We start from the raw sequence: 72089 nt of genomic DNA on the forward strand, positions 1-72089 counted from the left end.
TGAGAGGAGGACACAGGGTGACCAGAGTGCTCCAGAGGAATGAGGCCGGAGGGAGGAGGAGCACGAGAAGGCAGAAAACTGGGAGAGAGAATGGCAGTAGTGTACAAGGGGTGGGAGCTGCAAAGATGAGAGTGCACACATATTGATTTGAGGCCATTTTTATCCTGACTTCCTTTTATCCTCTGTGAAGCTGAAGGCAGCATGCATGGTCCTCTCATCTCCCCCCACCTTTTAATCCTCAGAAGAACCATGTGAGGTAGGCTAGGGTAAGGTAAAAGGGAAGGCCCAAAGTTATCCATGAGCTCTTTGGGTGAGTGGTGGGATTCGAACCTGGGTCTCCCCAGTCCAACATTTTACCATACTGTTCCCTCTGGTGTAATGTTCTGTTATTTTATCCTCACAACCACCCTGGAAGATAGATTACACTCAGGCAATGACTGGCCTAATGCCAACCATTACCAGCTGAACTTTGTGGCTGAGCAGGGATATAGTTGGCCCTCTAAGTTTTAAATAATAAAAGATGGGGTTCTCCCACCTGAGATTATCCACTTTGACTTGATGCAGGCTTAGGAGGATGCTCTTAATTAAAATTTGAGATATGTATCTTTGGCGCCCTAGGGCAACTATGCTACCAATGAGCATTCAGGCTCCTGTTCCCCCCCCCCAGTGCTTCCTTTACAACAATTTTAGAATTCTTTCTAAAGAATTAGACATTCTTTCTATAAGGCTATTGTCCAAAGGGATCCCCAGAATTGCAAGGTTAGTGTAAATGGTTAAAAATGTTTTTGCACTTTAGCATGTTCTGGTGTGCTCTTCCCAGGGGATGTCAGTTTGGAGAGAAACAGCAGCAGCAGCATGAGAGCTGTTTTCCCTATAGTGCAATTTCGCATGGCTGCAGTAAGAGTGTGTGTGTCAAAAGCAGAAGCCCATGCACAGAACCACTTGCATCAGTCTTTCATATCCAAATTGACACAGAGCAAATGACAGCACCAATCAGGTGGGAAATACCCCTATGAATGGCCCTACCTATGTCTTCACGTGCATACCACAGCCACGTGGGATACTACTGAGGAGAAGCATCCAGCAGCCATTGTGGGCTCTCTGCATGTATATACGGGAATAGGCGGTTGCACCCTTCCCTCGTGCATTCATCTGAACATCTGTAAGGAACTAGAGCTGTCGCCCACCAAAAATAATCAAAGAAGCCCTTTGCACTTTGAAAGGGCTTTTTAAAATAACCATTAGTACATGCGTGTTATCCTGTCAACCTATTTAATTGGTTATATATGTAGCTCCGCATCGGGGGACGTTTTAGAAACTTTCTCATTTGCGCTTCAAGATCTCCATCTTCAAGGGATACGCCTTTGTACTGAGCCTCGTGACATTGCCTGAATTTTTGGAGCGTACCTAAGCGAATACGGGCTCATATGTCGAGGCAATAGTATCAAAATCACTCAAGCTCCGCCCATTTTCCTGTGACAATGGCCGGTCCGCCCGCCCACCGACACTCTGAAGAGCAGAGCAAGAGCAAAGAATTCATTAATGAAAGGAGAGTGCGGGTAGCACCTCCTCCGCGCTCTCTGCCAATGTATCAATCACAGGCGTGGGCGTCCACCTCCTCCACCTGACTGTCCAATCAGAGGAGCCTGGATAGGGCGTAAGAACTATCTGAAGGGCCAATGGGAAGTGCTTGGGCGACACCCATCCGCGCGGCTTTAGCAGAAGGGGAGAGCGCCAGAGTTGCCAAGTACTACGATTGGTGTCTCTTACGGTGGGCTAGTGTAAGGTGCCTATGTTAGGCACGCTGCCGTGCGCACCATTCATTCCGCGGCGAGGGTGAGGGGTGAAGTGTGGCCGCTATCCGATGCTTACCTACCTGGATGCAAGTGTCCTAAGAGATATCTGCCATGTCGAGTCAACTTGATTAGGATCAGGGTGAAGTGTAAACCGGCGCTGTATTCCAATTCTCCTCTCCCTTTAACAGTCCTGTTTTAAAAATACGGCATCTTCCTTTTCTCTGCCTCCAAATCTTTCAATCTGGAACAATATCCCGGGGATAGGTTGGGGGAACTGCTCTGAAAGGGCCTAACCGGCCCGTAGCCAGCCTAAAAGTGTGGGGGGGTGTCAAAAAAAAGTAGGGGGCAGAAAAATTAATTATTCTTTTTTGCAAACATTTTAGGAGGCAGGAAAATGTTAGGGGGGGGCCTGGGCCTATTTCCAGTCTGAATTTCAGTCTGGGTGTGTGAAAAGATGTCCCCCCAGAATGTCGGTATCCTGTGCTCAGTTTTCTTAAAAAAAAATAGTTCTGTGCGCCAAGTATCTCAGACACCGCTGACGCTTCAGCCTTAAGCTGGCCTGCTCCCAGCCTCGATATGTTTAAATCTATTTTATCATTTCGATGTATACATATCTATGATTGAAATAAATGTAGAGTTAGTTAAAGTTCTTTGAATTACATTTAAATCTGATTGAGGATTTGGCCTAAGTTGATGCATAGTAAGAAAAGGGGATAAAAATATTCCAGAAGGAATCCTCCACCGCTTTTTAATTTTTTAGCATTACAAAACATCCACATGAACCTCTTACTGACTAGTGAGTGCTTATATCTGGCCAGGAGTTTTGACAGTGGTGGGGTTGCGCCGTTCTACACAGTTGCTGTTTGCATTGCGGGTTGCGGGATGATGAAATGCATCCAAGAGCAAAATAAAATAAATGCATGCTTGTAACTATAAACGTTGGCCTGGAGGGCTAATTACAGCTTGCACAGTCTTTGCATTTCCAAGGGACTTAACATAAATTGCATTCACAAAAAAGGTAGCCAATGCTGATTGTAGGCCATGTGATTCGTTGAGTTGTTGTTCTTGCTTCGTCCTGTAGGAGTGCTGTTCCTAGCACACTGAAGGGAAATGGACTGCCTTCAAGTCGATCCCGACTGGCGACCCTGTGAATCAGGTTTCCATAGTAAGCGGTATTCAGAGGGGGTTTACCATTGCCTTCCTCTGAGGCTGAGAAGCAGTGACTGGCCCAATGTCACCCAGTGAGCTTCATGGCTGTGTGAGGATTCAAACCTTGTCTCCCAGGTCATAGTCCAACACTAAGGGACACTTTTTTATTTATTTATTTATTTAATGTGTATCCCGCCCTTCCTCCCAGCAGTAGCCCAGGGTGGCAAACAAAGCACTAAAACACTTTAAAACACCATAAAAACAAATCTTAAAATACATTAAAACAAGACAGCATTAAAAACATTTTTAAAAAAAACTTTAAAAAGTTAAAAACATTATTAAAAAACATATTAAACAATTCTGACACAGATGCAGACTGGGATAGGTCTCAACTTAAAAGGCTTGTTGAAAGAGGAAAGTCTTCAAAAGGCGCCAAAAAGATAGCAGAGCCTGCCTAATATTCAAAGGGAGGGAATTCCACAGGGTAGGTGCCGCCACACTAAAGGTCTGTTTCCTATATTGAGCAGAACAAACCTCCTGAGCACACCTGCAGAGCACAGTGATCGACTGGGTATATAAGGGGTAAGACGGTCTTTCAGGTATCCTGGTCCTGATCTGTATAGGGCTTTGTATACCAAAACTAGAACTGTGAACTTGGCCCGGTAGCAAATGGGCAGCCAGTACAATTCTGTCAGCAGTGGGGTGACATGTTGGCAATATCCTGCTCCAGTGAGCAGTCTCGCCGCCACATTTTGCACCAGCTGCAGCTTCCGGACCAACCTCAAGGGCAGCCCCACATTACAGTAATCCAGCCTGTAGGTTACCAGTGTGTGGACAACAGTGGTCAGGCTATCCCGGTCCAGAAACGACCGCAGCTGTCTCACCAGCCAAAGCTGGTAAAAGGCACTCCTAGCCACTGAGGTCACCTGGGCCTCTAGCAACAAAGATAGATCCAGGAGCACCCCCAGGCTACGGACCTGCTCTTTCAGAGGGAGTACAACCCCATCCAAAGCAGGCAATTGACCAATTATCCGAACTCAGGAACCACCAACCCACAGCGCCCCCATCTTGCTAGGATTCAGAGTCAGTTTATTGGCCCTCATCCAGCCCACCACCGAGTCCAGGCAGCAGTCCAGGGCTTGCACAGCCTCTCCTGATTCAGATATTATGTAGAAATAGAGTTGGGTACCATCAGCATACTGCTGACACCTTGCCCCAAAGCTCCTGATGACTGCTCCCAAGGGCTTCATATAGATGTTAAACAGCATGGGGGACAAGATGGTACCCTGCATAACCCCACAGCACACCTGCCAGGGGGCCATAAGACAGTCATGCAGTGCTATTCTCTGAGAACGACCCTGGAGATAGAATCGGAACCACTGTAAAACAGTTCCTCCAATACCCATCTCACCAAGTTGGCCCAGAAGGATACCATGGTCAATGGTATCAAAAACCGCCAGAGATCAAGTAAGAACAACAGGGTTTCACTCCCCCTGTCCTTCTCCCGATAAAGGTCATCCATCAGGGTGACCAAGGCGGATTCGGTCCCATAACCAGGTTTATTAAGACTATGGTTGTAGGTAGTTAGGCACATCTGAACTCATTTATTTGAATCGGGTTTGGAACGTAAAACTTGGATAGGATTGTGCTTTGCAACTACATCTCCATCTGCCCTTATGAGAACAAGCCTCATTGAACACAATTTGACTTGCATCTGAGTCATGCATAGACTTGAACATTAATCTTGTGCATATTTCCTTGGGAGTAAATAGCTAGACCACAGGGGAGGGGGGTTGGATTAGAAATGGTGACACATTTCACACATATGCTCAAAAACCCACATATATATATATCCTTGATCAGCTTCCAAAACAATGACCAAACATTGTCCTGTAACTGTGGAATACCCTTTGTAATATTGTCTCCTGGGCATCCGCCCATTTTGGGGATGGAAGCATGGCTGTCGGGGTAATGCCTCTGGGCTTTCTCTGTACCTGGCAGCTGCTGGCATGGGCCACAGCAGTGAAGCCTGGTGTATCCTCCCTCAGGATGAGATTGCTGCCCACATATTGGCAACAGGGGGGGGGGGAGAGACTAATCAGTGCTTCATGTTCAAAGTGGTGGATGCAACTATGGACTTAATTGTACTAGAAAAGGTTCTCCCTTTGAAAATTTGGTTCCTAATTGCTGTTATTCAAATAAATGGCATCAAATGTGGAGGGGGAGTTGGGGGAAAGCAACTGGCATATAATGAGGATAAGTATACAGCATAAGTAAACAGCAAAGATGCACAAAAAAACCATTTTGTTTAGTAGCACTTACTTCCAAGAAATGTGTGCACAATTATCATCTTATTGTTTTATGACAGTAATCCTGGCACACTTACTTGGAGTAATTCTGTTTGTGGGACTGAGGATCAGGCTGCAAGTAATCTAAATTCTTTTTAGTATCTTCACTTAGAGAGAGAGAGAAAGATCCTCTGGTTCACCATGTTTTTGTACAGCTCCTAGCGTAATGAGCTGGGTCTCTGGACTGTATGAGAAAAACCAATTATACTAATATAATTAAAGACAATCTTTCTATTATTGGGGGGAGGGAAATACCCCTGTTGCCAAGTTTTATGCATGCTTATTAGTTTTGCTTGTTTTGTAAATGCAATGAAAAATGTAATCCCTGAAAAATAAGCACATAGGTTAAGACAAGAAAAGTGTGTGTGTCCCCCGCCCTTGCATAAAGGAGTAAATTAAGACGAAGAGAAAGACACTGGTACTACTGAGTTCCAATGCATTATGGCATTAGAACTTCCATAAAGTTCAGAGGTTTGGGATTTCTATGTTCTGGGACTGCCTCTTAAACAAAAAACAAAACAATACCCCTAAAAGACAACAGATCCAGACTTCATAAGGGGACTGAGTATAAAGGGGGAAGGGAGGTGGATTGGCCTGAAACCTGCACGCCAGATCCAATCTCTAATTAGAACCTTTTGTCTAAAGTCTTTTCTAAAGCATTCCGTGTCTGTTTAATATTTAACATATGGGGGGGAGCGAACAGAGTTTTGTTGGTGTGCCAGTTATATTACAATCAGATATTGTTTAGTTAAGATGCAGAATAAAAAGAAAGAAAAGGAAAAGGCTAATTTTCTTCTAACATGGAACTTTAAAGAAGAAGAAAAGGTAGTGGGGGGAAAGGGGGGGGCTTTACTGCAAAATTATTTCACAGTCTTGTACTACTAAAGTTGAGCATTTTCCCCCCTCTCCAAAAGAGCAATATAGCAATTGCTTTGCATTGTATGGGAAAATAAAAGGAAGAGAGTTCAAACAGCAATTGATCTTTATCTCATGGGGGAAGGAGGGGCGGGGGGGGAAGCATACTTTGTAAAGAAAGCGTTAAGTTGATTGAGCAATGAAAGGGTTAAAGGCAGGGAGTGTTGCTGGCAGAACCGGGAGGAGGGAATGTTGCCTGTCCCTTTAAGGTTCCTACAGCAATGAGAGAATTGCAGGGATAATACGATTGGGGCGGCAGGATCACTTACTTCTGACGTTCCAAAGCCTGGGGGAGTTGGCTAGAGATTGTTTCCCTTTGATAAGGTCCTGGCAACTTAGTAGCAACTGAAGAAGCAATAATAATAATAATAATCTAAGTCTAAGAGCTTCAGATTTAGAAAAAAAATAATCTCCAAAGTTGGGGGAATAATTAGCTCTCTAGCCACGCTCAACACTGTGGCGTTGGTGTCTCGGCTGAAACTGTGATAGTAAGAATTGTACCTTTGTATTTTCTTTTTTTTAAAAAGGGAGAAGGTGTTGCCGAAAAGACGCTTATCTCCCTTACAGGACCGTTCTCTCGGTTGTTCACTTTGATGTGCACAGTTAAACCCACAGCTCCGTGTTTGTTGGAATAGCCCGGAGGACATTTGGTGCATGGAATGACTGCTTGAAACAGGACCCGAGTTGAAAGAAGGGGGGCGGGTGGGGGGTCAGGAGAAGTGGGGGAGGGATCAGGTCTTTTGATATTTTTTTCCTCCCTTTTTCTGTTGGATTAAAGAAGGGGGTAGCGAAGAAAGGAGAGGCTCATACTGAACTCTCCCTTCACTGATACGTTTCACGCAACGTCCTATCCCCCCCCCCGGGTTTTAAACTCTCATATGCTATTATGAAACATGAGAGGAGGCTAGTGATGAAAATATAGAGAGGAAATCGGCGGAACATTGCGGATTACTTTTCTCCATTCTGTAGAAAAAGACCAAGGGAGGTGGATTTGACGGGGAGCTGCTGTCCCCCCCCCTTTTTAAGGAAGTACGGAGCGCCCGTTTACGGAGGGGGCGGGAAAAAAGACCCACCAAAACTACTGGATCAATGGTAAGTTGCAAAAGAATGTGTGCGATTCCCGTGCTGCCTGGCTGTGCCCCTCTCCCTTTCCTTTGATGTTCTCTTGGCTGGAGCTTTGAAGTTGTTAAGGAAAGCTATTTATGTGTTAGTTATGAGCAAGCAAGGCTTGGTAAGACGATAGACCAGGGTTAGTATGAACAATTATAAACGGCAGAGGAGTGTGTTTCAGAGGGAGCGACAGAGAGATCTGGTGAAGGAGTGGGTTCTTCCACAGGACACCCCACACACACGCACCCTAATTACATATCCCGGTAAGGTGGGGAGGGGCTGTTTTCTGATTTGGAAGGGAGGTAGAGATCCAGGGTGTGGGTGGGTGGGTCGGTGGGTAGGATGCAGTGAGGATGCGATGACTCCCTGTCTCTTCTCCGCCACCTCTCCTCCTACATCCCTCCCACTTTTCGGCACCCCCTGTGAACTCTAAAGAGGCGCTGCGTGCTCACTTCGGGGTCAGCTGCTGTTACACACGACTCGGAGAAAGCAACTGGCTTAAGTTTTCTCTATCCTCACCCCCCGCAACCCCGCAGTTCCTCTTTTCCGTTCCTGAGATCTCTCGGCAAGCCTTTCTCTCCCCCCAGCCAGTCAATCGCCATTTTTGGAGGTCCCCCCGTTTATTTTTACACCCTCTTAAGGATTGTATATTCATGGCGTCGTAGTGCTTCATGGACTGTAACTTCTTTTCTTTGATAAAGTCGCCCTCCTACTAGCTCATGATCTCTTTGATGGTGTTGCTCTAAAGTGGAGGGAGAGCTTGAGAATATAACAGCCAGGCTTGGAATGTCTGCTCCCGTTCAGGTACATTACAAGAAAGGAGAACTTATTCGCCTTTATAAAACAAACAGGCGTCTGAAATCTCCACTGGCGGCAGGAGTCAATTGGGGAGGGGGAGAAAAACAGAGGCACTGAACTTTTATCTCTTTGTTAATTTCTGCTCCATATAGTGTTGTGGGGCGTTGAGTTGATACTAGAAGCCTGGGAGTGAGTTGCTCCTGCCTTCTGATTAGTTTTGCACTCTTCACATGCTTGGTAAACCAACTTCTTATTGGACTGGATGCTGATTTTTTCCCGCCCTGATAGCTTGTAGACAACTTTGGAAACTCATTCCCTGCTGAGTGACTTAGTAGGGGGGTGTTTGGAAGAAGCACAAAATGCTCAAGATCTAGTTAATTCACTTTTCATGATGGGACCTGGCTACATTTTTTTTAAAATGCATGACAAATCCAGTAAGGAGTGAGAGAGAGAAATTACAATCCTTTGCTTCCAGTGCCTGGAAGGTTTTCACATGTGGATGTCTTTAACATGTGAATGGTGTAATAACCAAGTCTATGGGATTTCTTTGAAGGTGGTAGCAACTGATCAGAAATGAGTCAGGGAGACCTACTTTTAAAATAAAACACTACTGTGGTCAAGATAGTCTTTCCATTTTCTTTTAAACACCTTCACAATGTGCCATTTCAGAGGAGCATCCAGCATTGTGCTTAGAAGGGTTTCTGGTGATCATAATCTAAACGTTTGAGGAGTTGAAGGGCTGGGGGAAGAGAGAAATGGAAACCAGATGCTGAGGAAAGCACGTTTTGTTCTCTGCCTTGAGTTATCTACCAAAGAAAGAGGGAGGGAGGCAAAATGTGAAGGATTATTTGGGGGGGTGCAAAATAAGTTTAACAACATAAGGGATCCGAGATTGTTCCTGGAACTTCTCAGATGCTATCATCAGTAGGAGGGAAGGTTTCGTGATGGTTTCCTTTTTGCGTGTTTCGATTTTATAGGCAATACAATAATTAAGACTTCATTTTTTTGTTGTTTCCAGCCCCCCCTCCACATTTGCTCCCTCCACACCAAAGTCAAAAGTGTGCCCAGAGTTCAGCCTTTCTCTTTGAAAAGCGTATCTGATACTTTTGATTAGCACTGCAGATTGCTGCGGTTGCCTCTTTATTTTAATGTGAAGAGCTGAAAAGCCTGTTTACTTTTTGTCTTTGATGTTGGGTGGATCTGGTTTTGATTAGATCAATACTTCCCCCCCTTTTTTTCTTCTTCAAGAGAGAAGACTCGAAGGATCCCCTGCTGACTTGAGAAAGAAGAGAAAGAAAGAGAGAGAGAGAGAGAGAGAGAGAGAGAGACACGGATTACTGAGGAACTTAAAAGAAAAAAAGTAAGTCCTACCAGAAGGGACTCCAGGAACCATGAGCAGTGCAGCATTGCTGACGCACCTTCCAGACCCCAGCAGCAGCTTCAGAGAAGATGCCCCACGCCCCCCTGTACCAGGGGAAGAAGGAGAGACACCATGCCACCTGGCTGCCAGTTTGTTTTTCATGAAAAACCAAAGCTTCAAGGCCATGTCAGTTTCTTCCACACCAAGGAGGAATGAGGATGGTCTTGGGGAGCCAGAAGGCAGTGCTTCTCCAGACTCCCCTCTAGCACGATGGACCAAATCCTTGCATTCCTTACTGGGAGATCAAGATGGTGCCTATCTCTTTCGGACCTTCCTGGAAAGAGAAAAATGTGTGGATACTTTAGACTTCTGGTTTGCCTGCAATGGCTTCAGGCAGATGGACCTTAAGGATACCAAAACTTTAAGAGTAGCCAAAGCTATATACAAAAGGTACATTGAGAACAACAGCATTGTCTCCAAACAGCTCAAGCCTGCCACTAAGACCTACATAAGGGATAATATTAAGAAGCAGCAGATCGATTCTATCATGTTTGATCAGGCACAGACTGAGATTCAGACTGTGATGGAGGAAAATGCTTACCAGATGTTTTTGACTTCTGATATATACCTCGAATATGTAAGGAGTGGGGGAGAAAATCCTGCTTACATTAACAGCAATGGACTGGGGAGCTTAAAAGTTGACTGTGGCTATCTCCCTACTTTGAATGAAGAAGAGGAATGGAGGTGTGCAGACTTTAAAAACAAACTCTTGCCATCCGTGCTTGGGCTATCCAGTAAGGCACTGAGGGCTACAGCAAGTGTCCGAGCTACAGAAACTGTGGGAAATGGATTCAGGTAAGACAGCTTCTTCTGAATGCCTTTTAGAGTCTGTTGTGCCGTAGAAAATCTTGCAAAGTGGGTATATGTGCACATGCTTGTCCTTTAGAGTAGATTTTGGCAAAGATACTTTTTTTTATTAACCTTAAAAACTTGGCATTTATTTCTGGCTTGGAGGGAGGGCTGTCTTTGTCCCTAATAAAGAAAGCAGTGCATTGTGGTTCTTAAGACCCACCAGTTCCTAAAGCTCTCTTAGACATCAAAAAAGAACTTCAAAGGGACTCTTGTTCTTTGAGACATGCGTTAATTGTTACCACTTTAAACCACATTAAGAGGAACTGGGAAGAGCACCATCTAGGCATGTGAATGAGTAATGAAATACTAGTTTGCCAGCTTCATCCCCAGCTTGTGTTGAAATATGTGGATTACATGTAGAAAATGGGAAGCAATTATGTGATGATGGAAGAGAAAATGCATATTATTACTGTTGTAACCCATGTGACTGAACCTAGTAACGTACAAGGAGACATGGAATCTTCCCTTCCTTCGGGAATATCTTGTATAGCCTGCTCCCATGTCTTTTAGCCAAAGAAAATCTGTTTAGCCAATGAGATGGCTTCAGGTATGGGATATTAGTGGAAACAGTATTCTACCTGTGGGTAAAGAGACATGCGTGTGTTCCAGGTTTATAGGTCCATCAGAATTGGTTTGATTGACTGGTAGTGGCTCTTCAGAGTTTCAGGCAGGGGTCTTTCCCAGCCCTACCTGATGATGTTGGGGATTGAACCTGGTCCCTTTTGTAGGTACTCTACCGCTGAGCGACACCCCTTCCCCGTTAATGGAATTCAAACTCCCTTAGAAGGTGGCCCTATTCCTAATTCAGCATTTTGCTTGGTAACCTCAGGAAGAGTGATGCTGTAGGCTAACACTGGGCAAGAATAGTTCCCCACAAAATGGCAACTTCATCCTATTCTCTCTCTCTTAATCATGATGAGTGGTATAATTGTCTGACACCTTATTCTCTTTCTCCCCTCCCTTTCCCTTTCATAAATGGGAATTGGTTGAACAAGGATCTGTAGAGCAGAAGGACCTGCTCTCTCTCTCTCTGTTCTGTGTATTCTGTCTTGCTTTGGGAGTTTCTTTCTCAGTCTGGTAAGTATTTGACATCTGGTTTACAGGAATTTTTGTGAGTGTTTCTCTGATTCATGGACATCAAAGGGCTTCAGGCATCTCTTCTGTTTTCAGCTTGTTTCAACTATGGCCTGCCTCTAAGAGGAGGGTTCTTGAATTGCATCTGTTGTGTTTCTTGCTTGCCCTTTAGAGAAGCAGCAGTGTTTATGGTCTTTTCCAGTGATAGGATTGGAAAGGCAGCTGGTTCTAATTCAGCTTTCACTCACACCAGTGCAAATCTGGAGGGGCTCCAGATATGTAAGGGAGTTCTTCTAGTTCTCGGCTGTGTAAATGACATCAGTGTGTTACCTGTTTGTTTCATCTCTGTGGATGGAGATGATGGCTCAAGCCTCTATTTGCCCCCAGTACCTTTCTTGGATAAAAGCAAGTTTCTAAGTTTGAGACCCTAACAAGAAGCTTTTCTTGCACAACCTCGAGTCTTGACTTATTACCAGCTGTATGAGTCTGGCAACTATATTTGCTGTGTTGCTCAGATCACAGACTGTTTTATATATACAGTATGTGTGTGTGCATATACCCATACATCCACCCCTCTCCCCAAGCTGAGATAATGTTGTAGAAGGCATTGGCACTTAAAAGATCAGTTGGCACTGGGGTGCCAGAAGGCATGCGTTTTAACGTTCTGCCACTTTGAAAAACATCAAAACAGGTAACTTTTTCTGTGGCTGAGGAAATTTCATTTGAACCTGCAGCCTGCCAGGTAGTGCATGCTTTTGATCAAGAAGATATTGATGGCCATTTTAAGCTGAAAACATTCATGTGAAGCAAATATGTAGCTTGTGCTGCACTTTTCTCCATAGAGGCAAGAATTTGCTTTCCTCCCTTTACTCCTCTCTTCACCTGGATTCTTGTGCTTGAGTGACTTTAGAGTTGGACTTGAACCTGTGTTCCAGTTCCACTGCTGCCCTGGACACATTGTGTGGTCTTTGGCAGGTAGTAGGTCTCAGACTCAGTTCTTCAGCTACGAAATGGGAATAATATCTCACATGAGGTTGTAGGCATGCTCTCAGTAAAGACTATGAAGTTCTTTGCTAGTTTAGAAGTGCTGTACACAGTACCGTTACTACTATAACTTCTAGACTAGGATCTCACTGTTGTTTGTTACCCAAAGGAGTTAGCTGAGAAGCCTTTTCTCTCTTTCTCTCAAGCCAATGGTCACCAGACTTTGCTACTTCTGTTATCTCAAAGATATTGAAGTTATGTAGTTTTTCAGTCTCTGGATTACTTGTAGTTATATGTCTAGTCTAGTAGAAGTTGACAGGTGAATCCCTTTCCCCTTGGTTAGTGTTCCCCCCCCCCACACAGAGCTTTCTATTTCTAGGCTTTAAATATGTAATAGAAGATTAGGATTGGCAAATATGCTTTCTCTTCCCCATCCTGTATGTGTTATAAGGTATTTTTTCATGCATTTGGGAGCTCCCAAGGCAAAATAAATACTTCGGCCTTGGTTTAGATGTCTTTTCCTCTCTCACAGGACTACAAGTGTATATTAATTACTTCCATGGAATGAGGATCTTGAAGCTGTTCCACTTTAGGTAGTTCAGTATAACCAAAAGTGAAACTGTAAAGCTTGTTTACATTGAATTCTGAATGTCTCATGCACAAGTGAATATGCAAAAAACTGCCCTCTTATGGCACAGTCTTATATCTTAGCAGCCAACTAGGTAGCCTTTCTGCTACCCATTAGGTTTTTTGTTGTAAAGTCAGTGAAGCTGGTCCTGCTACCAAATGAGCTATAGCTAGCAGATGGCCCTCTACTGGTTCAGAGGTTTTTGCTGATTGTTACTTATTTTGTATGAAGGGGTTAAAACCAAGTTGCCTTCAAATTAAAACTATGCCAAGGGGGGGGGAAAGGACAAATATGCATGTGTGTGCTCACCTGCCCACACCAACCAAGCATCTTTGGAAAGTGGTGTGAGGCAAGCTACATATTTGCTTCACCTGGAAGTTATAAATATTGCCAACATAAAATGGTCATCAATATTTCTGACCACAATTAATCACTAGAGATGTGGCTGTAGGTTCAAATAATGTTTCCTCAACCACTGAAGGAGTCCTATTTTGCGGTTAGAGCAGCCCAGAGCTTTCTTAATATGCTTTGGATAACCTAGGTTTTTCATGTTTATGTCCTGAACACCTTTGGAATGCCAGCCATGGAATGTCATCCTGCTGCCTCCCAAACCTCAGTTACAGTGCAGCAAAACTCAGCCGGCTATTTTACAAGCCTCCCTATAGGCTCCATGCAAAACAGATCCTTAGACTGTGCTATTCTTTTTGCAGGGCTGCCACAAAAGACAACCTGAAAAGAAATGTGCTTTGTCTATGATACAGAACCGCTCCCTAACATAGCACATGGAGTGACAAACGAGTGTTACTTTATCAAGATAAGCGATAAAAGAAACACCAGATTTTCTGCTTGGCACTGAAGGGTGTTACCTGATAGTTGAAAAAAGAACTGCCAATACTTTTCAGTATTGAGTCTTGTGATGGCAGTTCTTGAGAGAGAGAGAGAGGGGGAGGGAGAGCGCATGTACACATTTACACTGGAGACCACTGCTTCACACAGGAATTAAAACTCCTTGAAGGCAACTTGATAGCATCTGGCTACAATTAAGTTTGTAGTGTGGTCAATATCTTTTTTCTTTCTTTTTTTCAAGTGGCTATGAAAACATCCCTAATTGGTTTACTTAATGTATGTGAGGGATTTTCTGTTTTGACTGGGCAAACATGGATGATTATTATGTTTAAAAAGAAATTTATTATTTAATGATATGATTGTATAACTTCAGAAGAAAAGTTATTTTGCTAGCTAGATGTCTCAGCAATTACTTGTATTTTTGAGTGTCTGCAGACTAGTTTGAGGTGACTTATAGATCTCCTGAACAGTGCTTTTTAAAAGTTCAGTCTAGCTTGAGAAGATGAGCTCTTTTTGAAAGATCTTTGAGTTCTCTCTAAGTGAGTACCTACAGCTATGGTAGAGCTTCTCATTAACCTTTCCTTAGGGATGATATGTAAACATAAAGGGTTCTTGCTGTGTTGGCACAATTAAGGATGTAGCATCACATGCACTTTAAAAGGAAACTTTGTGGGATCCATTTAGAGAGTAGGGTTGGTTCTATACAGATGGTGAGCATCTTGAAACCAGACACTTTACAAAAATAAGTCCTAATGGGCCTGGGTTTTGTTATAGCAGGACATGAAACTGTTTCAAGGAAAGTAATAAAAAGTAGACTTCATCCTTCCCTGCCCGCTCCCTTCCTTGAAAGACCAAACACTAACAGTGGCCTTAAGAGTGTCATTGGAACTTTACAAACATACATGCTTCATCAGGGAAGTTTTTTTTCTTTTAAAGGTACAATATTTGGAACCTGCCTCCCCCCCTTTTTTTGGCGGAGTAACTTTCAATTGAAAACATATGGAGCAGATCTGTCTTGAAGATCTAACTTTTTCTTCTGTCACTGTTTGCTATCTCCAGTTCTGTCTTTCTCTTTCTTCCCCCCCACCCCTTCATCTTTCGAATGTCTTGATCTTCCCACTGAAATATCTTCGTGTGCTTTGGAAAAGAATGTGATCCCAGCTGTGCTTAAATACCTGACTCTTTTGCAGCGTGCCCTCCTGCAAAGGTCAGCTTGAGACTGAGGCCTAGAACTTCAGTCATGCTGCCTGCCATCATAACTTGAAGAGGACTGTCTGTCTCTCTCTCTCCTCCCCCCAACCTCTTTCTTTGCTTAAGCCTTCGCAAAGGCTCATGTTTACCCCTTGCCAGTGAAATGAAGGAATGCAACACAGCAGGAGGGGAGTAAGGGAAAGGGTGGGAGGACTTGTTTGTGAGAGAACTGAGTGAAGACTACTGAAGAGGTCGAAAGTGGGCAACCGGGGCAAATGGAAACAAAGGGACTAGAATACTAGCAGTAGGGAAAGTGCTGCTTTTCATTAAGACTAACAGGCTGCTCACTTAAATCGGGCCTTGCCTCTTCCAACCTTGCTGCAAGTGGCTTGGTGGATTCAGAAAAAAAAGTTTCTCTTTTATGTTTGGCCTTAAAAAACAACTCTTCCATCTCTCCCTCCCTCCCTCCCTGTTCCCTCCACTACCACCCCACCTCCCAAGTTGCTCACAAGTGACTCTAATTTTAAGCAAGTGACTGTCTTAAAATTGAACAGCAGGCAAAAAGAGCTTGGGACGATCAGGCTTGCCAAACTGAATTTCTTCAGAATGAGGGATGTGGTCTGCCTCTGTGATGTCTCTTCTGTGGAATGTTATGGAAGTGGTGAAATAAGGGGTGTCCTTTTTATGTTCTGTGGAGCAGGCATCTGGAATAAAGGGTGATTGCTTGGAATAAGGAACATCTGGCAAACGTAGTCAGGATTCCAGGCCTTTGGTGTGTGTGAATGTTAAAGATGGTACTGTGTATATAAACAAGATCTAAAACTTTCAGCTAAAAGCACTTATCAAAATCTTGTAAATATTTGTCATACCTTATATTCAATGCTGAATTTAGCCTTAAAGTCTACTGTGATTAGAGTGTAGGTATAGAATATAAAATGCAGGCATCTATCCTTATTGGTTTCCCTGTATCAACCGTTGCCAGCCTAGTGCCTCCAGATATTTTGGACTGCAACCCCCATTAACTTCAACCAGCACAGTTGTGCTGGCTGGGGTTAATGGGAGTTGCAGTTCAAAACGTCTGGAGGGCACCAAGTTGGCAAAACCTACATAATAAAGAAGGAATAGATGGTAATGACCCCTTTCATTGGACCAATTTGTAGAAATACAAAACTGAAATCTGCTTCTTCTTTTTTTGCACTTCTCCCAATGATTTTGACGCTTTACCAGTGCAGTGCTCTCTGTATATATGCCCATATTTTGTTTCACAACACCTTCTGAAATTTGATGTCTACCAACCAATTTTGAGATGTAAGATAAGACCCTTGGTGGAAATTCCTGTCACTTTTATCAATTTGACATGTTGGAACCTCTTAAATCCATGCTTAAAAATGGAAATAGACTGCCTTCAAGTTGATCCCGACTTATGGCGACCCCATGAATAGGGTTTTTCATGGTAAGTGGCATTCAGAGGAGGTTTACCATTGCCTCCCTTTGAGGCTAGTCCTCCCCAGCCGGCTAGGGCCTGCTCAGCTTGCCACAGTTTCACAAGCCAGCCCCTTCCTTGTCTGCAACTGCCACTTGGGGGGCAACTGGGCTCCTTGGGACTATGCAGTTTGCTCATGGCTGCACAGGTGGCAGGGCACGTGACCCCTGAGCCACTTACTGTGGGGGTGATTTTTAGCTGGCCCTTGACACCTAGGAGACACACGAGTGGGGATTTGAACTCACAGACTCTGGCCTCCCAGCCAGCCTCTCCTCCTCCTTAAATCCAGACCTGAAATATTGTGGGCACTTAATATTATTTACTACTTTTCTTAAGCAGTCTTTGCAACTGTCCTGTAATGTAGGCATACGCTACAGACTTGGGGGCAGGGAGAATGAAGAATATGCCTTTAAGGTAATTTGATGAGTTCATAGTGAAGATTCAATTTCAAGGCATTCAGCCACTATTCTTAACTGTGTCGCTCACTTGTCTAAAGTCTTGCCTTTCACTTTTCTGTAGACCAGGGCTGGAGAACCTGTGGTCCTCCAGGTCTTGGATTCCAACTCTCTTCAGCCCCAGCCCACGTAGCCAATGGTAAAGAATAATGGGAATTGTCAACTGACAACTTCTAGAGGGCCACAGGTTCCTCATCCCTGCTGCCGATAAACAAGCAATAAGAGTATGCACATATTGGGGTTTAACACATATTGGGATGGGAAAGTAGGTCGAGTTTGTGGGCAGACCCCAATCCAATTAGAGATCTTAGATAGTACAACAAACTGGTAAGGAACATGTCAAAGAGTACCAGATCACTAAAGCCCTAATCGTATTCCCACTTACCTGTGAGTAAGCATCCTTAAACTCATTTACTTTTTGCATGTGTAGGGTTGTAAAAACAGTAAATATGTCAATGCTGGAGTAGTGTGGCATGACATGTTTCTCCCTACCACACTGAGACCTTTGCAGTAATTTGGGGGCAAAATTGAGAACAAGTCTAATATGATTGTTTCCCACCCCTACATTTATTAAGATTGTTTTTCAGTCTTGGTATGTGGAAGTGCCTGAAGCAAGTTGAATCTGTTCACAATCTTTTCTGTCTTGTGGATCTTGCCATAATATGATGGCAAAAAGTGAATGCAAGTGTGGTTTAGCAGCTGGAAAATTGGACAAAAACCAAGGGGATGTGAGTTCAAGCCCACTGAGGAATGACACTCACTGGGTGACCTAAGACTGGTCCCTATACTTCATTTTAACCTACCTCATGGAGTTCTTGTGAGGATAAAATAATGATGGAGAATGTATGCTGCCTCTACTCTTTGGAGGAACACTGGGATAAAATGATTGATTTTGGTGTGATGAAATAAAAAGGAATTGTATGAATTCATTATTTATCAATGGGACAACAGCTGACAGCTTTAAATATCCTATGGGTTTGTAGATCATGGATGGGGAACCTTTGGCTGTTCAGATGTTGTTGGTCTCCCACTCCTGTCAACCCCAGCCAGCGTGGCCAGTGGTCAGAGATGATGGGAGTTGTAGTCCAATAATATCTGAAAGATGGCAGGTTAACCAACCCCTCTTGTAGAGGCAGGCCTTCTTAAAAAATTATGTGACAATGTTTCTAAGTGTGTGGAAAATGTAGGCTGTGATCCTAAACACTTCTCACTTTTAAGTGTTCCATTGAAATTGACAAGACTTACTTCCAAGTATTGAGAACATTAGCCATTTGCTTATTTGTGTGTGTACTTGTGTAACTCATCTACCCCTTGGCCTTTTTATGTGTGTATTTCCTGAGTTCGTGAAAGAATAACTGGACTTTCCTATTTTTGTTTGTTTCTAGGTCCTTTAAGAGGAATGATCCTGTTAACCCTTACCATGTGAACTCTGGCTATGTCTTTGCTCCTGCCACTAGTGCAAATGATAGTGAAATATCTAGTGACGCTCTGACTGATGACTCCATGTCAATGACGGACAGTAGTGTGTAAGTGTTTCCCTTGGATGCATTTTTAAAAATTGTGTCTTAAAAGAAACCTGCTTGACCACTCTGCTTTAATTAAGAGACCTATTAACATTCTTCTATCCAGTTATACTTCTGGTGGACTCTAACCACCATATCAACTGCCTTGAACTAGGAGTCTGGTTGGATCACAGCAGAGCTTGCTTTTGATATAATGGTAGGATTGCCTCTCTGTTTTCCATAACTTGACAGAAATGATAAACTAGTTCTCAGATGAGCAATCTTGCTCTCCCAGTAGGGCTAGAAATCCAACTTCTAATCTGTGGAATGTATCCACCATCTTGTCCCCATATCCACAGGTTTGCCCCAGCCCTTGTTTTTACAGCTAGGTGTGCTATTATTACCTAATTAACAGCCATACAAAAAATATCTTCCTCTAGGCAGTGCTTTCTGAGGTTCCCACTGAACGTAAGGAGTGTTATTGTATTGAGCCAACAGCCTCCTCAGGATGGGCCCAGCTGAGTTCCTTCTATAAGGGTCTGGGGTGGGGACTCTGTTGAATATTGCAATCATGTTTTAGTCTCTGGAAGAAGAATGGGAGGAATGATCTGTGGTGTAAAATTCTGGTCTTCTATGGATATGGAAATGGGATGTTTTTGTTTTTTAATCTACGTTAGCCAGACTGCTCTGATAATTTATAAATGCATTTGCTATTCTTTTCTCTCCCCACTTCTTCATATTGTCTATCAAGTTATATTCCCCTTCCTGCTCGGTTGAGGCTGTGCTTCATTGCTAAATATCCCAGGATGTTGTGAGAATGGGGCTTTCTTCTCTTTTTTTACAGCAGAAGCAACACGTTTTTGGGGGGAGAGTTAAGCCATTTGGTTATCACTTAGTTTGGTATACATATATGTACTCTTGAGGTCTTAATGTGAAATGCTTAGTTCTGCTTCTAATACTTGCACATATCTGGGAATAAATCCAATGGAAAACAGTGGGAATTCAGAGTAAATATGCATGGGATTGCACTGTTAGTGTACTAATGGTGGTTTTGAAATCTTGATGATGGAGGGAACTTAATTTGCTGTAATTCCTTGGTAGTGGAGGCAACTACCTGTGAAGAATATACACTTTAAAAAAAACACCCCTAGATATAAAGTTGTACAGACTCAGCTATTCACCCCTTTGTTGTGCATGCAGGTTATTTATTTATTTTGTATTCTGCAAAAGCATATTCCTGCCCTCTCCCCCATCTCTTGTTGAACAATATTGGCATTACACTTGCTTTTTTGAAAAGCTGCATCCCTATTTTATCTCTCTTTGCTGGCTGGCTGTGGTTTGTCTGTACTCCTGTGTCAACAGAGCAGTCATTGAGTTAGTCATTTCTGGACCAGTGTTGGGTCACTTGGGACGTGCAGGGCTAGGATTATATCTTCTCTTCACAGCCGTGCCAACTGTGGGGCCTTCTACAGATGAGAGCACTGAGTGAGAAATAAAGTGCATGGTGGATGAAAGGCTTAACTGAGTCGCTTTCAGCCTATTGTTAGTCTAGGGGAGCTTAGAGGGGATAAGAGGGTAGCAGGCTGCTTTGAAATTTACTTGAACAAGTGAATAGGAGCTCCCCATAAAGCCTTGCATGAAAGAAGCCTGGCTGTTTTTTCCTGCCATAACAATAGCCAGTGCAGGCTGTGAGGAGCAGGGGAAGCTTGCCTGATTAAACTGCTGGGAGCTTCAAGATATGGGGAGGGGTGCAGTGGTGGTGGGGGCAGCAAGGATTTCAATAGGACCCAGAATGGTTATATATATGGCTTTAGAGAGAGCAACCTGAAAAACTCAAGACATTTAATCAGTTCATGCTGCAAACAGATCCCAAACTCCCCCCTGCTCTTGAAGCCTTTAGAAGTGTTTACATTTCCTTTAGTGTTGTCAGGTAAGAAGCATTCTCCAAACTATTGAGGAGCTCAGTGTGTGTGTGCGCGCATGTGTGTGCACACGTAGTAGTATCATAGTGGCAAATTCAGAAGTACAGGGTTCCTCTGTGATAGTTATAGCCACACCCCTTTCAAAAGATTATATGACCTCCTAAAATTTTTGAATAATCTGGCCAGGCTTGAATACTGCTTTCTTTTCTCTATTATTGTCACAATTTGACTGTTCTTTCTCACTGTCAGAGATATTGCTTGAATTACTGAATTCAGTGTCTGCACAGTTATCTCTTGCTGCTACCAATCTGCTTCATGATGTAGATGGGATGCTATCATCAGGATTCACTGTCTCTTCTTCTGCCATTACAGAATTCTCACTCTCCACAACTTTTCTTGGCCTTTTGAAGTAGCAGCTGGTAATGGCATGCTTTCAGCTGGCACTTATTGGGACTCTTCTCAGTGGCTAACCCTCTCCCCTTTCATGCTGTTGGCTCATAGGACACTGGAGACATAGGGACACTGCTGGGACCTGGTTCCCAAAAAAGAAAAGGGTCTAAGAGAGGGGGAGGGGGAGAGAGAGGGAGAGGGGGAGGGGAGGGGGAGAGAAAGGGAGAGGGAGGGAGAGAGAGAGAGAGAGACATTCACCTGCAGCTCTGGGGATAAATACTATAAACTCTTAAAAGCAGAGCATACTGATAGGCTTCAACAGCTGTTGCTAGAGAGACGCTTGAGCAAAAGGGAGGGATATGTGTTTCCTCCCAAGGCTTTTTTGGACAGTGGTGTTGGGAGAAAAGTTAAATCAGCTGCTGTTGTGGTTAATTTGCCACCTTTGAGGCAGGGGCATGACAACACAGCATTTTCCTGTATTATGTAGCCACCAAACTGTGCAGTGCTGCAGCATTCTGGTGTGGGTAAGCATACATGCACAATGGCGTTGGTGGGGTGCAAACCAGATGACAGAACCTACAGGTCTCTATTTTCATGGCAGCCCCCAGGTGGCATTCCCAGAAAAGAAAATGCACACAATTCTTTTCTGAATGTATATTTAACCCAAAGGATCAATGTTGGATTTTTATTTAATCTCTCCTTTTTGGTGTTGACCACAAAGCATCCGGCAAATTCACATTTCCATTTCTTGATTGGGGGAAGGGGTGGGAGAGGGAGAGACGAAAGGGACTTTTTATTATTTGGTTATATCTTATTTATGGATTTATTTTGGACACAGGGGAATACTGCTGAGCAAACTTCAAATATTACCTTATCTTACAAACCAGGCTTTTGATGTTGGCAAGATCAGAGGCTGCGTTTCAGAGCCATTGCCAAATGAAGATGGGAGTGAATGCATATGTGCATGGAGGCTGGTATTTCAAAAGAATCAGTGAAACTACATTCAGGTTAGGTCAGGCACATCTAAGTCAAAAGGCTAAGATAATTGGCTCAGCTTAAATGGCAGCTGACTGGAAAGAAGATTTCAAAACTAATGTTTCCCCAGAAACAGATTGGCTTAGTACCAGACTGGTTAGCTAAAATGTTTATAATTAAACTGTGCTATTCAGTGCCTAAAACTATGCTGTTCTTCAGCCCAAAGTTGGATTTAAAACACATGCACACCAGGAATTTAGTACAAATATTATACTTCTGGAGAAAAAGAGGGATTGCATTAAAATGGGCATCAGAAATTGTATCGTTTTCTTTTTTAAGCAGACATTAATAGTGCCTCAATTTTGGATAGCCTTTTATTTTAAAACACCTTTAAATATTTTCAGTGTTCTCTAGATGCATTCAGTGTTCATTAATCATTCTTTGGTCTAGATCTATTCTTTTATCAAATTCATGTTTTGCTTCTGTTCCAAGGAGCTCAGTATGGTGTATGTTATTTTAGCCTGACAACAACCCCTACAATATATTTTAGTGTGATAAAATAATTACTTACCCAATTTAGCTTCATGGCTGAGCAGGGATTTGAAACCAGGACCTCTCTGTTCCAGGTCCAGCAACTCTGCTCCGTTCTAACTTTGACTGTAAAACACTTTGCACATTCTCCTTTTCTTTGACCTTTCAGCTGAGGCATAGTCACAATTGTTCTTATTTATTTATTTTTTAGATGGCATAGAGAGACTTGCCCAAGCCCACCCTGTGAACTTTTGGGCAAAACAGGACTAGAGCTAAAAATATGTCAGGTGTGGCTAACCTTTGGCCCTCCAGATGTTGCTGAACTACAACTCCTGTCAACTCTGGCCATTGGCCATGCTTGCTCGGGCTGGTAGGAGCTGTAGTTCATCAACATCTGGAGAGCCAAAGGTTCATCACACCTGATATAAGTCAAGAATTCTCTCCCCTGTAACCTTGCTTGATCTTCTTGACTGTCCATGTTGGTCTTAATATTCAAACACCAGTGCTGCCTGTCGTGTCTATATTTAATGCATTATCTATTGTTCTTTTCTTTTCAATATCTAAGGACTAGACTTAAGGAAGCGTTCTCAAACCCACATCACAATTCCTGTTCTGTTTCTCAGGGCTGTTCAGTAATGCCACCCTCCTTTTAAAAATTAGATTCACTGGCCCTTTTATTTAATTTTAATTAATATCATTTTCCAAGATAGCTGCTGTTTGAGTGAGCCAATTAAGAGGACACTCTCATTTGCCCAAATTACTGTGTTTAGGGAGCATTGAAAACATTTGGGATAATCAGAGGACTCCGTGAATGAGGGGTGAGTGTCACATGGACACTTAGACTGGCAGAGTGGTGCACAGTGGGCTTGTATTAGGAGTATAAGAAAATGCCCATCTATAGAGAGGTCAGGTAAACTTTGATTCTCCTCAGAACGGGATCCTAGCCTGTCTTGGGTTTCTGGCTGTCATTTCATTTCCGCATCTATTGGAACTTAAATGAAGACATAAGAGGTGCTTGCATGATATTTCTTTTTTGGCAACACCTGAAGAATAAATGTAACAAACTGGGAAGGGAGAGTAAAACTTCTTCTGGTTGATGGTGCAGCAGCTGTCTTTATGATATGCTGCATGAATTGTTTTTTGTGATGTGTTTCATCTGTCCAAATGTTTCATATGCAGCTTTCCTATCTGGCAAGTAATTCCAGTTCAGTTGATGAGAAAAATCCTAACAGTGGGATCCTACACTTGTTTATTCAGAAGTAAGCTCCATTGAGTTCAATGGTACTTGCTCCCATTGCAGCCTTAAGGTTGCATTCCCATAATTTATTGATGGAATTCCTTGAATTCACAGTGTATGTCTCAATAATTAAATCTTGTCCTACCTATTCAAGACTTCTTGGGAGTGTCACTTGGATTGACTTGGTTTCATGTAAGACAGAGGCTGCAGTGAACAGCATCAGAGTTAGAAGGACCAAAGTTCAAACTATATTTAAAGTCAGGAGAATCCATTATTCCTGTTTTTCCTCTTCACCACTTTACTCTAAGGCTTAGAGCAGAGGCAGCCAATGTGGTGTCCTCCAGACGTTTTTGGACTGCAACTCCCATCAGCCCCAGCTACCATGGCCAAAGCTGATGGGAATTGTAGTCCAACCACAGCTGGAGGGTGCTGTATGGACTATCCCTGGCTTATAATATAGGCAAACTAGACCAACGTTTAGAATAAATAAAGAGGAGGGCACATGTAGAATAAGTACCTTCAGAGAAAATTAATCCAACAACAGAGATAAGCCACACTCTGCTGGGTCAAGTAAAGAGAACCCCTGAGTCCTAGCAAGCTTGGGCTTTTAATTTTTCCCCACACAAGAGAAAAAAACTCTTTCTTGGAGGTGTTACCTCAAAAGGAATTTTGAGTGCAGTTCCCATGTCATTTAGCAGATCATTATTTGTTCTAGAATCATGGAATAATAGAATAGTAGAGTTGAAAGGGGCCTATAAGGCCATTGAGTCCAACTCCCTGCTCAGTGCAGGAATCCAAATTGAGGCATACCCGACAGGTCCCTGTTCAGCTGCCTCTTGAATGCCTCCAGTGTTGGAGAGCCCACCACTAGGTCATTGATTCCATTGCCATACCGCTCTGTTAGAAAGTTTTTCCTGATGTTAGTTGAAATTTGGCTTCCTGCAACTTGAGCCCATTATTCCATGTCCTGCACTCTGGGATGATTGAGAAGAGATCCTGGCCCTCCTCTGCATGTCAACCTTTGAAGTGCTTGAAGAGTGCTATCATATCTCCCCTCAGTCTTCTATTCTCAAGGCTAAACGTGCCCAGTCCTTTCAGTCTTTCTTCATATGGCTTTGTTTCCAGTCCCCTGATCATCCTTGTTGCCCTCCCTGAACCTGTTACTGTTTGTAATGCCCTATGAGAAGCCCAAATAGCAAGTTCTGGAGGTGGGCAGGCTGGCTTTTTCACAATCTTGTGCATCACTGCTGGGGCATCAGAATAGAAACACACAATCTTCCACTGTAAATTTCAGCAAAGTGGGAGCGATGTTGAAATGTCACTTCTCTACAACCAGTCTTGGTTTGAAGCATGCATCTCAATTATTGAAACGTGAATGGGATAACTTATGACAGAAACGGGCCAAGAGTGTAATTGCTACTTATATTTGAACCATCTGGCTGCATTCAGAAGTCCTGCCACACCATGGTTTGTTTTCTATGTCTGAGCCACTGGCAGCATTCATATGTGTGTCCACACCTCCATAAACCATGGTGGATGCGTACTCCTCTCTCTTCCTGTCCCTTACATACTGGTTTTGATACATAGATCTTGGCTTTTATTAAGCGGGAGTTTCTTGTTACATCTGAACAGGGGGACTCTGGCATAATGTGAGTTAACACACTAAGATTTAGAAACCAGGACTGGTTTCTGGCTTCTTATCCGTATTTGTTAACTAACATTTAGGGTCGTGGAGTTCAGACATAATGAGGAACTCTGGCTTAACACCAACCAGGATCTCTGTGCTGATGCAAGCATGTGACAGGAGAGCAGCAGTCCCCAGATGTTGTTGGACCAGGGCCAGCCTTAGGGGTGGGTGAGCTGAGTGGTCGCCTGGGGTGCTAAGCTGAAGAGGGAGTGGCTGTGGTTTTTCAAATGTACTATCTGCAGTGAGCTGGGGTGGCAAAAAGCAAGTGTCTGCAACCTTTCCCTCCATGGTTCTACAGGTTGTTCGGATACTAGCTACAAAAATTATCTCCCCTAATTTAGCTTTAAAGTATGTTTCTTTTTCAGTTTCCACTTTGATGTTATTTGCGCTAGGTAAAAATCAGTGGAACACAGCTTTGCTTTGAGACATTACCAAGCCCTTAGCTCTTCAAATACTATAAACACTAAAAGCACTATATAAATGATAATAATATAATAAAGCTGTAACAGTTCGGCTAGATAAATTTTTTATTTATAACTTTCCTTTATTATTTTTAAAGATAAAAATAATGGATATTTTAAAATAAAGAATGGTAACCCAAAGATAGGAACTGTTACAAAATAAAAACATTAAAAGTAAAACCTGTGATAGTTTTGAAGAAGACTAAAGAAGAAGCTATAGCCTGGGAGATGACAGTGTATGCTGATACTGTCCCTTTAAGACTAGTTATACTACTCCTATGGAGGGCCTACTACTTCTTGTAGCTGAGGAGGGAATGTTCAAGTTCAAGGGAGGAGAGCTTGCAGCAGGAACCATTTTATGTGTGTGTTGAATGTAATAAAGAATATAGGCTTGCAGTTCCATGAGAATCATCCTTTGAGAGCCACCCACAGCACATGACAGAGACTTCACTGGGATCCAGAACTGGAGCAGCAATGCACTAAAAGCAGAGCAGCAAGTAAGAGGTAGCTGCTCTGGGCCCTTCTCATAGACTTGGCTGGGGAAAAACCTGGGAGTAGCAGGACCTGTTATACTGCTGTGTTCTGTGACCCTGCACAAACCATGCAACTTGGTAACAATGCAGAGCTGCAGGGCTGGCTAGGGTGAAGGGCAACTAGGACAATTTGTCCCAGGCCCCCACAAAACAAAGGGTGCCCTGCCTCAGTTCCTGTGCATGTCATTGGCCCCTGCCCTGACCCTGCCACATTGCTCACCAGAATTCTTGGTATTTTGTTTAAAGTTTTCATAAAAAGAGGAAATGGTATATTAGAATGGAAGATGTATCACCATATACTGCAGTCTCCCAGGCTGTAGCTGCTGCTTCACGTCTTCTTCAAAACTATCACAGTCATAGTATATGAAGCCATGGAAGCATCCGAATGTTGTTGCTTTCCCAAACTAGAGAACAAGAGGCTGGTTTGTAAACCACAATGTCTGTTCACTGTCTGTGTTTACAAACTATTGACAAACCACAGATATGGCCACTGTTGTTCCCACCTCAAGAGGCTGCTGCTCTGTGGGGGATGGAGTGATGAAGCTGAGGGCTGGACACACAGAAAACACAAGCAGACCTAAACTGTGATTGCCTGTTATACATTTAGAAGCTCAAACTATGCTTGGCAAGATTTTTGAATGGAACTACTGCCTGTTACCTTGTTTTCCCCATTTCTCGAAGTCTGGCAGCAGATGAAGTTGCACAAATGTTAAAAATGCTGCCCTGGCCACAGAAACACCAGCCAAGATTGAACACAATGTATAATGCTTTAGAAATATGTTTAGCCTCAGGCCATGACATGTCTCCACAACTGTTACACACCTTTGCTGGCCAGAGCTTGTAGATGACACTGCTAAGAGGATGCTTTCTGCCAATTGGGTGAGACTAGTTAAAATCTCTTAGGAGTGGAGGCAGTCTCTTAAGAGTTTTGGTCTCTATAGATTAAAGCTGACATGTAAATTGCTTCCAGAAAACAAGAAGTAGACAATGTCAGTGTTGAAGTGGTAGTGTTCCAACATCACCTACCCAGTCAGGAAGCAGGTGGCTGCATTCCACACCAGTTGAAGATTCTAGTCACTCAAGAAGTAGTCCCATGGAATGACTTAGTTCTGATTTTTTAAAAAAGAGATTTATGCTTGTTTGGGAAAGGATAGGATGTACACTCTCCAATGACATTATTTTCAGTAGATGTGAACATTTGGAAAGAATTTTGAGAGTTCTGAATGAAATGCCACATTTAAAAGCTCCACAGCCCACAATAACTTAGTGAACTAACCTCAAGTCCATGTGGAAGTGGGTGCATGAGCAATGACTTGGGGGTTGGTCTTTCTTTCACCCAGCAAAACCACAATTGCTGATTTGGATGGACTATGCTGCTTCAATACAACCCAGCATGTATTTACTTTTTAGCTGTTCTCTAAAACGTCCAGTACTTGTTCATAGATCCATTCCTGTTTACCAATCTATTGGGAGCAAATGTTTAGTCTTCGTGAGAAGATTGCTGCCTCTCTGCAAAGTGGAGAATGCCAAAATAATTTTAATGTATGCAAATTTGAAATTGTCCATTGCTGATTGTTAAGGCTGAGTTAACGAAAACAAATTGCCTGAACAACTTAGTCAGCGTAGGTAAAATCATCTAGGAAGGAACTCTAGTGACTGATCAGCTCTTGTTATTCACTGAAAAGTTAGGTGCATCCCATCTAGAAACTTTTCTTTATTGGTTCCTCACAATGGCCTGTGAGGTGGGATGGGGGGGAAGTTGCAGGTGCTATGAACTATTTATTTGGGAATTGTGAGTGTTTGAAGCAGGTGCTGTTCTGCAGAACCTGACTGGGCATCCATAGAAAGCTTAGATGGACTTAGATGGACCATGCAGACTGTGTCATGTATAACTAAGACCTTAGAGCAGGGGTGGAGAACTTGTGGCCCTCCAAATGATACTGGAGTACAACTCCTTTTACCCTTAACCATGCTAACTGGAGTTGATGGAAGCTTGAGTCTAATAACAACTAGAGGGTCACAGATTTCCCATCCTTGCCTTACAGTGAAGTGAGGGAAAAGTGTACGCCAGCTCAGTTTGCAGATATGGGAATAATGAGACCTGAGAGTGAGAAAGAAAGTGGCTTGCCCAAGGCCACCTAGTTAGTTCATGGCAAAGTGGAGATTTGAAGGAGGGACTTCCTGATCTACAGCCTAGGTTTTTAGCCACTGTGCTCCAATAGTCTCAAAGTCCTGTTTATCTGCTTCTTGACTCTGCTCAGAAAGTAACTTTTAAGAGGCTAGCCTTTTAAAAAAATCATAATGTGATTTTCTTACTTATTTTACCAAAAGGAGCCTATTAGCTCCCAAACATTTCTGAATCGGGCAAATGGGCAATGCAGTATTTTTCTTGAAGTAAGTGTCATTGTGTTAAACGGGATTTACTAATAAATGTGTGTATTAAAATTTCAGCCTTAAAGCAACTATCTATTTACACCAACACTCATGTAGTTTCAAGCTCTTTAGCATAATAGGTTTCACAATTCAGATTATAGAGAATGGCAGGTATAGCTCTTCCTTTGGACTTAGATGGTTGATCAACAGTAGTGCATTCACAACAACAGTAGAGAAAGGAATCACTGTAACCCCTGAAGGCCCTATGCCTGTCACTGGCACAGACCATGGAACAAGGCTTTAAAGAAACAAAGGATGCTTTTTTCACTCATGCATATCTTCTGTCTGCACAAGGGGAAAGGAAGGATTTGTACATTGTTTTGCATAGAACATTGGCTGTATGTAGATATGTGGCAGTTCCACACTTTGTGCAGCAAAAACCAGCGCTTCCTACAGCAAACACAAAGTTTTGTTAATATACACACTTTTTTAAACACCAGTGTGTGCCTGTTTTCCCTGATTGAGTCAGAGTTCCAAGGCACACATACACTGGTATGTTAAAGACATGTGTATGTTATCCAGATTGTACTTCTAAAATGATAGAGCAGGGATGGGGAACCTGTGGTCCTCTAGATGTTCTTGAAGTCATCCCTGACCATTGGCAAGCACATATTCTACTTTCCAGCCCCAATATGTCTTAATCCCAATATGTGTGTACTCTTGTTGCCTGTTCATCTGCAGCAGGGATGGGGAATCTGGCCTTACAGAAGATGACAATTCTCATTATCCTTGGCCATTGGCCATGCTTGCCGGGGCTGATGGGTGTTGGAGTCTAACAACATCTGGAGGGCCACCAGTTCCTCATCCCTCTCTAGAGACATGAAGGCTGGAGTGAAGGCATATGTTGGGTAAAAACAGAGCTCCAGGATTGCCCCTCAGCCAAGAAGTAAGCCTAGCTGTGCAACTGAAGTGACAGATATGCCTGTCTAGGAGCTGAATGCTGGCCTAGTCGCCTGTTTCTCATTGATTTGAACTAACTGCCAAAATGCTCCAGGGTGCAATGGGTGAGCTTTATGGTTGTCCTCATGAAGAGCCAGCCAATCAGACCAGGCAGAGCCACCTTGTGCTTCAAATTTGCAGAAGTAATCTGCCCCCCTCCCCCCCACAAGATTGAACCTGGAGCAGAAGCATTCATTTGGACTGAAATGCAGTGAGGAAACTTAGAGTGACCCTACTGCTCTAAAATGTCACGTCTTCATCCTAAGTGTTTTTTTAATAAAATGGTTGGGTTTCCAAGCAGGCCCAGCACCAGTGGGTAGCCAAGTGGGGCATGGGCTAAGGGCCCCGGCTATTCCCGAGGGCCCCCTGCCTAAATCTGCAGGCTCAGAGGGTGGAGCTCTGGAATCCACGACAGCATCAGATCACAGAGTGTGATTTGCGACTGCAAATCATGCCCCACAACCCACTGCTGATCACAGAGTGGGTACTCCACTACCCTCCTAGACAACAATCCCCCTCACATGGCTCAATATAGCCATATAGCCTCAAACATTAGCGAAGTCAAGCAATAAGTTATGAAGAAGTTTGGCAAGGGAGGGGGAGCCATAGCAACCAGATTACAGAACCTAAGAAATAGATCTTATTTTGGCCTGCAGGGTTTAACTTGGGGCTTGGATATTTGACGAAACACCTGTTCCCATACAGACCTGCCCATTTGGTAAGGTCATTGGAGGAGGCTGTTCTGGTAGTCCCATTGTTAGTTGAGCCACAGGATGTGGTAACCTATGGGAGAGCCTTTTCTGATGCAGCACTTGCTTTGGAACTTTCTCCCTTCTGAAATAATGACCATGATGAACTTTGGATGCCTGCTTAAGCCCCTCCTGTTTCTCAAGCCTTTGCTGGATACTAATTTCCAGCTCAGAAAAATATGTATTGCTGGCTGCAGCAGGTTTCTAATGTTTTAATATGTATTTGTTTGTAGTGGAATTGAGGGATATAATGTCACATGGAGATTGGGCTTTTATTGTTGTTTTTATTCCGTTTTTATCTGTATGATTTGTCGTTAGCCCCCCAGGTCCTTCAGGAGTAAAGGCAGGATTTAGGAATAAATAATAATATTTTGTGAACCACTCCAGTATTACTCAGATGAAGAGTGGTATATAAATATTTTGAAATAAATAAAGCGATAAATAGTTTTCAGCACTGTTTAAATGTGCAAGAGGAAGAAACAGATTTTGACTGGAAAGCATGAGCAGTTATCCAAAGGCTTGGCTCCAAGTTTGTGCTGGCTTCTGGGCAAAAGACTGCTGGTTGCTCCTATGGTCTGTCCATCAAACTGCCTCCCTATTCCACAACCAGCTACAAGAATCTCTGAGTAGGGTTGTCAACTGTTTTTTTAAAAAAGAAAAAAAAAAGAAACAGGTCCTCCTTCAGGGCTCGGGCATGAGCCAATCATATTCAAGTTCTCTTTCTTGGTGATTGGGGGGGGGGAGCTTCCATGTTTGTTTCATTGCAGCACAGAATGTGCCTTGTTTGAAGAAAAAAAAACAACCCATCTCCCCTCCCCCCTCTTTTCTAGTGATGGGATCCCTCCATACAGACTCGGGAGCAAGAAGCAGCTCCAGAGGGAAATGCATCGTAGCGTCAAGGCCAATGGTCAAGTTTCTCTACCTCACTTTCCAGTAAGTACACAAGTTTGTTAAGTTGAGGAGAGAGTCCTTAAAGGCATACTGTCCTGCAAGTGTGCTAAGGCAAACTGTGAAGAGAAGCCCCTGGGAGTGGTTGTATGCTCTCACTCCCCCATCCTATGAATCGCAGCTGGATTACCTGGGATAGCTGGACATGTCTTAATGGGAGTCAGTAAGTCTGAAATTCCACACTTCTGTCACCAGCTGAAACCATAGGAGGCATAGGAATTGGCCTTATACCAGCTCAGGCTGTTTGTCCATCTGGCCTAGTATTGTCTACTCTGATGGACAGCAGTTTTTCAGAGTTTCAGGCAAATGGTCTGTCTTACCACCTGCTACTTAAAAAAAGAAAAGAAAACCTCGATGTGGGTCCTTATGAATGTAAAACATGCACTCTTTCACTGAGCTGTGCTCCATCCTCAGTATTTTACTCTTCATACTATAAACTTAAAAATCCCACAGAGACAAGATAGGCCAGGCAATTAAGCTTCTTTCATGAGGGTAGGGATTCCGTCCTCTCTGTTCATATGTGAGCTCTTTGTCCAACCATGAAACTTGGATAAGGCGATGTAATCTACAGATGCATTGAGCCGTAATGCCTTCTTGAGCACTGCTTTGTTGTTTGCTTCAGTTTGGAAAAAGCACTGATCAGTTTGGTGGATTTAGATTGGTTTGGACACAATGCAAAGCACAATCTTTACAGTAAAGAAAGGGGGGGACTGTGGAGGACAGACACAAGCATCACCCCCCTTCCCCCACTCTGTATGGCTAAACAAGGTATCTTACACCAGCAGCTATTCAGCGTGGTTAGATAAGCTTCCTAAAAGTGTACTTCTTGTTTCGAAAACATTTGACCCCTGGGGCATGAATAATTCTTCCTGATAGTAAACCTGAAGCTTTTCCTTCTACCTCTTGCCCTCACTCCTCCTTTTTACTAGCTATGGAAAACTACTCCCCGTGGACATACGCTGCCTGCACTGAGTACCATATCCTAAGGATAGTGGACAGGCAAGAAGGTTATGTGGCTATTTCCTTCATACCTTGCCCTGTGAGTTACTAGACTAGGGATGGGGAACCTGTGGCCCTCAGATATTGCTAAACTCTGACTCCCACAGCCCCTGCCCGCATGGCCAATATACAGAAATGATGGAATTCAGAAGCATCTGGAGGGCCTTGGGCTTCTTCATCTGTGTTTTAGATGCACTTGCTTAGCAGTATGCCTCTGAATCCAGATGCTGGGAATTGCAAATGAAGAGGGTGCTGTTGCCTCAAATCCTGCTTGTGGGCTTCCCAGAGGCACCTGGCTGACCACTGTCAGAATAGGATGCTGGACTAGATAGATGGTCTTTTGGTCTGATCCAGCAGAGCTCTTCGCCATCATTAGAAAAATGGATCCTGGATAGAACTCCTTTCCTCCTCCTCCATACACTGAGTTTTTGAGGCCAATGAATATGGGCCTGCCTTCTGGTACTTTTTCTACCATGTTGATTAGCTCTGAAGAACAGATATACATCTTTGTCCTCCTGCCCATTTTGAACCACATGAATGGATGGCTCGGAGGGAGGGGGGCTCTTAAATCTCTCCTCCAACTTCCATGGCTGCTTCCCCCCCCCCAAGGATTGTGCTTTGCATTTTCTGCTCTGCTCCAGGATGTCAAAGTGAGAGAAACACACCAGGAGAAACCCTGTGTTCATTGAAGTCACTGGGAGTTCTACTATTTGTTTGAACAGAGCCAGGATTTCTACCACCACTCACAACTTCTTGGCAGGAAATAGATTTCCCAGCTTCTATAAAGGAAAGAGGATATTTGTATCAAATATGTGCCTCCATAAATTGGATTCAAAGCAGGCAGTTAATCTAGTTTTATATCTTTTGAAAGTATGACTTGCCCTCTCATCTAAAGTACAGAAGATTTCAGGAAGATGCTGGTATAATTCTTCTAGTGAATAATTCTCTGCAAAACTGTTTACACAGACAAGTACAAACTTGTTTCATGATTTGTGTAACCAAATTCATATTCCTGCTGTCTTCTTCAGTAGTAGAGAAAATATTAGGATATATACATATATCCTAAGGGGTCTATATGATGTATAGAGTTGCTTTGTATTGTGTATGTGTGCACTCTTTTTATTTATTTATTACATTTTCCTTTCCTTCCATAAAGAAAGTTCTATAGCCTCTGCTTGTAAATTAGATTATTTTGTCCTGGGGCGTGCAAATCGACTTTCTCTGTAAGGCAGTGCTTTGATCAGGGAACTGAATAGAGCCAGCTTGTGTAAGAGTGACAATTTCCAGCAGAGTGGCCTTTTTGTACCCTCACATCATTTCTGAAGCTAAGTGGTTGCCGGAGAGAGAGGCCCCACCTCATCTCATGGGTAGTATGTGAAAGAGTTGGCAGTTCAGCTTTCTGTTAAAAAAAAAAAAGTGTGTGTGTGTGTGCACGCGTGCATGCATGCAGAATTTAAGGGTGAAGGAAACAATGGGGGATGCACTCGTGGGGAGATGAGATGAAAACGGTGATGGAGACTTTCCCCAATTCCTTGCTTCTTTTTGGCAGAGATTCTCATTTGCCCTTTTATATTCTACACTTGATTTGGAGATGTTCCCTTTTCCTTTGATAGATCTGCTTGAGGCAGCCACGCTCAGCAGTGTATCACTGCTTGCCTGCAGCAGCTTCCTTCATTTTCTGTACAAAGAGATGGGGGGCAGGAGGGGGGAAGAGAGAGAGAAAAAGAGAGAGAGAGAGAGAGAGAAAGAGAGAGAGAGAGAGAGATCTAGGACACTGTTGAGACAACACTACCTCAAAGGTGCCCAGTGTGTAGCCAGGAAATAAATTACCAGCACTTCTCTGATCTGCAAGCGTTTGACTTCTCTTTTTTCCCCTCAGTTCCCTTCCCTTTTTTCCCTCCATCTTTTTTTTTTAATTTCCAACTCCTTTCTGTTTATACTCCACTTTTATTCCTTGAGTTAAAGTCTATCCCTCCCACCTCAGAGTTTTTTATTTGATGTTTGACAACAGTCTTTGAAGATTTTCTACTTCAGAGTAGCTACTGATGGGCTGGTTGTACTACAGAGAGAACAAGCAGGGTTCCTCGGAGTGCGACCAACTGCTCCTGCCGAAGGCAAACGCTATTGGGGAGGATGTCACTCCATGAGGCCACAGCACTAGCTCATAAAAATCCAGAGCAGACCATGCCTAGTTGCGGTCGTCTTTTCATCCAAACATGGAGACACAACAAGCTTAACGGGGCCAGGAATGCAGCTTGGGCTAAGCTTCCTTGGCTTGTACCGCCTGCTAAACATGGCTCGTTGTTTTTGTCCTTGCTCCGTGTAGCGAACCCACCGTCTTCCTAAAGAAATGACCCCTGTGGAACCAGCTATCTTTGCAGCCGAACTCATCTCTCGGTTGGAGAAGCTCAAGCTGGAGCAAGAGACCATGGACTGTTTGGAAGAGAGGCTGCAGCAAATCACAGAGGTAGGTGGATTAACCCTTTCAGCACAGATGCCTGCTGTGCAGCCTCCCTTTGCTGAGGGTTGCAGGAGGGAGGGGTGGTGGAGGGGGTTAGAAGCAGTATATTAGAGATGGCAAGACCACTGGCGTAGTTTATCTTCTTCTTAGGGCAAGCGGTTGACTCCACTTAAAACAAAACAAAATATAAATGATTTTTTTTCTTTCTGTATCTTCCTGTTTCATGGTCAGTTTGAGGTGTCTTGGTATTTAAAAGACAATAAAAAACCTGACTCTGTAGGTCTGTTTTTGCCTCTTCAGGCTGTTAACACAGAAATGCATGATGTCTGGAGCATTTGCTAGATCTCCCTTGTTCAGCTCTACTGATTGATTGATTGTACTTCATGTTTTGCCCTTGAAGGATGAAGAGAAGGAGGCATCTGACGTACCCGTCTGCTCACAGTCCAGCAGAGATGTTGCGGCCACACAGCATCAGCAGCACCACCTTGCTATCTTACCATCCGGCAGCTATGAGGATGACCCACAGGCAATCCTGGATGACCACCTATCCCGAGTGCTGAAGACCCCAGGGTGCCAGTCTCCCGGCATGGGACGGCATAGTCCTCGCACACACTCTCCAGACCGCCTTCCAGGTGGCAAGTTGCTACTGGCGCCAGGCACAGCCTCGATACCCACAGCCTGTGCCCTCATTGGCAAAGGATTTATCACTAAGCAGACCACTAAGCATGTTCACCATCACTATATACACCACCATACCATTCCCAAGACAAAAGAGCAGATAGAAGCTGAAGCCGCCCAGCGAGTCCAGTGCTTGTGTGGTGGAGGCAGTGACTACTATTGCTACTCAAAGTGCAAGGGGCACTCCAAAGGGGTGGACCTTCCTGTAGCTCAGCTAGAGCCATTTGGGTAAGTTTACTCTTGCAATTAAGCATGGGGAGGACAGGTGTCAAAATCTGGTTATAGTGTCGGGAGTCATGTCAGCTCTGTAAACATCAGGATTGTTTGTAGTTTATGAAATTGCAAAGAGTTTGGGATTGTGGAGAGGAGGAAGTGGGGGTGGGTGGGGTATTTTTGGCATTAACTCCTGCAGTAACAAACAAACAGCAATCTTAAGTGCTCTTCTCCCTTCTCTTGTGGAAGCCTCAGCAGAACTGGGACGTTACCAAAAAGGAACTGTAAGCTGCCGGATGGCATCATCTTGCCAGGTGGGGAAGGAGGAGGGCTTTCCATACCACCAGGAATCCAGCTACCTGGAGGGGAGACAGACCGCTCACAGAATGTCTGGCAGTGGATGTTGGAGAGTGAAAGACAATCTAAGCACAAGCCCCATAGGTAAATATAAGCTGTCTGCAACACTATTGCTCCTGGTAAATATTTATCTATTACACAGCTGTCTATTTTTACAATCACTAAAAACAAATGAAGCTCTTTGGCTCCTCCGGTTTAATATGAAAGCTGTTCTGCGGAACCAGAAAAACCACAAAAATATCATGTTTTTGGCAAGAGCCCCTTTTCATGTTATGACAGACTTCTCTCTCTCTCTCTCTCTCTCTCTCTCTCTCTCTCTCTCTCCCTCTCCCTCTCCCTCTCCCTCTCCCTCTCCCCCCCCCTCTCTCTCTTAGAGTGAGTGCATGGAACAGAAGCTACTATTAAAGTCATTTTTTCCAGCTTTTATAACCTTGTATATTCCCTCCCCTGTCTTTTTCTCCACAGCACACAAAGCGCAAAGAAGGCCTACAATTCAGAGTCAACCAGAGGCGTGCCTGGTGAGCGTCCAGCCCGTCACCACCAGTGGGGGAACAGCAGCCACCCACGTGGCGCACAGCCTGCCCACCCTTTTGTCCAGGATCCTGCCATGCCGCCACTTACACCACCCAACACTCTGGCCCAGCTAGAGGAAGCGTGCCGCAGGCTGGCGGAAGTATCCAAACCACAGAAACAACGGTAACTTCCCGCAGGTTTGGGGCTGGGTGTAGACAGGCCTTGTGCTTCTAAGCCTTGTGTCTGTGGGAATAGACACACTCCTGCTGAAGGTGGGCCAGCACAGATGTATTCCAGAACCTAACTGCAAGAGACATAAAACATGTAAAAATGATATTTGAAGTTGAATATTTTCAAACCCTTGTTAGTTGATAGATGGCCTAGGAAGGCTGTGATGCCAGCTCATACAGTTCATTTTGCCCTCTCACAGGGATGACTTTGAGACTCAAGTGCAGTGACCATACCTCGCCCCCACCACCCTTAAGACTTTCTAGTTAGGAAGACTCTTTCTACTTCAGATTGAGCTTCACACATGCTTTTTTAAGATGGAGAATAAACAAAACTTCTTAGCAGCTTAATAGAACTAAAATAGCTTAATTTTTAAATAATCCCGCAAGTTAATTACATTTTAGTTTGGCTGTGTTCACTTTAGTGGAGAATTATGGCCTTACAAATTGTGTGCACGGCCTGGTGTTGTGAACTAATCCTAGGCCCAGCCTTATAACCAGGACTGCAGCTAAACTGAACACTCCCCTAGAAGTTATAATCACTCACTCTAGTAATAAACAATTAGAATGTTGAACTCTGCCCTTGTTTGTTTCTTTTTCCTAATGGCCATGTATGTGTTTGTGGAAGTGAATCCAATTAATTGGCTAAATGCCCATTGCTGTCTTTCATTGGAAAATGCAGGCATCCTTTAGCCCTCAGCACTTGTAATTCTCCCCTTGATTGTTTACAACACATGGGTATTAGATGTATGGATGGGTTTTGAAATGCTCAGTCGTTCTTTTTTCCCCCTCTTTCACTCCCCACTTCCCAACTTTTAGATGTTCAGCTTCAAGTCAGCCAAGGGATCGCAGCCACTTGACTTCTGTACCAGGAGGAAATGGTCCTTTTTGCAATGCAAGTGTAGCTTCAGAAGAGTGAGTGTTGCCATATGTAACATACTTGTATCAGTGGGATAGTGCTTTGAAAATGTAGCCTTGGTAACTAAAGGTTGGTCTTTTCCCTTTTGATGGGGGTAAAAACAGAACAAAACATTTTTAAATCTTGTCTTCTGATTCTTTTTTTAACTTGCATTCCTGTAAAGTGGACAAAGATTGGATTAGTCTAATTACAGGATAGGTTTTTTTAACAAGAAATCTGCTATAGTCTAAATAATTAAAAGTTTTCTTTCTTGCGCTCTTCATCTTGAGGAGTGAGCAATGTTTGAAGTCCAGGCTAAGCCACCTGACTATAGCCTTTCATTTTTAATTGGCTGACCTTAAGTCCACCAGCTGTCTTTGCTAGTAGCTTTCTTTCTCTTCCTGAAGCCACTCTACAAAGACTTGGAACAAATTAGGAAGAGTAAATTACTGTGGAGTAACACTTTGTGACCTTTTGACATGCCAAGTCAATGTTGCCTCAGAAGTTGCCTACATGGCATGCAAGGCACTGTTGCTATTCTGCTGGGTAACTGAGTTGTTTGTTGTTCTGTAAGAAGATCTCTATTCCTCAGGAGTCCAAGGTGTGAGGAGAGCTTGGCTTTTTGCTGCCCCTGCCATTTGGTTCACAGTATCAAGGCTCCAAAAATCTGCATGCCTGAAACTTCATCACAGAATCTGATGCGACAGGCAGATCTCCAATCTGGATATAGCAGGTTTTGATAGGCACATTGCTGCACATCAGCAGGAGTTTTCTGATTCATTTCATTGCAGAGGAATGAAAGGAGAATGCATTGGCACTGAAGTGAATGAGGATGACTGTACACACTTTGGATTTGTTTTGTTTTGTTTATTTATTAAGAGATTTCTGTACCACTTTTCATCAAAAGAGGTTACAGGGAAGTTTACATAAATAAATAATTAAGGCAATACAAAGCATAATAAAGATTTAAAATTCTTATAAATATCATAATTGATAGCATCATAAAAATGACTTTACCCATCAGCCTCTAAAGACTTGACAAAAATGTGTGTCTGTGTGTTTGTGTACAATATACAAGATTCTATGCCTCATTGTTGCAGAGGCTTGGAAATCAAGATACTTGATTTCCAGAGGGATAGCCATGTTAGTCTCTTGCAACAAAAAGAAGAAGATAATTGATAAAATACAATATTTGATGAAATACAATTCAAAATATAGAGACAAAGGCTTAGAATCTAAAAGCTGCTGAAAGAAAGTCCAGAAATTCACCTTCAAAAATTACAGAAGCTTTATGGGTATCCAGGATCTGGAGATCTTTTCCATCCATTTCAATTGAGGAATTCAGGAATCCATTAACATATAAGTACAATAAAACTGAAATTTCCTAGTTGGTGCTGACTGAGCTTAATCCTTCTCAGAAGTTTACAGAATGTGTTTTTTTAACCCTGTGAACCCTAGTGGAAAGCTTCCTCAAGGAACAGCTTTTCTCAGGATGCACATGTATAGGTTTCCGTTACTGAGAAGTCTTATGCCATCTAGAGAGCTCAAGAATTCAGCTCAGCTCCCTTAAGGAACCAACACTCTACTTGACTGTGGCATAGTGAAACTGGAAAGTCACATGGTAGGTAGAGAAGGGGCTGGAAAGCATCTCAGCCAGTTTCCATCCATGTAGCTGAACAATACTACTGTTTTGAAATGGACCAGTTTCTTAAGGCCAGTAGAAGAAGGAATATAAAAAAATAACCATAAATTAGAGGTAGTAGTAGTAGTAGTAGTAGTAATAATAATAATAATAATAATAATAATAAAATTTTATTTGTGAGTCGCCTATCTGGCCGAGTTAACGGCCACTCTAGGTGATGTACATTAATACAATAAAATAAAAATACAATATAAAACCAATACAACCACACTCAATAATTAAACTAATCACCCCTCATACATTTAAGCAACAGCGTTAAAAACTAACCCACCCCAGCGATCCCGTAGGCCTGCCTGAACAGCCAGGTCTTCAAGGCTCGGCGGAAACCTATCAAGGAGGGGGCATGGCAAAGGTCGAAAGGAAGGGAATTCCAGAGGGTGGGGGCCACAATCGAAAATGCCCTCTCTCTGGTCCGCACCAGCCTAGCTGTTTTAGCTGGTGGGACCGAGAGAAGGTCTTGTGTGGCTGATCTTGTCAGGCGGCATAATTGGTGATGCTGGAGGCGCTCCTTCAGATAAGCTGGGCCGAAATCGTATAGGGCTTTAAAGGTCAACACCAGCACCTTGAATTGGGCCCGGTAAACAACTGGTAACCAGGTAGGAAGGAGACTGACATCTTCAAGTACTGCAGAGAGCTTTGGTCTGTAAAGCAAATTGCCTTTCAAATGATGTTAGCCTGTAAACCAGAGATGGGGCACTTGTGGCTGTCCAGATGTTTCTGGGCTTCAACTCCCATCATCCCTGATCATTGGCCATGCTGGCTGGAGCAGATGGGAATTGGAGTTCAACAACAAGTGGAGGGACACAGTTAATAGGGGATGGAGGGGTGAGACAATGGCACTCACCTGGCCTCTGGTCGCCTGTGTCACTACTGTGTACTGGGACAGAGGGGGAAGGCAGTGGTAAGCTTGGTGTGGTGCAAATGCACCAGTGGCAGCACCAGAATGGCTCCGCTGGTGCTATTACACTGTGCCAACCTTGCTACCCCTTCTCCACCCCGGTATGCAGCAGCAACATGGGTGACCAGAGGTCAGGTGAATGCCACTGCCCCACGCTGCTGTCCGCTACTGGCCACAAGTTCCTCATCCCCAGCTGTAAGCCTTTAGGCCACATATGTGTACAATGGCTGGTTTGACCTTCTTACAGGGGTTTCAGGTTAGTAATGAAGACTGTGCATTTCTGGGCTTAAACCCTGAAGTGTATTTGTCTTGCTTCCTGGTTTTAATGCTCTGCATGCAATATAATCCCAGTTTCTTCATCCACCAACTGGTAATGTTTAATTGGCATGGAGATCTTCAGAGCTGAGTGTACCGACAGATATCAAGGTTTTGTATTTATTTTAATTTCCAGTTGCTGTAGGTGGTTAGCTGACTATACATGCCTCATATAATTGCACTCTTGACAGCGATATAAATGCTTTCTAAATCCTGTCAAGTTTTACCTACTTGTCTCTTCCCTCCTTTATGTTTCAGTCACAAAGAACCAAAGAAACTCCCTATTGTTCACTCCTCCCAGCCTAGTGAGTTGGTTGTCACTTACTTTTTCTGTGGAGAGGAAATTCCCTATAGGAGGATGTTAAAGGCCCAGAGCCTGACACTTGGGCACTTTAAAGAGCAGCTGAGCAAGAAGGGAAATTATAGGTAAGCCTCTTTGTGGTTTCTTTCTCTTCCCCCCCCCTTGTGTTTGCAGAGACTGCATGCCAAAATAACCAAGAGATATTTCTAAGCATCCTCCCACAAGGAAAGGCTTGCTGCACCCTTTTGAAGGTTGACTGCAGCTCACTCACTAGCCTGTCTGAGCTCTTCTGTCCTCTTTGTAGTTACCCGCCAAACCAAGAATAGTTAAGAGGTGGGTTGGTTGCTCCAGCAACCCAACTAGGCTTCACCTGGTGGATAGAGTATATGACTATGTTGCCAGCACAGTTGCCTTTTACAAGTAGATGAGGCTATGGTCTTGCTTGACAGGTGTTCATTCAAAGTTCTGTGTTCCTTTTCTGGCTACCCTGCTGCTTTAGAAGTGCTCTGTCTTCGAACAAGTAATTTGATTTTCCTAAAATTGGTTGCCCTGCAGTTAATTATTTCCACTTTGCAGTATGGACAGAGTAATCAAGGGCAGGGATGGAATCCACAGCCACCACAGATTCGCAGCTAATCTGTTCTATGCCTGCCCACGACCACCACCACCATGGAGAAGGTGGGATGCAGCAGCGGAGGCAATCCCCCTGGCAAACAATACAGCAGAGGCCTCAGCAACAGCCTCCCCAACAGGGCCAGACTGCAGAGGAGGAAGAGGAAGAGGATGAGGCGGAGCCACACTGTGGAGCAAGTGGCAGGCTGGGATGGGCGAATTATCTGCTTAGTCCCAACCACCCTGCAGTCAGAATTAAGTGGATTTTCTGCCCATCCTAGTCTGTCACTTGCCCTGCAGTATGGTGCCTCTTCTTCTTGCTCCTCCTCCATGGTCTGGCCCTGCTTGAGGAGGCTGTTGCTGAGGGGGCCCTCCTCTCATCCCTCCTCCTTCTTCGTGGTGTGGGGAAGGGTGGGCACAGGGCATCCAGTCTGCAGCAGGCAGATTCCATGCCTAATCAAGCATTGTGGGTACTAATATTTACAGGACTCGTGGCCCACATAAGTGATTCTACAAGATCACAGTGGTGTGTCATATTTGCAAGAGAGGCAGTAGCTTCTGAAGTATATTCTTCCTTTGATTGGTTGATATATATATATATATATATATATATATACACACACACACACACACACACACACACACACAAGACTATGTAAACAACCACTAAACCAAAGTTCTGCTCACTATGGAGACAGACTAAAGCGTTGTACCCTAATTTGTGAAAGAAAAGAGCCAACTTTGAATATTGTACTTGTGCAGTATTTGTTCAAGGTATTGGGTGGAAACTGTATGGAGAAAGGGGCAGATTTCACCAAGAGTACTGCATGCAAAATAGGATCATGTGTTCTACAAAATCAATACTATCTAGTGAAGATTTGAGATCCTCAGGGCAGCTTTCTTGGGCAGTACATAGAATCAATGGGACAAGCTTGCATTTCCTCACTTTGTCCTTCATGTGTGAATATCCAAAATGTGAATGTGAACATCTCCCCTTTAGTGAGATATGTGCGTTTGGAACTTAGTTATCTTGTCGCCAAATACCCACTTTGTCATATGAAGCCACTTCTCTTATACCCGCTTCGCACATTAACCAGGGTGTGAATGTTCCTAGCCAGGCCTGACAGGTACCTTGGAAAATGTATGAATCAGAAGCCAGATTGGAATGGATGGGGCTTCATTCCACAGCACAACTATTTAATCACACCTGTGTTTGTTGTTGTTATATGCCTTCAAGTCAATTACGACTTATGGCGACCCTATGAATCCGTGACCTCCAAGAGCATCTGTCATGAACCGCCCTGTTCAGATCTTGTAAGTTCAGGTCTGTGGTTTCCTTTATGGAATCAATCTATCTCTTGTTTGGCCTTCCTCTTTTTCTACTCCCTTGTGTTTTCCCCAGCATTATTGTCTTTTCTAGTGAATCATGTCTTCTCATTATGTGTCCAAAGTAGGATAACCTCAGTTTCATCATTTTAGCTTCTAGTGACAGTTCTGGTTTAATTTGTTCTAACACCCAATTATTTGTCTTTTTCGCAGTCCATGGTATGCGCAAAGCTCTCCTCCAGCACCACATTTCAAATGAGTTTGTTTTTCTCTTATCCGCTTTTTTCACTGTCCAACTTTCACATCCATACATAGAGATCGGGAATACGATGGTCTGAATGATCCTGACTTTGGTGTTCAGTGATACATCTTTGCATTTGAGGACCTTTTCTAGTTCTCTCATAGCTGCCCTCCCCAGTCCTAGCCTTCTTCTGATTTCTTGACTATTGTCTCCATTTTGGTTAATGACTGTGCCAAGGTATTGATAATCCTTGACAAGTTCAATGTCCTCATTGTCTTTAAAGTTACATAAATCTTCTGTTGGCATTACTTTAGTCTTTTTGACTTTTAGCTGTCGTCCTGCTTTTGTGCTTTCCTCTTTAACTTTCATCAGCATTCGTTTCAAATCATTACTGGTTTCTGCTAGTAGTATGGTATCATCTGCCTATCTTAAATTATTGATATTTCTCCCTCCAATTTTCACACCTCCTCCATCTTGGTCCAATCCCGCTTTCCGTATGATATGTTCTGCGTACAGATTAAACAAATAGGGTGATAAAATACACCGCTGTCTCACACCCTTTCCTACTGGGAACAAATCAGTTTCTCCATATTCTGTCCTTACAGTAGCCTCTTGTCCAGAGTATAGGGTGCGCAGCAGGACAATCAACATTCTCAAACACCATGTTGGCATGGTGTAGTGGTTAGAGTGTTGGTGTAGGACCTGGGAAACCAGGGTTCAAATCCCTACTCAGCCATGAAGCTTGCTGGCTGACCTTGGGCCAGTCACAGTCTCTCAGTGTAATCTACCTCACAGGGTTGTTGTGAGGATAAACTGGAGAGGGAGAAGAACCATGTACACCTCCTTGAGCCCCTTTTGCATTCTGAGTTGCTCTTGTGCACCTGAATTCTTGCCAAAAATCTTCTGAATTCAATGGAATTTTGGGGGGGAAATGGAAGGAATTACACAAAAGTCGATTAGCTTGCATGATTTACTCTTGAGCACTGAATCTGACTTCCCTTGGGTTAGATTTTGGAATTTGCTTGACATGGCACCCCCCACCCCCCAAGCTTTGCCACTGGAGCTCACATTGACAATACAGTGGAAGTGAAGCTCCCAAAGTGCCATAGGTTCCTTTGCAAAAATCTACCCCTTAACGTAGGGGTGGAGAAGCTGTGGCCCTCCAGATGTTGGACTTCCAATTCCCATTAGCCTTAGCCAGCATGGCCAATAGTTAGGGATGATGGGAGTTGTAGTCCAGCAACATCTGGAGGGTCACAGTTTCCCCACCTCTGCCTTGATGTGCTTTCTGTTCTATAAAGATAGAACCTGCTTGTGTATTAAGATCCACATTAAAAGCCTTTCTGTGAGTCCCTCTGTCATCTGAGGAATGGCAGGCAGTGATCTGGGATAGACCCTTCTCTGTTATGTTGCACTGTCTTTGGAACATGTTCCCAGAGAGGCTTGCCTGGCACCAGCTCTGGTATCTTTTTGGCCCCAGGTGAAGACCTTTTTATTCACCCAGGTTTTTAGCATGTTTTAGATTTACTCTGATGTTTTTATCTGACTTGCATAGCCATTTTTCTCTGTTGCTGGTTTTTATTGTAGGAATTTGATTTTAATCACTGTAGATTGCTTTGAGAGGGTGCCCATGCTTGATGGAAAGCAGTATATAAATGTTTGAAACAATATAAGGCCCATCCCTGTAGATCAACAGAACATTTCATATGTTACCATAGTAGTATATTTGCTGATGGGAATTTTAATTACATTTCTGCAAGTGGCTTCCAGCATGCATAAAGCAGCATCCATCTGATTTTAGCTGCCAGAGAATCTCTCCTCAGCTTTCTTCCCTGACCCCCACCCTGGAAATGAGAGATTTCTCTGATGTGACTAGAATTAGGCCCAGATCACGGGGACAGTTGTTGTACAAATGGCTGCTAAACACACTGAGGAGATGTTCTTGTACGGTTTGGGTTCTTGGTGGCAACTACATCTCAAGGATAATGAGCAACAAGCCTTATTTTTTAAAAAATGAGGGTGGATGGGATGCTTAATTTGGGCATGCCCTCTTACCTGGCATTTCTGGAGCCAGAAATACTCTGCTGTAGAAATTATGATATGGGTGTGTGATGCATGTACTTCTCAGCATAATGTTAGCAAACCAGAACCCTCTGCAGTTGTGGCACAATCTGTGTACAGTCTGTCCACTGTGTACACCACTGCTGGAGGCAGCATGTCTCCGAATAACAGTCACTGAGAATCACAAATGAGGAGAGTGCTATTGCGCTCAGGTCATGCTTGTGAACTTCCTATAGGTATCTGGTTGGTCACTGTGAGAACAGGATACTGGACTATTTATTTATTTTTTAAATTTGTATCCCGCCCTTCCTCCCAGCAGGAGCCCAGGGTGGCAAACAAGGCACTAAAAACACTTTAAAACATAAAAACAAATCTTAAAATACATTAAGACAAAACAGCGTTAAAAACATTTAAAAAACTTTTTAAAAAGGTTAAAAACATTATTAAAAACATATTAAGCAAATCTGACACAGAGACAGACTGGGATAGTTCTCAACTTAAAAGGCTTGTTGAAAAAGAAAAGTCTTCAAAAGGCGCCAAAAAGATAGCAGAGTTGGCACCTGCCTAATATTCAAAGGGAGGGAGTTCCACAGGATAGGTGCTGCCACACTAAAGGTCCGTTTCCTATATTGTACAGAATGAACCTCCTGATAAGATGGTATCTGCAGGAGGCCCTCACCTGCAGAGCGCAGTGATCGACTGGGTATGTAAAGGATAAGACGGTCTTTCAGGTAACCTGGTCCTGAGCTGTATAGGGCTTTGTACACCAAAACTAGAACCTTGAACTTGGCCTAGTAGCAAATGGGCAGCCAGTGCAATTCTTTCAGTAGCGGGGTGACATGTTGGCGATACCCTGCTCAAGTGAGCACTCTCACCGCTGCATTTTGCACCAGCTGCAGCTTCTGGACCAACCTCAAGGGCAGCCCCACATACAGCGCATTGCAGTAATCCAGCCTGGAGGTTACCAGTGCGTGGACAACAGTGGTCAGGCTATCCCGGTCCAGAAATGGCCGCAGCTGTCTCACCAGCCGAAGCTGGAAAAAGGCACTCCTAGATGTGCTTTCGGTCTCATCTAGCAGAGCTCTTATGTTCAGTGGTGGGACTGGATTGTATCTCCCAGTGACTGTGTTCCACTGTGATGGCCAACAAGCTAATGCCAGCCTGACAGACTGTAGGCTATATATAAATTATGCTTTGGCTTAATATGTTTATGATGAGCATAGAGGAGAACACAGAGTCTACATCTCGTCTGCAAACCTTGCCTGGTAGCTCTAAGCTCGGCAATCCAGTTGCCAGAAGAAAGCAACAATATTTTTTAGCCTACTTTTTCACTTGTAATGGTACAATCAGTGGAGGTTTATCCCTTGGAATGAATGGGACACTGCCTCAACAAGCCCCCAGACAGCCCCTACCTGCCTGCCTTCTTACTTACAACCAGTCCAGAGGGTGGCTTTGGCTGTCAGCTCCCTCTTCCTTAGTCTCAGTTTTGCCCTTGTAGAACTCAGCAAGGAGGAGGATGGTGACAAACATAGAATTAGTTGGATCTGCCTGTCGTTGGCTCTGCTCTATCTACTCCTTCCACCCTACCAGTTCTAATGGGCACCAGCCACCACTGAGTACAATGTTGTACAATCTCTTTCCTGCTCCACCCACCTCCCCATCACAAAAACTTGCAGGATCACACTCTAAAGGAAACATATCTCTATTTGTCCGTCACTCTAAGGGAAGCTTATGTCTCTATTTGTCCGCTGTCTTGTGGTGGACCAAAGGCATGCACTACCCTCAGGGAACAGAGATGTGGGCCTGGAAACAGGTAGTAGACACACATCCAGGAGCCTTGGCCTTTCCTGGTTCCCTAGTGTGTATTTACCATGTGTGATTGTACAGCTCCCACTACAGGTTATGGTGGTCACAGGTGGAAAATCAGGAGCTCATTTTTCTGAAAACGTTTGAAGAACTCTTAAAATGACACCAAGAATGCTTGGCTATGGGATTACAACTCCTGTAATCTGAAAGGGGTCTGCTGGTGCTGCTACCTGTCATACTATACCTGTGGTTAGAATATTTTTAAGTGACTGATAACTATGGGATTTTTATTTCTTTGGCTTTTGTACACAATATGTACAAAAAGAGCTTTAAGCCAAAGACCAGAGGGTGGTTTTTTTTTAAAAAAAAGTCTTGTACAGGCACAAGATGAAACTAATTATCCAAATGTGTTGCTGCCCCAGGGAACCATTTTGATCCAAGCTTTGATTTTTTTTCAATATGTGTGTGGGGTGGCGGTGCACTTAGAATGAAACTGCAGGTGACCTTCAAGGAAAAAGGCCATACTGCCCAGAGTAGCAGGGATGGTGTAGGGAAGGACTGGCTGTTCGCTCTGGTCACATCTGGCATTGATTCTGTTCGAAGGCACACTTAATAAGCATGTCTTTGAAGCCTGTGCCTTTCATTTTAACACACAAAGGCATGCATAAATGGTTGACACTCAAAATTCTTTACTGAGTCAGTTTGCAACATATGTACCTCAGGTTTCTGCTGGGTACTCTCAGTGAGTCAGTGCTATCCAGCATGAATTTAGGATGGGGGTGTGCCTTTTGTTGTTGTTTTTAAAGTATTATGAGATGATTTAATATTGTTGAAGTTCATTCTCTCTCTCTCTCTCTCTCTCTCTCTCTCCCCCTCCCCCCCCCATTCACTCTGGGTAGTGTTGGGTAACATGGCAGGAGTTCAGAAAAAGAGCAGTAACTCCAAGCCCTGTAGACTGTATGGGTGCCAGATGTAGAAGAAGGAAAAGGGGGGTGGACTAGCAGGAGGAGAGGGGAAAAGAAAGAAAGAAAGCAAAACTTGCCACATTTTTTAAAAAAGTGTTTCAATGAAGAACCCATGTCCATGAGCAAATAAGGACCCCTGATGTGTTTTAAGAGGTTGTGGGGGGAAAGATATTAGTTTGCATTCTCTCCCACCCACCCCCTTTCCCTTTTTTGTGCTTTTCTGTGAGAAATAAGGTGGTAGTTATGGAAAAGGTCAGTGTGGAGCTCCCCCCCGCCCCTTTTCAAGAAAATAAAATGTGGCGTTCAAACAAAGAATTTTGTCAACGCTGCCAGAGTTTAAGATCAAGGGGGAAGTTATTGCCACAGCTGTTTATCCTCTTGGAAAAGAGGAGATAAAACGCAGTGAAAGTCCTTTTGTGCCTTATTCAAAGTTTTTCCTCATTTCTCCTCTCTGGCCTGCTATCTTGAAGGATTCTAGCAGGACGTTTCATTGTACTTTGGGTTTGGATCAGCACAGGAGGCTGAGCAGAGGGAGAATCTTGGCCTCTTCTGAAATAAATGGGTTTTGTTACATTCATGGGTTCATTTGAAAGTTACCAAAAAAAGAAGAAGAGTATGACTAAACAGTTTTCCTTTTCTAACATGATTAAAAGAGTCATCTTGTTATCTCCCTAAACAAAGTCAGATAAATAAAACCTCTTGTTGGTACATTGAGAGGTCTTAAATGTCAAAGCAAAACTGGTGCGTGAGTAGTTCCTTAGCCAAAGAAAATTGCTTTATAAGAGGAAATTCAGAGGGGGATGAGGGGTGGAGGGAAGGATACTTAAAAATCATACGGTAAAAATTGTAATTTTTTAACCCGTAGTAAGCTGCCCCTATAATCTATGTAGTTACTTTAGAACTTGGAGTGGTGCTTAGTTGACATTTTTTCCTCTAATGCTGATCTGATAAGAATATTTTCTTGCTGGTGACTGGATGGCAAAAAAGCTTGTTGGAGAGGGTGAAAGATCAGCCTGGGTGCAAGAGGTGTGTGTGTGTGTATGTGTGTGGTAGTAGACAAGCAGGCTGTCTAAATGCTAACCCTCTGAATGGAAGGCCTTCATTTTGTGCATATGCAATTAAGCAGCCTGAGAAGGAAGAATGCTGGAAGGGGGGATAAAAGGAACCTTTAATCAAGAAGCTGAACAGTCTAATTCAGAATAATAGAGGGGTCCTTACTGTTTGACACAAGAGGGGAAGGGGCGCTTTTTTTGTCTGCATGAGCGTTGGCTTCATGATCTAATGATCCCAAGCCAAAGAAAGGGAAAGTGGGACACTGCTGCTTGACCTTTCTGTGTCAAATATTGCAATCTAAGCCAAGATTGCTCATTACACAGGGGCCACTAGGAAATATCTGACAATAAATGCAGCAATCACTGTACTTTTTAAAAGTGGATGTTCTGTTCTGATATGCTGCTTTTGGATGTTCTGTTTTGGAACGTGTCAGTAGTTTGGAGCTTTTACCAAAAAAGAAGAAATTCAATATTACCAATTTTACAATGTGTAACTGTCTTTCTTTTCTCTTCTTCTTGGAAAGCCACTCTAACAGAAGTTTATAAATTGTAGGAGTGGGGCTCCAACGTTTACTCATGAGGCTAGATCAGAAATGATGGGTTTTGTTTTGAATTTTTATTTCTTTTAAATCAGATAGATGCTTGGCCAGAAACTTTATGCTCCTACTGCCAATATCTATAAATGGTTTAAAGAACTGTCCTGAAGGTGCCCCCTCTTGTCCTCCCTTTGTTTTAATTAAGTGGTATATTCAAATTGCTTGTTCCCTTTTTTGTTTTTCTGAGAGCTTTCCTCTTAGTTGCTATTCAACTGGTTGACCTTACATTTGTATCTCCAAAAATCAAAAGCATGTGGGTCACTTCTTTGAGTTGTGGAAGCTTAGCTTGGTCTGGGGATAGCTCACTGCTGTAAGGCCCTGTTCTCATGGGGAAGGATTCTGTTAAAATATATGTGGTTGAATGAAATCAGTTGTGCTGGTCTCACAAATGATAAAGACAAGGTTGTGGGCATTGATATAAATTGAGGGGAAAGCCAGATGTTGATATTTAAGAGTCATGGGGCTGCTATAACCTCCTTGTGGTTACAATGTCAAGGATTATCAATACCTCGGCACAGTCATTAACCAAAATGGAGACAATAGTCAAGAAATCAGAAGAAGGCTAGGACTGGGTAAGGTAGCTGCGAGAGAACTAGAAAAGATCCTCAAATGCAAAGATGTATCACTGAACACCAAAGTCAGGATCATTCAGACCATGGTATCCCCGATTTCTATGTATGGATGTGAAAGTTGGACAGTGAAAAAAGCGGGTAAGAGAAAAATCAACTCATTTGAAAGGTGGTGTTGGAGGAGAGCTTTGTGCATACCATGGACTGCGAAAAAGACAAATAATTGGGTGTTAGAACAAATTAAACCAGAACTGTCACTAGAAGCTAAAATGATGAAACTGAGGTTATCATACTTTGGACACATAATGAGAAGACAGGATTCACTAGAAAAGACAATAATGCTGGGAAAAACAGAAGGGAGTAGAAAAAGAGGAAGGCCAAACAAGAGATTAATTCCATAAAGGAAGCCACAGACCTGAACTTACAAGATCTGAACAGGGTGATTCATGACAGATGCTTTAGGAGGTCACTGATTCACAGGGTCTCCAAAAGTCGTAATCGGCTTGAAGGCACATAACAACAACAACAACAAAACCAGGTCGGGTGTAGGGCTTCAGTACACTGACCCACTCCTCTTTTTCATCTGTGTGTTTAGAAAGATTTATAGACTGCTTCATCACAAAACTCTCTTAAGTGGCGTACATAATACAAATATCCATTAAAACACAGTGAAAATCCACAAACCTGTTGATTATACACAGGTAAAATAAAAAAGAACTGTTTCAAACAAATATCGATAACTAAATTGTATGTTCTGGCTAGGCTTGCTGAAATAAAAAAAGTTTTCAGAAGGCAGTAAGGGCCCCTGACCGCTTGGGAACCATATGTACGCCGCCTTCGGTTTCTATCATGAAAAGAAAGGCGGGGTATAAATAAATAAATAAATTTTAAATGATCCACTGCCAAACTCTGAGGCTAGAAAGGATAGTAGGGTGTTGCTGTTGTGAAAGGTCAGGATGTTTTAAAACTGGCCAAGTGATATCTCTGCTTGAAGTTGTGTCAGTAGCTTCTGTGAAAGCAGAAACTCCTTCCAGTCCAGCATTTGTATATTTTGTGACTGGACCATAAACCAGAATTCTGAGTTGCAACCACTTCCCCGTCAACTCAGCTCACTCGATACATTTTGCACTCATTGGCAATGCTTAGGCCCAGTTAGAATACACCATCTCTTTTCTTTCTCCATCTTTACTAGCATTCTCCTCTGAGGGACTTTGAAGGTAGCCTTACTTTGATCTATCTGTCCTTAAACCAGAGGCAGGCAACTGATGGCCCTCCAGCTGTTGTTGGACTCCAGTTCCCATCAGCCTCAGACATGATGGCAGTTCTACCCCCAGCAGTATCTGGAGGGCCACAGGCTCTCCATTCCTGCCCTAAACCACAAATAAAAGTTAAATTCTGCTAGCTAAGGGACTGAGTCTACTATCGGGATGCTGTCAAAAAAATCAAGAGGCCCTTGGATGCAACATAACTAATCATGTGGGTCTCCACTGTCGCTTTACAAGTCTTTCTTGACGTGGACTACTTCAGCAAAAACCAGAACGGGGCCATGAAGATTCACAACCTGATGATGGAAACCCATGTTTCTCTACGTTACAACTAGGGCAAGGCTCACTGCCATGCATAGGATGTTTTTCATTAGCAATCTCTTTGGTAACTGTAACCTGTGCCTTTAGGGTGGATTCGTATGGATAACTAAGATACAGTGAGGCTTTGTGTGTATGGGGGGGCATGCTGACCACTATGTTGCTGTAATGTGTTACAAAAAACGTTGCAAGGTATTGTCCCATAACCACCTCAGAAGCAAGAGCCAGGTTATGGTCAATTGATCACAAGATGAAGGAATGGCCACTGGCTTAAATGACTTTATAAAAGAGGATTAGAAAACATTCATGGAGTATAGAGTGATCAATAAGATTCACAGGCAGTATACTTTTGAACATCAGTTGTTGGGGTCACTGGGGAGGTCTATTGATTCCATACCCTGCATGGAGATGTTGGAAGCATCTGGCTGGACTAACAGGCAGGATGCTAAACTACATGGATCTTTGGTTCGACCCAATAGGGTTCTTTTAATGTTTGTTGTCTTTATATACATCGTTACCCATAGAAGCATCAGAAGAGTTTGGGGATTGGGAAAGGGGTGGAGCATTCCTATGGCTACTACAACAATGGACAAGGAATGTCGGATGTGTGAGCTGTAGACATATTCAAAAACAGTCATTACAAAGTGCTCTTCGTTCATTTTGTATCTGTTGATCTTATTGATTCCAGGTATTACTTCAAAAAGACAAGTGATGAGTTTGACTGTGGTGCAGTTTTTGAAGAAATCTGGGATGATGATGCCATTCTGCCAATGTACGAAGGAAGGATCCTGGGAAAAGTTGAGAGGATTGACTGACTGGCTGGCATTGTCTGTGTGTGGGTGTTTTAAGGAGACACAAGCTAAAGATGCCAGCCTTTGGACACAACCACCAAACAGATTTTGAAGGAAGGTTGGAACCAATGAAGAAGAAGCAGCACAGACAGATTGAGGTCTATGAAGACTTTGCCAAATCAGCCTTACAGTTTATTTTATTTTTTAGAAAAAGGTTGAGCGGGTTACCAAGTTGTTAATAACCCTGAACTATTTATTAAAAACATGACCACTCTGGGTTATTGAAGATGCAGACAATGTTTTGAAAGACTTCCATATATAATATATGGCTTCCTGAGGATCCCAAACCTTATGGACTAAGAAAAACTGTGTATAGCTTCCCTTACAGTAATCCTTATTGATATTTATTGAACAGTCTGGGGTTTTCCCCCCCCCCTTAAGTCCAGTTTATGGACATGCTGCTTTAAACATTGGAGAGAAGAGGAGATATGATATAGAGAAAGGGGTGGTTTTATATTTTATTTTTTACATTGTTTCCACTATCTAAATAAATTAGAATTTTGTCTTTTAGTAAAAAAAAAAAAAAAGATATAAAAGTGCATTTATTTCCACCACCTTAGAAAACAAGCTGGAATTATGTTGTGTTCAACATTCCTCCAGTTGTTTGTTTGTTTTCTTGGAGAGGAAGGGGAGAAAGAGGGAGAATGAATATTGTCTTACACATTTACTCTTCTAGAAATTGGTGCATAGTAATCAATGCTGCTCTGTTTGTCAGGTCTGGTGCAGACACAACATCCTTGGTTGCCTCACAGTGGGTTTGGAGATCAGCAGGATGCCACTGACTTTTGCATGGTTTGCCGTGTCCTCTTCCGCACTATTCCTCTTGTGGACTTAATCATGGTGCAGGATTATGTCTGCGCTCATGGTAACACTACCTGTGGTTAGGTTTAACAGAGTTTGAGAACCTGCTTTGAATCATGGTTGCAAAGTTTGGTTTGAAACTCACCACGGCTACCGTTAACCATGGCCCAAAGTAATGCTGCATCTTGGTGAGCTCCATAAAGGGAAGGAGAAATGTATTTGCAGGAGGGGAGGAAGAATGGATACGCAAGCAGGTAGTTGCTTCTGATTCCCCTAACTGTGAGCAGGAGATTGGAAATGTTGTATCTGTGCCAGACCTAACTGTGTTCTCATGGGGTAAATGTAACAATTACAAGGGGTAATAACGGTATATGGGTCTTGTCAGTCAGTTTCTGTGGGAAAAATATACAACTGCCTGTATTTTTGCTCTATGTCAGTATGCATTGTTTCCAGTGCCTGTCTTCAGCAAGGCAGCCTGTTGCAAGTCTCCAAGAGCAACACTATGAAGTTGATAGGAACCCAATGGTCCATATAGTCTAGTTTTATGAAAGTTGCCTATCTCAAGCACAGAAGGAAAAGAGGTACATGAAAAAATACTATTAATACAGCATCCAGTTCATATTGTCAATATAAGAGCCAGATGTCTTTTAAAAAAATCAATATTTTTCAACAAAATCAGCGATGCTTTGTTCTTGAAAGAAATGTAGTCACTCTTTCAGTAGTGGCACTTTGTATCATAAACTATAGTTAATAGGCCAAATTTTCAAGACAGGTGGTGCCCATCCAAGCTGTAACACCTATTATTAGAGTGAATGGAAACTATAGGTTGGTGCACTGTTCAACCCTGTGTAGCTTGCTCCAACTTTCTAGGTGAAATTTTGGCTCCCCGCAACAAAAGTTTCCACTGGGTTCAGCATAAGGACCAGAATCTCATTTTGGGAGCATTCTTGCTAGGGCTGTCACTATTCTGATAAACAAAAAGCAGTCATGCTTCTACCAGATCAATCAGTGTGTGCGGACATCACAGCTTTCCATTAAGCTTTGGCAGAGCTTGGAAAAGTTACTTTTTTAAACTACAACCCCCATCAGCCCCAGCCAGCATGGCCACTGGATTGGGCTGATGGGAGTTGTAGTTCAAAAAAGTAACTTTTCTAAGCTCTGGCTTTGGGCAACTCAGACATTTTAGCTGTTTTGGCAAGTAGAAATGATGCAGTTGCTGGCTTCTGGGACAGTAGCTGGACCAGCTTTAGCCTGTGCTCCTCAAGCAGCCTCAGTATAAAACATAGCACACTAGATTATGGCTGAAATGTGTGGAACACTTTTCTGTGATGTAAAACTATCACATGCATTCTGCAATCAGATTGTGTGTATTGCGACAAAATACCCATCTACACCCATTTTAGTTCTATTGTGTTTTCTTTCATTGGTGCATTGTATTCCAATGTTACATTTCTTTTGTATAATATGTCTGTATATAGTGTAGGGGGAAATGTGGTGGGGAAAATACTATTAATACACTATCTCTAGTGTGTGTTTTTAAGAAAAACACTTCAATGAGTACAGTACCTGTGCCTACATGGTGTTACTATGCCATGTTTCGCCCTGTGTTCAGGGTCCAAACTCTCCCTTGTTTGTATAAGGGGTTTATGTATAATATATTTTATGCCTTTTTACTACAAGTCTTGTACTTTATGACTTTTGCCATGACATTTGTTCTACTTATACTGTAAATTATGCATTATAAAGAGTTTCATTTAAAGAAAAAAATTACTTGGTACAATAATTATTGTAATTAAGAGTTGTAGCCTTTATTAAAATTTTTATATTTTTCAAATTAATATAATCTATTTTTTGTTCTGGTTTTTAATCTAAGGGTCTTTTTTTAATTAGAGCACGTTTCAGCCACCCACCCCACCCCAAATCCAAAGACACACCTGCCCTACCAATCCATATATATATACACATACATATATGTACTAGTGCCTGGGATATCCTCTTTACATGGTTGACAGTTACTTCCCGGCATGCTCTGGAGAGTACCTATGCCCCATTCTGTTCAACTGGGCTTCTGCCGGCAGTGCATTTGATCACTGGATTGTAAGCTATAGAGGTAGGCTTCTGAATGCTTCCAGCCCTTGTTTCCTCATTCTGTATAAAGGCTTGCATAGTTAAAAAACAGAAACAGAACATACACCTGCATTCAGTTTCAGCATTTGCTCTTCTTCCCATGTTGTGATGCAGGAATATAATTTGTGATGGGTCATCTCTGGTGAAAACATCTGCTTCATTGGTGTTCAAACATGGATGTGCACATCTTTTTGCTACCTGACACCTCTGTATCCCTGATTTCCTAGCCGCCATAGTGCCCTTTTTACAATTGTTAAAAACCGATGCTTTCCTTTGTGTGATCCAACACGCATCTTTTACTTCCCCTTTCTCTCCCTGTTCTGCTCTTATCCAGGTAGTAAAAGTGCATCTGGAATTATTTTGCATGGGAGAGAAGACTTCATTCCTAACATGAGAAAAACTTCACACTGAGTACACAGGGCTAAGAACTGAATTCTCAGTTAAAATAAAGCTGCAGGCGGTTTCCCACATTTAAATGGATTGCTGTCTTTATTAAACACCTTCTCAAGTTCATGGGATCGCTTTAGTTGATGAGCTGGACATAACAGATGGGTAGGCAGACTTCAGCAACATGGGGGAAGAAAGTTATTTTTTTCCTCCCTATTCTGCCATCAAAGGTTGGGAACTTAGCACTGCACAGTAGTATTATTTTTTTCTTCTGCTATTAAAATGAATCACACTGAGTCTAATTCTTCTTGGGAAGATGAATGTGTCTGAGTCAGTTTGAAGTCATTCACTGCCATATAAGCCTTTGCATCTTTATATATCAGTGTTCTAAAATACTCGCCTCTCTCTTTTCTTTTTCTTTCCTCTTTTTTCCCCCCTGGATGTCTGTAGAAACAAAAAATAAAATGTCTTCAAATACATGGCAGGCTGTTTAGTGGAGATAAAAGGGTGTTTGAATAGTCCTTTAAAAATGAATGAGAAGCAAAAAACTCTCTTCTGTTTTGATTATAAGGAGGATGTGGTGATCATTAAATACCGCCTTAATATGTCAGTCTCAAAGAACTGCACCACCTTGACTGTTTCAGAAGTGTTGGTCCAGATCCTGCACTCTGATCCCAAACTCTGATGCAGACTGACCTGACCCAAATCATGCAAGGGACTGAAAGTAGTTCCTGAAGCAATTTTGAGCTGCTCTGTCAAGGACTGGTATAAAGCTAAGAAGTTGAGCTTTTACTTCTTATTTTCTTTAAAGTTCTAACTCTTCTACTTGCTGATATCAGTGAGAAAAGATGATAGCAAAAATATTAAAGCAATTGGAAAGAGACATATTGAAGGAAATTTAGTTGATTAATTTCACAAATCTTCATATTGACAAATACTGGCTGAAGTCCACACCACAATTTTTAATGAGGAAGACACCATTCATAAAACACACACCCAGAGTTAAAAATTAAAATTAAACTTCTTGTAATTTATCTAGTACAGAACCCTCCCCGCATGCGCACACACACACACACACACACACACACACAAAATGACCCACAAATCATGAAACCTCTGGCACACAGTATGTCATGCCTGTAATCATGTTATCCCCATTTATATACTACTGGCAAAAACAGATCATTCATAGAAAAGTAAGTAAGAAAGATGTTTATACTTTTCCAAAACACTCCTCAGCATTTCATTTTGTAGTAGCCTCATTGCAGCCATGGAAAAGTGTCGGCATGTTTAGATCTCACCTTACACAGAGTAAGTTGAGTGCTAGGGTGGGCGTATGAGGAAGGTTATTCTGTGGTCCTGTGGAAGAGAGTTTTGCTTTGTCTTTTTAAGTACTGAATCAGAGGAAGGGGTTTTAATATTTGAAGTGCACTGTGCAATAAATCATCTCCTGTACGTCTTTTGAGGCCTCTTCCCCTTCTGTTCCCTCACATCCAGAAGGCCTGGGAACAGAAGGAAGCAAACAGGCATGGAAAAAAGCAAGCAGAGAGAGGCGGTATAACAGAACAAAGACCTAAAGGCTGTAATTTATGTTGCACTTGCTGCGGGGATGCTGCTGAAAAAGGCTGTCCACGGTATGAAACCCCAGTGCTTGCACTGTCTACAAATACCACAATCACACTGGGAGTCTATATACCCCTGCCAGCTCTTACCTACAATTATCAAGAACTTGGAACAAGGGCGTAGAAGAGCAAGGGTGGCTAATCTGTGGCCTGTCACATGTTGCTGGACTCCAACTCCCATCAGTCCCAGCCAGCATGGCCAATAGTCAGGGATGACGGGAGTTGCAGTCCAATCAGAACTGGAGGGCCAAAGGTGAGCCATTTGTGGCGTAGTGGCTTACAATATGATGGGAGAGATCCATACAGTAAATAGTTCTGGACTTTATGGCCAGAACAAATATAACTTCCCACACAGAGGCCATGTGAAAAGAGAGGAAGTATAAAAGAAAACAAATGGACATAGCTTTGGCACCAAGGAGCTGTGCACAAAAATGGACTGAATTACCGTGCTGGAAAAGTAGAGACATCAGGCTGAAGTATACTACATTTCAGCCAATAGCCCGCTCCTCCTTTTCTCATATATAGTTACGTTTCTCCCTTTCCCCCTCCCCCAGTTCTTGACACACAGCATTTTTTATTAATTCCTCCCAAGAATGATAAAAGCAACGGTTCTCAACATGTAAGACAGTTCTCCTGAGGAAGGCATGGATAGTGCCAGAGGAGGCTCAGTGTTGATGCTGACCCCTTCCAATTAGTGTTATGCTCTTCCTTTGTATGCATACCCAGAGCATGGCAGTTTCTCCTTCCTCCTCCACCACCACCACTCTGTTCCCATGGTATGATCTCACACTGCTGAGAAGTGAATATTCAGCCTCATCACTGGGACTCATCACAGAGATCTTTCCCATTGAAGGGCTGCTGGTCAGCTGGAGGGAAAAACAAGCAATCAGTACTGTGGCATCTGGTTAAGAGTATTTGCACATGCTCCCCAGTAGCATGAGCTTATGGGAAGCAGATATCATGCCAGTGTGTGAGTGTGTGTGTGCATGAGAGAGAGAGAGAGAGAGAGAGAGAGAGAGAAGGAAGCCATTGGCTGTTTTCTTCCATAACATATTATGTTAAGATACATGATCTACTTAATCATGCATCTGTCTGCAGGGTATGTGTATATGTGCAGATGATACACAAATGATCTCACAAATGCATGTGTAAATCTACTTAAAGTAGAGCTAGAAAGTGTTGTGTGGAACACATCAATGAAGTGGACCTCACTTTATGCACCAACCCTGGTGCTGATCATCACTTCTGGTGCAATGAGGTGGTTATATTTTCAAGCTCTCTCATTACAATTTTTTAAAAGTGTTTATACCCTGCATTTCTGAGAAAGACAGTTTTCTCAGTCCCAACAGTAATTTCCAGAGGACTCTAAAAGAATTTTGCATTCTCATGCAATCCCACTCTCTCTTTGTTTTATGTTGATCTACTTTTTTCCAAGTCAATGACAACAGTAGGCATTGCCAGCTAAACTGTATATATATCGAACTTCGCTAACTGATCAGCAAAATTACACAGTGCAGCTCTTGTGAGATAGTACCACTTTAGATTACAGACAGGGGATTATATTGTCATTTATTTATATTGAAAACTCCCTTCATATAGAAAGCTAACATGTCAAGGAAAAGTTTGGATTAGAATATTTCAGACAAGCTAGCTTTTCAAAGCAAGCTTTTGACGTGTGGGGACGTTCAGGCTGCAATACTATGCACATATACTTGGGAGTAAGTTCTAGTGAACTTAGTGAGACCCACTTATGAGTAAACATGGGTGGGCTACATTTCATGCATTCTCCCCTTCCCATATTCTGAAATGGGCTGTACTATATGATACTCTGCCTATCCATCCAGGAAGTCTGTACCATGTGCTATTTCTGACTGTATATGAGTTCTACTGGGTTACATTTGGAGAAGCTCAAATAGTTGTTTTCCTGAATGCTGAATCTCTTTCAGAGGATCAGTGCAGCATGCCCACCAACTGTAATTTGCTATCACCATGTTCCTGTACCAACTGCTAATTACAGGCAACTTAATAATGCCAATTAGCAGAAGCCCTTCAGGCTCATGATGTATTTCTGATAAGTGATATTTTCTCTGTTTGAAAAAGTCCTCTGGTTAGGAGGTTTCCTTTTCACAGCACTTCTTCTGAAAATCAAGTAAGCCCAATCAGGTCTCCCAATTATTGCAGTGGAGATATACCTGGGGCTTCACCCTGAAGCTGGTGGGAATAATTTTGTGAGTCAGGTGAGTTGTGCAGCCCACACAAAGACAGGTTTCAGCTTTGGGCATGGGGGTGTGTGAAGGAGAAAAATGTGCCTGAGTTGCCCCCTGGGACAAAAAGCACAAGACTGTATACTTCAGAGTCCAACTTTGCCCTTTGTCCAAAGTCCTTTGTGTGCCTATTGAAGATGGCGGGTATAGGATGGGCAATGGAACAAGTTGCCCTGAGGAGCTGTGGAATGTGTCTTTTGGGTTCTATGCATCTCAACTGTTTATTTCGGGGATGTTAAGCTATGAAAAGAATGAATAAAATCTGCATTCTCCTAAGCTGTACTGTTCAGGAAACATACTTAACATGGCAACAGAGTTGTTATGCCATTTGAGAGTATAGGCTGGCTCAAACATGCATGTTCCCCACTTGATAATCGTAGTATGAAAGGGTGACTTAGATGTAAATGAGCAGTCACAGGTCAAATGTCAAAGATAAAGCTTTCATATCATCTCCCACTGCTACTAAAACAACATTTTTCAATGTAGTCTGTTCACACATTGATGCCCACAGCCCTAGTCATGCAGCAGAATGAGATGGTAGAGTCCCAATGTGATAGAGTGGACTATACCACTTCAGATTGCAAGTAGGAGATACTATTATTCAAAGTTCTCACATGTTAGAGAGAGAGAGAGAGAGGCAGAGAGAGAAATCTCTGTGTAAATAAAAACTGAGTAAATAAGAGAGAAAGGTTCTAACTGGAGGGAGTTTTTCCACATAGAAGAACATTCAAAGACAAGGTCCCTGTCTTCAGTCTGAGGTGATACAGCCAATTCTACTCAAGACCTCTTCCCACTATATCTGTAGACTAGACCTTCGCTGTGAATAATGATGAACGGAATAATTAAGTGATAAGAAATTAAGTGAAGTATATGCATGAATGACCTGGCCTTGAGTGTCCTATGCTTTAGTGCTTCCCTGCATTCTTGCAATTTTTGTACAGGAAAGTAAATGAGTGACTTCTGTCTAAAACAGTCACACGTGGGTTTTCTAAAACAGTCACAAAATTGTAGAGTCAACTTTTAAAAACATTGTTACTGTGGATGAGCTAGGATAATAATTTGGAAGTAAGTATCTGAAAAATCATAGGCTTCAGTTTTCAGCTTCCTTTGGAATAAGAAGTGTGTCACCTCCCATTTTACATCAATTGTTTTGATTTGGGTATTTGGCCAATTGTTTTCATATTTGTATATTTTAATGTGAATTTTTTTTTAATCACCTTTAGGTTCCTAACTGAACCAGAAAAAATAATCAACACAGCGAAATGGCAAAGTTGTGGGGTGGAGAACAGAAAGAAAAGAGATTGATTGAAGCTGGAACAATCTTGACTCCTGAAGGTTCATGAAGACTACTTCCTAAGGTCACATCCACACCATACATTTAAACTACTGTTATAACACTTTAACAGTCATGATCCCCCCCCCAAAGAATCCTGGGAGTTATTGTTTGTTAAGGGTGCTGTGAGTTCTTAGGAGACCCCTCACAGAGCGATAATTCCCAGTTCCCTTAACACCACAGTTAAAGTGGCATGCTTTAAATGAATGATGTGGATGTGACCTAAGGTTCTTGGAAAGTGAGTTATGAAAGGTTGTGATTTCTCAAGAGAATGGTTACCTAGAAGAAAGAAGCAAAAGAGCCTCTGAGATACTTTGAGTTTCCTGCCACAGTGTCATGAGCCCATGGAGTGTTCTGTGTTCTGGAAGAGAAAGAGATAGAATGGGATCTGGGGGAGGGGCCCAGTGGGTTGCAGTAGGGTGGGGGGCTGAAACAGAAGGCTTCAGCACTTTTGAGTGACAGCTCCATCCCCTTAGCTCCAATTACAACTGAAGAAATGATGTTTGACCATAAGTCAGCCCCTTCTCCTCCCCTCCACCTTCCCTCTTCATCCAAACTGCTGCCATGCGTGCCTCCTTTTGAGGAGGAGGAGCTGGAGACTCAGACTAAGCCAGTGTCTGAGGAAGATCTCAATGATGTGCACCAAGGACACACAGGCAGAGGGGCAGGCGTACAGAGACAGCACCAGCTTTTCAAGAGGGCTCGCTTGTGCATACAATCCCATTCAGAGAAACATTCTCCACACAAATAGAGAGAGCCCGCCCTGAGCCTACTTAAAGGGTTGCAAGTAGCATTCTAATTCCTGTGACGTCTTAGCTTTAGTCATGCCTAGTTGTGCTGTATAAGATGCAGAGTTCTTATAATCTGTAAGATGATCCATGAAACATTCTAAGCTGAGATTTCACATTAAATGTAACAGAGAAAAACACACCAGTGAATCTGAGTCTGAATCCAAGAGAGTTGGCCAGGACACACAGTGAGTAGGAATGTACAGGCAGGTTCTGCGTGCAGAACTGAACAGATACTCTTGGATGATATTGCCCTCTTCTTAGGGTTCTATCAGGGTTTTATGTGCAAAGCCTGGTTGTGGAGTTTCTCCCCTCTACTAATGGCTAATGATAGTTGGTTATCTTGCCACTAGGGGCAATGGTTTTTGGAATGGCATCTTCTTCTTGCCAAGAGTATTTAGTGATCACATAGAGGTGTGCTTGTGATGGTCACCTGCCAAAAAAAGATTCAGGTATGGAGGAAAGCATTTGCATACATCCAGAGTCCTTACACCTCCATGAGGTGTAAGCCCACCTCCCGTTGAAGAGGATAGCTAGTGAACACAACTGTTCACTTCCTCTGTTGTGCTTGCCCAAGCTCTTACTTGGCCCACTCAGATGCAGACAGAAGCTTCATGAGTCAAGGTGCTAAGCAGCTAAGGGGTATACCCAAAATAACAGCGAAACCAAACACCTGGGCAACACAGTTGGCTATAAATTGATCTCTACCCTTTGATTATGTCTCTGGTAGATGTGGGCAAGGCAGAAACCCTAACTCCATCACATCCAGCACCCTGCCCCTTGGACCAACCATGGTGGAAGGTGGAAGGGCATCATCATCATCATCATCATCATCATCATTGAATTGATTGAATTGAAACTTTATTTTTACCCCGCCCTTTTTCCAAACTGGAACTCAGGGCGGCTTACAAATAGAACTACATGTAGTTAAAAACATAGAAAAACATACAATTAAAATACAATTAAACTATGCACAACCTTAAAACTGTAAAAGGCACTTAAAAATCTAAAAACAATTTAAAAAATACAAATAATAATAAAAAACAATAAAACAAGCCTTGTAAAGCCCAATCCTAAACACCTTCTATCCCAAAAGCCTGTCGGAATAAAAAAGTCTTTACTTGCCGATGGAAGGATGGCAAGGAGGGGGCCATTCGTGCCTCCCTAGGAAGGGAGTTCCAGAACCTAGGAGCAGCCACCGAGAAGGCCCTATCTCACGTCCCCACCAATCGCACTTGAAAGGGTGTTGGGACTGAGAGAAAGGTCTCTCCTGAAGATCTCAGGACCCGGGCAGGCTCATCATCCCTTCACCTCAAGGTTCCTGGGTGGATTACATCTAAAGAAAGGTAATACAATACAATAAAACAGCCCAGAATACAATTAAATGCCATAAATACTTATCAACAAAAGCAGATGGTATATAGGAAGACACTAATATATTTTTATTGACTTTTGCTGTGCCAGTTCAAGCCTTGCGCAAACAAAGAGGCCCAAATTAGTCCTCCGGTTGTTGGACCAGCTTAGAATCCAGGGGATTGTTGGCTGCCCCAGCTGTACTCCCCTTTCCACTCGATTCCATCTTGTTTTGGGACTGGTGATGGGAACACTGCCAGTGGTTCTCTGTCACCAGCCCAAGCCATTGGCAGGCACAGCAGGGCGCTTCACTTGGTGGAGTCAGGTGGAGCGAATCTCTACTTCATCCTCAAACACCATCCTGAGCAGTATTGATCAGAGGTTAGCTGCTTGGCTGCAATTTTATACCCATTTTTTTATTCAGGCAGTAAGCCCTATTTATCTTAAAGGGACTTAATTTTCGAGTAGATTTGAATAGGGTTGTGCTGTGTGTTTCTTTTCTGAGGTAGGATAGCAGGGATACCAATTCACTTCAAGTGTAAACATTACCAATTTATACAAAAATAGTAAGTAGTCATCTTGATCCACTAGAAAAAATCCAAAAGCTGCAGTACAGTAATACCTTTAATAGGACAAACCAACATCGTGACATTTGGGCTGGTCCTAACAAAGGTGTTATCCTGCTGTGGCTTTTGGATTTTGACTAATTTATAGCAAGCTTTAATTTCATTAGCTGGGGAGCCTATGTATTCTTGCTTTCACTTGGGGCTGAATTCTTAGAAGGGTTGCTGTTTGCCTGCATATTAAGCACAACCTAGAATACTTTCTGACTCTTCTCCAGGATCCAGCAAAACATTCCGGGGTGCATCCCTCCTTAAAACATTATTTTACCTTAGCCTTAATAGTTTGGATGAATCTCCACTGACCTCCTCAGACAATCTTCCTTTTCTCTTTTGGCCCATATCTATTTATAGGCAGCACATACCATCAACTCTTGCATGCTGTAGTTCAGTGATTCGAGTTGATAAGATTTGACAGACTTTTTTTATTCGTAAAACAGAAAGACCCTTTGGGATTTCTGGCTAGCTACATTTGTCTTGGGCTCTGCAGGAGGCTTGAATGCTTAGGAATTCTACAGCTCACTCTTTGAGAAAGACATACATTTGCTCACAATGCACAGGCCGCTGATACAGTCTTCTCATTTGCAGTCAGAACACTTTCATTCCATACTTCCACACTCGTGTTCCTTCAAATAGCAACAGCTTTACAGGCTTAACTGTATGTCATGTTTATGACTCTCTCAGCAACATCAGGACCATCTTTACCTGCAGAGAATCGTTGTGGTTTGTTTGTTTATTTAGTCCATGGAGATTAAGGAAACAGTCCCTATAGTGGTGGTGAGCAGTAATTTATGAGGCAAATTCCAGAAGGGTAGTCATGATAGTCTGTTGCGGCAAAATCAATGAAGAGCTTTGTAGCACCTGAAGGTCTACAGATTTATGATGGCATAATCTTTTGTGGGCCAGAGCCCACTTCATCCACCTGACTGAATAGGCTCTACTTATGCCACAATAAATCTGTTACAGCACAATCCTAACCATGTCTACGCAGAAGTAAGTCCTATTGTATCCAATGTGACTTACTCTCAGGTAAGTGGAGGTTAGAATTGCAGTCATGGGGCCCCTCCAGGCAACCTGTTTATTGAGAGTTCATCCTGATTTGATTGCAGAGGTTAGAGTATATCTGGTCTTTATTGAGCATTTGTCTTCTGATTTGTTTGTGAAGAGCATTCGTCCTGCATTCATCCTAATTTGCTTTGCTTGATAGGATTTGTTCATTCCACACTTTTCAATGCATTTTCCTGTGACTTTCCAAACAGCAAAAAGTGTGATTCTTTTTTCTTTTTAATGGATATGTTGTAGGAGGAGGAGAGAGAGTCCTTCAATCCACTTTAACTGGGCAAACCTGAAGTTTCAGTGCTTGAATCCCTCCCACAAAATAGTGACAGTCTGGAGGCATCCTTAGAACCCTTAGGTACCACTGGGCTCTTTGGTGATTTATATGCTGCACTTGGGGACTTAAGACACCCATTTCTGAAAAGTATCTAATATTACATGGCTTTCTTATTTGAGTTCATAGACAGTACAAGATGTTGAATCAGTATCTAGAGAAGCTAAGACCTTATTTTCTTGCATAATGTTGCTTCTTAATTGAGTTAGTCTCAGGCATGTGGACTGGTTCTAAGGCTCTTCAGACAGCACCAAACTCTTTTACACATTTAATATGTGTTTCCTCTTCATTGGAATATTAATCATGTCAGTTTCCCCAAATCCCCCCTCCGGGAACATTCCTGAGGGCTTCCATGTCCCTATTATGCATGTCCATGCCAGAAAAAGGTGAAATTGTTGGCATCTGGATGTTATACATCTGAAAAGGGTCCAGAACTTCCATCCATACAAAAGAAGAACCCTTGAAAATGGTGTGTGGGGGTGTTGGGGTGGGGGAAGTGTTTCCAGGACACCAGTGTAGCTAGTGTCTGCATTTGCTGTCTGTGGTCTTCCTAGGTATTACGCTTCATGGCACAGGATTTGCCTGCAATCAGTGACTGAGGACCTATGTATTTTTCATGCCAGCTCTCATCCTTCTTTCTCCCCCTCCACACATATTTTCTATATTCTGCCATGAGTGGCTTCTCGATAAGGCCCTCTGCATGTCAGCTATGAACAGCAAAAGGTAAAGAGATGTTTCTTGGTTGTTGCTCCCTACCCTTGGAACTCCCACTAGATAATCTGACCAAACCTATGCTGGGGTGGTTTTATTGTTGTTCAGACAAGATAAATGGTTTTCACTGGGCAGATGTTTGGTAGCCAGGAATAAACAGATGGTCAAGAGGATATTTTAGAAATGTGTGCATGTGTGCATGCATGTGCACAACTGTGTGTGAAAGACACACATCAATTTGATAAGCTTTGCAGAGTGTATGGAATGGAAAGAACTGAGGCAAGGCAGGAGATCTTAATGGGCCTTCTTTAATAATGGCCAATTCACTACAATAATAATCAGACTAGTGTTTGGTCAGCAAATGCTGAGACTATCAGGACAATTTCACACACACACACACAAACAGAGAGAGAGAGAGAGAGAGAGAGAGAGAGGCAGGGCTGGCTCTCCATTAAGCAGAGTGAGGTGACCACCTAAGGAGGGCAGAGAGCAGCGGCAAGAGTTTGATGGACAGAACTGTGTGTGCCACACTGCCTGCCCTGCACCCCCTAAGCCTGCCTGCTGCTCTCATGTGCAATGAAAGATGCTGGCCCATCACTAGTGTTGAAATAAGATTTGGTTTCCAGTCTAGTCAGCTTTTGTACACAGAAACGGGAGGGGGGCACCATCTTGATCTTTGCCTCAGGCAGCAAAATGTCTTGGGCTGACCCTGTGCAGTGAGTTGGGTGAACAAAGCCTTGTTTACCTCCTGAGTGGCAATGTAATAGACAGGCTTTTACTGGGAGCAAAGGAAGAATGATGTGGAGACTTGTGCTCTATGTGTGACCGACAGCCAACTTGAAGCCCAAGGGACTTGCCACATATTTTAGTGGCAGTTAGAACGTTTGTGTTAAAAGTCTTTGCAGATTTGTAAAGTCTTTAATATTTTTAAATAACTTCACAACTATCCAAAATTGTGTATTTAATTACCAGGAGATATACATACATACATACATACATACATACATACATACATACATATTTCCCAAGCCTACATTTAATTATTTGATTGCATAGTTATAGCCAGAAGGCACTTCAAAGTAACGCCTTGATGTTTCTGAGTGGGCATTAGTGGTTTCGGAAGGCAGGAGATTGTTTTAAAAAAATATTAAACCCCTCCTATGATCCTGCCAGAAACTCTCCCCACCAAATAAAAAGAAAAAAAAGCAGAAACACTGGAATCCTCTGCCAAAGCGCACGGGGGGGGGAGGTGGAGAGTTCAAAGAGATCAGAGAGTTTTCATGTAAAGTTTAGAGTTGATGGCATGACTGTTGGCTATGGAGCCTCACTGTTTGAACTCTTGTTTATTAAAAGCAGTTTCCCTGTCTTTCACAGGATTCTGAAAGACAAGAGAAATGGGCCAGCTTTCCATACTGCAACATTTCCAGGCTCTGCTGATTCCTATCTATTGGCTTTATATCTCTGTGTCTCTTTTTATCATACTCAGAAGCAAAGGAAATCCAAAGGAAAGGCAGGGCAAAACTTTTTAGGATGTGAAACAAAGATGAGACACTTTCCCCATTTTTTTTTAAAGTTAGCATAAACAACCCTCAACAATCCTCTTTAAGATCTCACACCGAAGGAGGCTGGATGGCTGCAATGGAGCTAGTTTTTTGCATGTTGGAAGAGAGCACGTTTCCCTACTCATTTCCTCAGAATCCTGACTCATGAAGTTCCCATTTTGTGTGAGAAGGTGAGCTAGAACAGGACTTGTGAAGGGCAACACTGCTTGCAAGCTTACACTAGATTTCCTCTATTGGCATGGACAAAAGGAGTAGTCTCTTGGCGTGGACAAAAGGCATGGAACCTCTGGAATGTGTAAAGGTGCACTAATACCTACCTGTTTCTAACCTAAACAAACCATGCTATACAGCTATTAAAGTGGCAACCTGTGTAGTGGAGCGGAGAAACCCTCCTAACACTGACATCATAGCACTTTACCTGGACAGGGCTGGGGTGGGACAGGGCAATGGCAAGGCCAGGGCTGCTCAGGAACACTGTTGGGAGCATCAGATTGGCTCCACCAGTCCACAAACACTGGGGACATCCCTGTTATGACACTAGATTGAATACATCACTACCCATTAAGGCAGGGACCCACACTCTAATGATACACTTATGCACCCCATATACATGCACCACTCTCAGTGGGAAAATGAAAATCCCACTGATACTGTAGATTCCTTTCCTCTCCTTCATCGCCCCCCAATGTTTTATTACAATTTCTAAATACTGAACACTAAATTTATCAGTCTATAAATATGCAAATGTTACATAAATATTAAATATATGCTGTAGAAAAATTCCATCTTATTCAATATAAGGCCAACCAATCAATCACAGTTCTAAAAAAGGATTACTTAAACTGAATCTATGTCATGTACAACTGGACTTCAGATATACAGTATTTAAGTCTGTATCTCCCCCAGTAAGCTGTTTACTGCCTTGTGCATGCTTTCATTCCAATATAATATGAACAAACTCCATTTTTCTATTAATTTATCATCTTGCTTGTCAACCTTCTTCCCCTCATTCCTTTTGGTAAAGTCCCTCTGAAAAACTGAGTTTTAAAGAAGTATTTTCAGCAATATTTGGCAGCTTTCCCCCCTCCTCACCTTATTTTCTTATTTCTGTGTCCATTTTGTTAGGGATCCAAGGGAACTCATTGCTTGTCAGCACCTGCATTCCCCATCACAGCCTCCCTTTCGGGGCTCAGGAAGAAGCAACAGGCCTATGCTACTCCATCATCAGAGCCTCTTTGCTGGATGTTTGTGGAAAAGAAGCTGCAGCTTGTTATCTGGGCATTGACACACTGTAGCAGAGAGAGTGAGGTCAAAGGTGAAGAGAATTCTGCCCAATTTTGGAGCAATAAATCATAAGCCGAAGGGTATTCCAAAAGCAATCAATTGGGAAGGAAATGTAGCTGGTCCTCAAGGTTTATTAGAGAAAATAGTTTTGTGATTTCTCATTTGAATATTTCCATTTGTTTTTTTAAAAAGGGGGGAAAGTGGATTTTTAAAACTGACCTGTTTTACTATATATCATGGATAGAGGGGTTGGGGATTACGGTTCTGAGCTTCTGTCTCAGTGTCTATGAACTGTTCCTTTGCATGTAGGCTGCAGGTGGCTTTGGACAAAAGGGCGTTCATACTTCAGTGATGAAACATGTTTTAGAGGAGAAGTTGTTCTGATGCCTCAGGTATTAACAGGTATGTGGGACCAGCCTCTTGCCGTATTGCTTAATGGAATTTCTGCTCCCTGGAATATGATCGCTGAAGAGCAACTCCCATACATGCTTCTCGTTACCAGAGGCAATGTGTGTCTCAGTGATTCATTTGTCCCACGACAGTATCAGGACTTAGGGTTGAAGAGCTATGCAAGCCACAACAGAGGTTGTACTTCTGCCATAACATCTGAAGAGAAAGTTGCAAAAAGAGAATACATAAGCTATTTCTCATCCACGTTGTTCAATTGGGTGATATTCAGTGCTAGTCATACTCAGAGTAGACCCACCAAAGTTAATAGTCATGACTTAGGTTCATCAATTTCAGTGGGTTTATTCTGGGCAGGATGTAACTGCATACAACCCTAAGAACACATGTTTAGGAACCTAAGCCAAATGACCTCTAATATTAGAATAACTGACTAACATTGCTTATTTTCTTTACCTTTAACATGGATCATTGTATTGCAACTTCTTGGTTAGGAGATGGGCCAAGCAAGGCTAGTAGGACATTGCACTTATTCCCCAATGCCCTTATTCCAATGTGTTAACTCTAAAAAAGATCCCCCAACCTGCAACAGCCCTTGAAAAACCTTGGTGGATTGAGATGAACTATTTTAATTACCCACAATGACCTGCAGCCATGCTCTCTCAGAGATACTGTGGGTAATTAAAATGAGGGGCAGCCTTTAGCTGCCCAGTACGGGGACCCGTGGCCAGTATCACCAATAGGTCCTCCTGAAGAGGTGGGCCCCCAGCTGCTGTCCAAAGATGCTGGGTTTTGGTGCCAGCCCTGCTGTTAATCTCTACAGTGCCATCTGATTACCTGCTACATAAGTTGCTGTAGACCAGTGGCTCCAAACTTTTCCCTCCACAGACCACTTGGAAATTGCTGAGAGTCTTGGCAGACCACTTAATTATTTTTCTGCCCATTGTAACAATTGTAATGTGTTGTGCTAGATGCGTTTTAATAGTATTTTTCTTGCTCCTTTTATTTCTTACATATGGCATTTTATGGTATTACAACCTGAATTCAATAGAATAGTAATACAATAATATACAATATAAGAAATAAAAGAAGCAATAAAATACAATTAAAGATCAATTTGAATATTGCATGCAATGGATGTGCCCTCTCCTGTCTTCAACCACAAATCCACCGGTGCTCCGCAGACCACGCAAATGAAGCTTGTGGAACACTAGGGGTCAATAGACCAAACCCCTGCTATAGACAACTTGCTCTTATGATAAGCAAGGGATGCCCACAGCTTTTACTAGAAACAACTAGTACATCTGGTATCAGTGTTATTGCGTGTGTATATTCACACACACTTTGGGGGGAATGCTCTGGTGTTTTCTAATTTCATTACTGGAATAATTGCTAGTATATATTTGAAAGGCTAATTATAAAGCAATTAAACACAAAAGCATAGAATACAACATGAAAAACAGCATATGTACATCAACTTTAAAAAGCTCTTACTGCACCCAATAAGCTAGTGGAGGACTGTGTGTTCCCAAGATGTTGCATTCTCACTGTCACCCATGTGTGAACCACCTGAGGATATTCCTCTCTGCCACCCCTACCTTTGGGGTCAGGGGTGCATTAGAAACTTCAAGGACTCATGGGAAAATGTGAACTTAATTTTAGATTATGTTTCTCTTAAACCCAGCCCAGCTCCAGTAAAATCAGATTAAAATGCCTCCAGCTACTGACGTTTGGAGGTATTTAAAGTCAGATCAAAGCCCCTTTAACCAGTCCTTTTTGGTCGCACATTTGATGAAAAACACAGGTGCTCTAAAATATTACGCTAGCAGCCTGGCTGATTCTAGATGCTGCCTTGAATTTTTGCTTCTGATCCCCTTAAATATCAATCAAGAGGAGAAAATGATGTTTTAATAGAGATTCTCTCATCTTCAACTTGTTCTGGATGTGATTTGAGTTGCTTCCCATTCAGTTATTCAAATTTTGGCTTGCTGCATTTTGTTGATAGTTACTGTGGAAAGAGCCTATCCTTTGTGAGGAGATATTCTGTTTAAAATTCTGAATACACTCTTCCTGATGAGCTTAGAGGACAGAATGACCTTGTTGGGAAGTCTTCAGCAGACTGTCTGCCTAGTGTATGTGAGTGCATGCACAGTCTGGGTGTGCACACCTGCATTTTGCAAGTTCTCTTGGAATTTGTGTATGCTCAATGCTTGCAAGTGCGAGCATTTGTCAGGCAATATTTTATAAAAATCCAAAGTGGATACAGTTTTGAATGTTGCTATCTCTGCAAAGAACTGTGATAAACAAGAGCTTATCAGTAAGGATGAGGCATCATGTGCCAAATATAGAAGGGGGAGGACACAAAGAAAATATGCACATATTCAATGAATTTGCATCTCCTTGCAGAATGTGGGTATTCCTCAAACTGAGAACTTTTTTAAAAGATTGGTACTAAGAGGGACAAGCAAGGAATAGTACCTTGAGTTCATTAGTAAGGGCGGAAGGATAAGGAGATGAGAACATGAGAAGAGCTTGCTGGATCAGATCACAGGCCCATCTAGTCCAGCATCCAGTGGCCAACCAGATGCCCACGGGAAGCCCACATGGATGTGAAATGGGAATTCTAGCAAGGAGAAAAATCAGGGCTGTCCCAAGACATTTTGCCACCTGAGGAGGAAGGCAACAAGATGCCCTCCCTGGCAACCATTCCATGACAGGAGCTGTTCAGCCTGATCACTGAATCTTGGTTCAACACTGGCAGCAGGACATCATTCTTTATTGCATTTGGGAACAGCAGGCTAGCTTAGGAGGTACAGGGCAGGCTGTTTGGCACACATAACTATGTTTGCCAACATATGCTAC

At 42.8% G+C, this 72089-nt stretch overlaps 1 protein-coding gene across 8 annotated transcripts; it reads left to right on the plus strand.

The window, feature by feature from the left end:
* Window positions 1–1752: 1752 nt before the first annotated feature.
* AXIN2 (axin 2) lies at window positions 1753–55153 on the plus strand. Of its 8 annotated transcripts, none has more exons than XM_061615593.1 (12): window positions 1753–1771; window positions 7178–7300; window positions 9365–10331; window positions 18435–18575; window positions 31239–31341; window positions 34682–34822; window positions 35217–35722; window positions 35957–36148; window positions 36530–36760; window positions 37624–37719; window positions 40876–41043; window positions 52418–55153. In XM_061615593.1, the coding sequence occupies exons 3-12, from the start codon at window positions 9508–9510 to the stop codon at window positions 52542–52544; spliced, it is 2529 nt and encodes an 842-aa protein (XP_061471577.1). In that variant the 5' UTR covers window positions 1753–1771; window positions 7178–7300; window positions 9365–9507; the 3' UTR covers window positions 52545–55153. The 8 variants fall into 8 exon arrangements, with proteins under 8 accessions (XP_061471577.1, XP_061471575.1, XP_061471578.1 ...); XM_061615591.1 differs by lacking the exon at window positions 1753–1771 and adding an exon at window positions 1815–1836; XM_061615594.1 differs by lacking the exon at window positions 1753–1771 and adding an exon at window positions 1917–1935.
* The last annotated feature ends 16936 nt before the right edge of the window (window positions 55154–72089 follow it).

The sequence above is a fragment of the Rhineura floridana genome, chromosome 3 (assembly GCF_030035675.1).
Source record: "Rhineura floridana isolate rRhiFlo1 chromosome 3, rRhiFlo1.hap2, whole genome shotgun sequence".
NCBI classification, from domain to species: domain Eukaryota; kingdom Metazoa; phylum Chordata; class Lepidosauria; order Squamata; family Rhineuridae; genus Rhineura; species Rhineura floridana.

What these genes read in the sequence shown, in the direction of transcription:
- AXIN2 (XM_061615593.1), top strand. Translation starts at nt 9,508, where the DNA reads ATGAGCAGTGCAGCATTGCTGACGCACCTTCCAGACCCCAGCAGCAGC. An exon ending in TCAATGACGGACAGTAGTGT is followed by an intron (nt 18,576 to 31,238) that starts GTAAGTGTTTCC and finishes CCTCTTTTCTAG; the next exon opens with TGATGGGATCCCTCCATACA. An exon ending in GGCTGCAGCAAATCACAGAG is followed by an intron (nt 34,823 to 35,216) that starts GTAGGTGGATTA and finishes TTGCCCTTGAAG; the next exon opens with GATGAAGAGAAGGAGGCATC.